General features: G+C 34.0%; 3 protein-coding genes and 1 non-coding gene across 4 annotated transcripts; all 4 read right to left on the bottom strand.

Moving 5' to 3' along the window:
• Nucleotides 1-30,270: 30,270 nt before the first annotated feature.
• On the bottom strand, nt 30,271-30,921 carry LOC112040130 (agamous-like MADS-box protein AGL61). Its single transcript, XM_024073031.1, has one exon. It carries the CDS (start codon nt 30,919-30,921, stop codon nt 30,271-30,273), a length of 651 nt encoding a protein of 216 aa, XP_023928799.1.
• A 15,678-nt stretch (nt 30,922-46,599) lies between these two features.
• LOC112040126 (agamous-like MADS-box protein AGL61) lies at nt 46,600-47,259 on the bottom strand. Its single transcript, XM_024073029.1, has one exon. It carries the CDS (start codon nt 47,257-47,259, stop codon nt 46,600-46,602), a length of 660 nt encoding a protein of 219 aa, XP_023928797.1.
• Nucleotides 47,260-64,367: 17,108 nt separating this feature from the next.
• Nucleotides 64,368-65,030, bottom strand: LOC112040131 (agamous-like MADS-box protein AGL62). Its single transcript, XM_024073032.1, has one exon. The coding sequence runs from the start codon at nt 65,028-65,030 to the stop codon at nt 64,368-64,370; it is 663 nt and encodes a 220-aa protein (XP_023928800.1).
• A 3,159-nt stretch (nt 65,031-68,189) lies between these two features.
• On the bottom strand, nt 68,190-71,266 carry LOC112040137 (uncharacterized). The gene is made up of 2 exons (XR_010625070.1): nt 69,975-71,266; nt 68,190-69,878 (listed from the first exon to the last, which is right to left on the bottom strand). It is a non-coding gene; the product is annotated as an uncharacterized LOC112040137 (transcript).
• Nucleotides 71,267-72,089: the final 823 nt, after the last annotated feature.

Genomic DNA, 72,089 nt, shown 5'->3' with positions numbered 1-72,089 from the left:
CACCCTTAGGCTTAGCTAATGCCACCTACAAGCTTCTATGGTTGCAATGGATACTGCAATACATGATTATTTCACTTCCTTCTGCTAGTTTCGTGCATTGTTACGTTATAGTAGGAATGTTGTTCAAATAAAGTGTCCATAAAGATGTGTTTCATGATGAGAAACAACCGTCTTCTTCAAGGCACTCAATAACTCATTCGACCTCCTCTTAGGATCAGCTTGCCGACGTATTCGCCAAGTCTCCTTCACCATGCCACATCCATAATCTAGTCCCCAAACTCAAGTTGGCTTCTTGTAATCCCAGCCATCCACTGACGCTGATCTACCCACACAACCACAACCACCGACTCTGATCTACTCCATTCCTCAATAGGCAATATATCCACTGATGCCGACGAACCTAGCCACCCACCGACGCCGATCTACCCACACAACCACCACCACACCACAGCCCACAGCAGCAAAAAAAAAAAATAATAATAAATAAATAAAAAAAGCAACCAAGTAAGGGTCAAAATGGGTTGGCAACATGAGTTTGTGGCATGGGTCGACATCGTGGGGGTGGGCTGGCAGCGGTGAAGCAAATCAGCGAAGCAGAGAGTAGATGAGGGAGAGAAANAATAATTAATCATGAATTTCAGGGAGGATATGGGGGATGTGACAGTTCATTAGCCAAGTCTGTTTCACTTTCACTTTCACCATGCCACATCCATAATCTAGTAACCAAACTCAAGTTGGCTTCTTGTAATCAATCATAAATTTAAGGGAGGATAGGGGGGATGTGACAGTTTTATTAGCCTAAGTCCAAGCGTGGGCTTAAGAGCATTAGATTATTACCGTTGTATTTATTGTATTATTAGTCTTTTAGACTTAATTGTAACAGTCCTATCCTTATATATATATATATATATATAGTTCAATAACTCACAAAATATGTTTGGTATGTAAATAAAACCCAGACACATTCAATAAATGCTTTATCTGTACAATAACATAGAAAACTCAACTCATTTATTAAAGTCACTTTTACAAAAGTTAAGAACCTTGTACTCCAATACGTATCTGTTGGTATTTTCATTGAAAATATTCAGGGTTAAATTTGTCATCCTCAACTGTCAAATTACCTCTACAAATTTTTTGTAACCTGATCACTTCTTTCATTCTACTTGTTCCATGGAAAAATGTGTGATAAGACCATATTTAATGCAAGTAACCATTGATAAAAACTATTTTCGTTAAAGACTAGTGTAAGCTAAATAGTATTTCATTGCGTTTTCAATAAAAATGTCTAGGTTTTGAATTATTTTTCCCCACTTAAAATGTTTTTAAAAAAAGAAAACCCCTTTCTCTTTTTTCCTTTTTTAAAAACTATTTTTCTGTATTTTTTTTTAAATAAAAATTCTTTTTTACCAGGATTTTCATAAGAACCAACAAAGTCAGCTTGGTAGAGGCTAACCTTCATAACACAACACAACCCTCGACCCACATCACATTGTTGTACAATTTCTGGTTCCCATCAACCTTGTGAACGGTGAACAAGATTTTGCCTCCAAGTCAACGTGTTTTCATGAGGCACAATGAGAGACGCTAATACAAATTCTAGGACAAATAATTAAAATCACACTGGTCACTACTTACTACTACTGGTGAGAGCGAGCAAGTCCTTGACTATTACGATTCTAAGACCCAGATATATGTCATGGTGGAAGAGAGGGCAAGTGTGCAACGCTCTGTAGATGGCCCGAACAAGTGAAGAAGACTCTGTCAACTTAGCTCTATTCCAAAGTATAACAGGGATTGACACTTATTTGGACATACTAGTATGTGTATCACAGTATCCGTATTTTTTTTTTAAGAGTAAATTTCATCCTTCCCCATTTGTTCTTAACGATAACTCTTCATCACAATATCAGTTATTTGAATCTTTTACAAATCTGCACGTTAAACAAGACGGGTTATTGCGGATATTTTCCTTGTTCACTTTTGGGTGGGCCTCTCCGGCATCCCATTTGGGTCAATGATGCATTTTGGTTGGCCTAGTTTTCGCAACATTGCATGCTTTCCATGTTTCCGATTGCAAGTGATTGGACTCAGCCCAAAAATAAAAAATCCAAGTTACTTGGGCTTTTCAAGAAGCTGCTTCTACATATCATGTTTGGGCTGCAAACCTTTTTCTTAAACCAAACCATTTCCTGTGTGATTTCTTTTCTTTTTTAATTGGAAAAGGGGATTCTTTCTTGGACTTTAGACATCTGGGAATATACCAATATACCATTAGACCTCAAGATGATTTCGTGATTGCATAAATCTAACATGAATAGAAGTTGCACCAAACACTTATAACATATCAACACCAGCACTTCATATATATCATGTGACTTTATTCTCGTTTCATTTATTAGCAGCCTAGCTACTTTAACCTGTAATCTATGCAATTATGCATTAAATACGACATAACATGGGTGTAGAAATCTGAAGTGATTAGTGATTAGATCAAGTGATTAGTGATTAGATCCTATAGTATTCATAGTCGCCAATCGCTTTTTACTCCCTTTTTGTTTCAATTTTTCATTTCCCCTTCTTGTCAATGATGGAGCCTATTGCCTTCTTTGTCTGGCCTTATTATCAAAAAAGTCTTGCATGATTGCAGTATTATTGTTGTCTTTGCACTGTTGATAATGACAGGAATTCTTCATGTTTACGTGATTAGAGACTGATTAGCTAGCTAGATATTCCTTTCTGACTACTATTAAGTTGTTAACTCTCTGGTATGGTAGCTTTTCCCCTTTTTTATTTTCCAAATGATAAGATTTATAATTTATTTCTAAATTTATTACAATTAGGACAAAGTTTTTTTTACAAAATTAGTTGTAACCTTAGACTACAACCTTACTTAATATCTTTTTATTGGAGGTGAATTTTGATAAATCCACCATTGAATTATATCTTCTTCTTATATCCAATATGCTTGCAAAATTTCTAAAAAATTAAAGATCAATAGCTATGTCATTAATAATTTTTTAAAATTGCAAGTTTTTGTAGTTTAAAATTATGCATAAAATATAAACTTATAGATCATATAGTAAATAATATCTAATTGACACAAAATTTGACATGTGTATTAAGAGCGTAAAGAACATGCGATTCAACGATTAGATTTTCAAAATTTCTAAAAAATTAAAAATCAATAGCTATGTCATCAATAAATTTTTTAAATTGCAAGTTTTTGTAGTTTAAAATTATGCATAAAATATAAGCTTATAGATCATATAGTAAATAATATCTGATTAATACAAAATTTGACATGTGTATTAAGATCATAAAGAATATGCATTTCAACGATTAGATTTTTAAAATATGTAGTAATTTTTATTTTATTGAGTAAGGTAAACTTTATAGCTAAACTTTGTACTAATAGTTATAGTTTATATTATCAAACCAAAATTACCATGTACATTTTTTTTTTTTTTGGATAGAACCATGTACATTTTTATCCAAAAAAAGAAACCATGTACACTAAGTCAACGCACTATTTAAGTCTTTTTATTTAATATATCATTTGCAATTTATGTTCCCATAGTTAGAAATTGTGCTTGCAGAGGAATTAACGATTAAGAGCTTGTCATTCTCTTATCTGTATATGACTGCCAACCAACTGTTTACAGGTTGTAAAAAAAATAATATTTTATTAGGTAAAGAGAGAAAGAAAAAGAAAAGGAGAATACAAGAAAAGAGAAAAATGAGTATTTTTTATTATTTTATTAAATTGTACGTACAAATAAAAACTTAAATATATAGTAACTTGTAAAATAAGTTAATAAAATAGATAAAGTAGTATTCGAAAATACGAAATAATTTTTTGTTTTTTACGCATCCCAATGCTAATGTTTTAATTTAGTTAAGTTAATTTGATTTATCAATAAAAAAGCCCCTTTCTGATTGATTTAACAGTTGCACTACCATATGGGGAAGCTAATCTTTTGCTTATAGGCGGCAAATTACATTAAAAGACGAGGACAACTCTATTTCTATGATTAATATCAATTCAAATTACAAAAGCTGAATCAATTGCACAGTCGTCAGATCACTGTAACCATTTTTCACTTTTTGAAGTTTCACGTTTGGTATTGCGAACACGTGAGAGAAAAAAAGCTTCATGACTTCATTCATTTAGCGGGAGCAGCTGCGTGACTCGTGAGCCCACCATTTTTCTTTTTTATATATATACAAAAAATGAAAATAGCAGTAAATTTATTGAGTAGGTAATTCTTAGTTTCCAATGATATCTCCTGACATGCCAAATGAGTTTTTTTTTTTTTTTTTTTAATAATAATATTAATAAACCCTTGCAACCGCACTAGTCATAAAATTTTCTTCTTCTTTTTTTTTTTAATTTGGATTTTCATTAAAGGAAAAAAAAACAAAAAAAACAACAACAACAGATGAACAATCAGCCCTACAAATATTAGCAATAACAGGAGAGAGGTTGAACTTATTACAAGAAAAATTTACGCAGAGAGTAGATGAGGGAGAGAAAAAAAAAAAAAAAAAAAAAAGCCGGAGAGAGAAAAGAAAGAAAGAGAAAATATTTTTTAAATGAAAGAGGAGAGAGAAATTTAATAAAAAATATATTTTTTGTTTAGCTTTCATGAATAGTGCACATATATCTAGAGATGTGCACTGTACCAATTGAGCTAAAAAAAAAAAAAAAATTTAGCTCCACTGCTGGAGCATGATTTTGGTGTTTGAGGAGCTAAAATATAGTAATATAGAACAATTGTTGTGAGTGCTCTTAGGTTGCATTCTGGGCTCATATAAATATAATTTAAATCAAACCACATGTTTAGTTAATCCAATAAAATAACATGACATTATTTCATTGGATGAACTAAATACGCGTGATAAGTTTATATAACATTTAGCAAAAATATGTATTGAATGACTGCTGATATAAACAAAATATAACTTATGAGAGTAAAATTATAATTCTAAAATTTCATTGTATAAACTCCAAAGAATTCTAAACTTTACAAACCAATTCTCTTGCTTTGTAAGTTTTTTTTTTTTTTTTAATAGGAATATTGAATTTCATTTAGAATGAAAAGCATAAATTATATTATGAAAAATAATATGTTCTAAAAAATAAAAACTCTCTTCAATCCAAATTGATAAATCATAGATACTTAAAGCATATTTTTGCTAACAAGTGAGTACATACCATATTCATGAATAGTAGATATCATGCCATAGATAACTGGAGCCACTGTAAGTTTTCGATTTTGAACTTGCTGTTCTTAATTAATTCATTCAACTCAACACCGATATTGTTCTAGGGAAAGGAAAAAAAAATCAGTGTCATGCTCAATGACAGAGCTACCCCGCCGAGATTTCCTCATATGGGCTCCTTACATTACTGCATGACCCCCACTTTTCCTCTAATTGACTCCATTTTACTTCCCTTTAGCGAACCACACCCACCGGCCACCAGAATCCAGATCCACCACTTTTCCCAATATTCTTTCTAATTCTGTAAGTCCACGTTTAAAACTCCAAAAATAATGGAAAGTATTCTTAAATCAAGCCACTTTTAACTAGGTTTGTTCATGCCTTTTAAGGTGTTTGTTTATAAACTCAAATTTTGAATAATTGAAAGAGAAAGAAATATTAGATGTTAATAATATTTTTTATAAAAAAACAATTAAAAAAAAAACCAATCAATGCACATATAACATTGATTATTTTCTTAATTTACTTTTGAGTAATCAAATTAGATTGTTAAAACTTTTATATATAAATTATGATTATATTTGTGGTGTATTTGGCTTATTTTTAAAGTAAAGATTTAATACTCTCTATCAGTCTAGCTAGAGAAAAATTTTATTTGTAAGAAAAAATAAGAAAAAAAGAATGGATAATTGTCTCACATTACTTAAGAGAGTATATGGTGGGCCTTTGTATTAGAACCTCTTTTTCTCTTCCTTGTATGTGTATATGTGTGTTTCTCAAAAAAAAAAAAAAAAATATATAGTAAGTTAGGGAAAATTTAACTTCACTTTGTTTAAGCTTATTTTCCTTAACTTACTAGCGATCAAACCCCAAACACTAAGCCACTACGAGGTTGAAGATGTCATTGGCTTTTAATTTGTTTTTTTTTTTTTTTAATTATACCGGTAACTAAGCCACTACCGGCATGTTTATACTTCAAAAAATAATTTATCATATATATTTATATTATATTTTGCATGATATTAATTACTTATTTACTTTATTATTAATATTGGAGTAATATATGATACAGTCACAAACTATTTTACAATATTTTTACAAAATTTTGATATGACCAATTTCTTATTGATTTTTATTTAGGCCCACCATTAATATCACTTTTTCATTTATAAATAATCACTCATCACATCAACAGTTCGTAAAATAATTTGTATATCTAGCATTATTCTTAATATTGATTAATTTAAGAATTAATTTTGCTCTATCTTTTATTTTAGAGGAAATTACATTTTACAACTCTAAACTATACTCTCAACTACACTTTATACCATTAACTTACCTTTTTCATTTAAGATGACAAAAAAATTTACAGCAAGGTGCAAAGTGTAACACATGTTATAGTTTATGATGCTAACTATGTAGTCTGAAAATTAAAGGTATAAAGTGTAATTTGAGGTACAATTTATAGTGATAAAGTGTAATTACCCCTTTCTTTTAACTATGTTCTTGCCTAAGCTAATATTAGGTTTGGCTTATCTCTAGTATTTTTTTAACTGGAAGCGTTCATTTGTTTTGAATACACAATAGCAAGTGATAGTGAGTTTTAATCTCCGCCTTTTATTTAGTTAGTGGATGATATGACAGTTTCTTATTAAAACAAAAGGAGATTCCAATTAAAAAATACTGGAAGTAAGCCAAACCCGCTAATATTATAGCGCTACAAGAACATTTTTGGAGATGCTGCTTGACTTACATATATGAATTTTTTAATCATCTCATAACGGGAGTGGAGCTAGCTACTAAGGGGGAGAGGAGGCCATGGCACCTACAAAGCCCATGAATACTTTGAAAATAATATAGATATATTTGAACAAAAAAAATTTCAACATATAGATATGGTGACTCCTTCAAAACTGATTTATATGTGTGTAAAGATAATTTTTTGTGTTTGAAATTCATGTTCTCCTAAATTTTATCGTTAAACTTTCTTTTACAATGGTCTATAACTCACAATTTTGTTCCAACTTTTAACTTTTCAATCAATTAAAATGTTAAAATAAAATAAAATGAGACTAAAATGACCTAGTTATTTCTTAATAGCCAAAAATTCAAATAAATATCCACATTTATCTTTTACGCTATGATTTGACAAATATCTATTAGGCTTGATTGACACTTTTTGTAATACGTCTATTAGTTCATAAAATACTATATATTCATATTGAAAATGTTTATAATTTTTTTACATTAGTATTTTTATTTTATTTTGTTGACATGAAGCTTTCTGAGAATATTACTATTCCTCAAAGTATGTGTAATCTCCCCGTTCCACACTCATCAAATAATTACAGAGAAAAATCTTTCAAACCTCATGATGTGGGTTAAAATTTTGAATTTAGTACCTCATAGATTTTATGAGGTCTTAAGAATCGCTAGACCAACCCTTTATGATTTTTTACATTGCTATATATGAAATTACATATAGCACATAAATGAGTTAATCATCACATTCAAATTTCGCCCTCCTAAAGATAAATTTTTTATTCTGCCACTGCCTCATAATGTAATGTTATTTCAAAAAACTGTAGTTAAAAAATATTTTTAGAATATAAAATGATTTTACTAATTTATTAACTTTTTAATGAGTCATGTGACTTATTTAAATAATGCACTATGTGATAATTAATAAAAAAAAAATTTATGTGTATTATTTAAACAAGTTACATGACTCATTAAAATAGTCATATAACTAAAAGTACACATGAATTGTTCTTTTTTTAATTGCCACATAGTAAATTGGAGCAATTTTTTTTTCTTGTATTAAAGTTTTGAATATAGGTCAAAGTTAGAAATTTGGGATACTAGAGTGAGGTCCTTGTTAATTTTGACAAACAAAACAACCTACTCAAAATAATTTGCACCCCCCTCAGCTGCAGTTTAGAAAAATGACACACTATTCCAAATTTGAAAATTAAAAATACTCCACTCTTTTGAGATATGAATATACTAAATTTGTAAGAGATTCTCTTTACCAAAGTTTAACAATGGTTAGTAAAAAATAACTAATAAATTAAAATAAAAAGGAAAAGCTCATCAAGGTCCAAAAGACTTGTAATGGCAAATCTCTCCACAACCTGTTTATAATAATAATTGATGACGCACGATAATCAGTAGACTGAATGCTATGGGCTACAACGATGATTGAATGACCTGATGAGGAAGAAAGAGATTGTCAAGGGTGACTGAGGTGAACCAACCAAGGATCCTCCAACGGTTATGTCAGTTTTCTCTCTAAAACACCAATGTATTGAGTGGATGAATGGTTAAAATGTACATTTGTTGAATGAGGCTTGGTTCCTTTTATAGAAAGTTTGGAGTAGGTCTACTTGTTAGGTGTCATTAGCATCGTGGGAGATGTGGGTACTTAGAGGGAAGAGTGGAGTGAATTTTGGGAAATTCACCCCACGTTCCAAGGTGAGGGTTAGTGGTCTAACCATTTGAGACTGTAGAAAATACTCAAAAAATTTCTAAGTGTTTATTGGTCGTCCATACTCTAACACGGTATGGACGACCACGTTCTGTATAGACGACCAGATCCTAGTTGGACGATTGGTGGCCCACTTGTAAGTCTTTATTGTATGTTTGTGATGCATACTTCTTCTTTTACCTTTCTGAAGGCTATTCTAGACGATTTTGATATTGGACGACCACTATGGACAAAGAACACTTGTTGTTGATCATCACAATAATAATAATAATAATAATAAGGTTTTCACAGTCGGTTTAGCCAAAACTATCATTGCATTGCATCTCAAATTTGTGGTCACATGTGTGATGCTATGTGGTTCAATGCGATGTATCAGGGTATGGTTTGATCGGTTTTAGATTGGGACATTTTTCAAATTTTTAAGTTGGATTGACCCATCCAAATCTATTTTTTCCTTTGTTTTTGGCCAATTTTTAAAATGTTGGGCTAGTTTTCCTTTAGTTTGGGCTGATTAAGAGTAGCCCAACAAGTAGGGGTGGCAAAATCCATATGAATTAGATTAAAACTAAAAATTGTATTTTTTTCGCTTTGATAAAATCTGATAAACGGGTCTACACGATTGAATTGTTTAATAAACAGGTTGTGTTAGGGTTTAAGAATCTTAGCCCATTTATTAAATGGGTTAGGTTAGTGTCAACCAACATAATGGAATACTTATGAGTCAACGTGACACAAACCTGACACGCAAACACAAATAGCCACCCCTACCAACAAGTTTTTTAGTTGTGAAATGGCTCATCTTTTATAATAATATTACTTCATATAATATTAATATTCATATTAATATATGTGTGTGCGAGCACGCATGCACGGTGTGGTGTGATTTTTTCACTTCCACTTGCAATGCGGTGTAGCTAGTAGCTACTCCATTTTACGGGCAATTTTAGTCGATTTTCATAAGAAGAACAAGAAGAAGCAAAAGTTGTATTGAATAGTTTACAATACTCTTTCATTAAAACAATTAATTTTAGAATTAGGGAAAAAGAAGCAAAGAAAAGTTAATTAATGGTACCTTTTTATGGGTAGATGACTTTTTATTTTTTACAATCCATATTTGCCACCTTTTACATTTAAAAAGTGTTATATCTACAATATTTTCAAAACACTTTCATAACAAATCATAAGTAGTCAGTTGTTATTGATTCTAATTTGAATTCACCACTAAAATTATTTTTTTGTCCACCAATAACAATCAATAACAATCTGTCACTTAAAATTTGATATAAAAGAGTTGTGAAAATTTTGTGAACACAACATTTTTCTCTATGTTTTTTAATTTACCACTTGTCTACTCATAGAATTAAATAAGATTGGATTTTGTTCAATCTTTAGTCACATTCATGAGTCATGACAAGCAGATACACAAAACCAAAACATGCATTATAAATTGCAAAAATACGGGTTGTTTGGTAAGAAAGTTTAAATATTGGTTTTTAAAAACGATGTAAACATTATAATTAAAAGTATGTTGTAAAAATATGTATTTAAAGCATTCATAATGTCAAAAAAATATATTTAATACCATATTTCTAATAACATATTTTTAAATGTGAAAAAATAAATTATACGTTTGGTACGAGTGCATGTTTTTTAAATAAAGCGGTAGTTATTTAGCGGGTCCATGCTTTTTAAAGTTGTATAAGTATGTTTGGTTTGTATATTGTCAAATCATGTGGGTCTCATATTTTTCAAAATATTTACAACAACGTTGTTGAGCATTATTACTCAAAAACTAAACACCACTCTATACGTGTTCTCATAATACAGTGCTTGATCACTCTAAATTTAGAATTGCAATTCAAACACTCTACGAAATACTGAAAACTGTTTTTTGAACTTTGATAACAATCAAGCCATGACCTCCTCTACTCAACAAAATACATATTAATTGGATAAGTTAGTAAATAATATTTTGAGTAATGCTATCGCTACAAACTATTTTACAACATTTTTATAAAATGTTAATGTGGTCAACTTTTTATTGGTTTTCATATAAGACCACTATGAATATCACTTTTTCATTTATAAATAATCACTCACCACATAAGCAGTTTGCAAAAAATTTTGTAAAATAGTTTGTCTCTAACATTATTTTAATATTTTTAACATCAATTTAATAAAATTTTGTCAAATAGATGTCTAGAGAGAAAATATTTTTTCCTTTTAGGTCTGAGATGATTTCACCCAAAAAAGAGTGTAATTTCACCCAAAAAAACAAAAAACAAAATAAATAGTAGAAAAGTGCTTGGAAAAAAAAAAAAAAAAAGTAGAAAAGTGGAAATGGTGAAATAAAGAGGAATTTATTGATGATCCGGCATTTATCGTTACACTGTACTCCATAGCAAATGCGAACGTCATTGTCCTATAGTGGCCTACCATCTGGCAACAATTGACATAGGTGGTGAGGTCCTGTGGTACTGCTGAGGGGCCGCCAACATTGATAGTAACAGGAAATCAGGCTATAATATCATCTTCGACGATTATCAAACGGTAAAGATTTCCTAGCAGAAGAGGAAGAGAAAAGCAGGAGCTTAATAAATTGAGTAGGTCTATCCTTTTTCAGTCAAAATTAAAGAGTAAATGTACTTTTTTAAAAAAATATTATTATTATAGAGAAATCCATTCAAGCAACAATTATAATTTTCTTTTTCTTTTCTTTATTCATTATAGTTCTTTTTTTTTTTCTTTTTTTTTTTTTCCCTGAACCTGAATGTGAAAATTGATTTAGTCATTTAACAACACCATCGTTTAAGTTAAATTTTGTTCTTATCACAGAATATTTTTATTTCTATCAAAGATCATATTTCTAAATTAAAAATGTATGATTTTTTTAAATCATTTTTAATTTCAAATCAAATAAATTAATAAATATATAATTCTGAAATAAAATATTTATTTTTTAAGTAAATAATATAAATAAATAAGATAGGAAACAACACGAAGTATTTTCCTGTTTTCAAAATAAAGGCAGTCATATTTCATAATTTCATTTACGGAGACTTATGATTTCATTTATATGGAAAGATTTATTGATCACAGGAGATTATTTCATTAAGAAAATGTCATAATAATGTTAATCAAATTGTAAAATCATAAGAAAAAATTTAGCTAGATTCTGATCTTTTTACTATTATTTTTTATATATATAGGAACTAGAGTCTGATCTATTGCAATTGTTTGTGTGTTTCAATTTTTTTCCCTAAGAAAAAAAAAATCTAATTAAGTAAAAACAATTCTTAAAACCAAAAAGTCACAAATAAATTTATAAAGCTCTCTTTTTCTATCTCTTTTCACTTTTTTTAGTCTCAAACAAAGGTTACTTGTATGAATCACATGTTTGATTTTTTTTTTTTTTTTCACATGCCTATTTTAAATAAAAAAATTTCAATCCCTACCAAAACTAATAATATGTGCAGTGTATGGAAAAGCTTGGCAACAAAATTATTTATATATGACACATTTAAATATAATGATATTAATAAATACTTTTATTATAAAATGGTATAAAATAATATATCTATTTTAATTAGTGAAAATAAAATAAAATATAATTTATTTAGTGTTAGGTTACTTTAACAACGAAGACAATTAGTTCGGATTAGTTTAAACTAAAATAATTTAAAAGCATTTGTAAATCCAAAAACCAAATTATAAATTATAAAACTTAGGTGCAATCCTTTAAGTGTAGTACTTTAGATTTCCTAATTAAATATAATTAATGCATTGACTAATGAATTACACTATTTATAATACATTAGTCAAATTTAACCATGTGATTGGAATTTAATTGAAGAACCTAATGTGAAATTAAAACATTATTTTTGTATTAAAAAAACATATAAATATTAAATAGAAAGATGAGGTGTAAAAACATAGACTTTAAAAAAATGGACAATATTAGAATAAATTAACAATGATTTAAAAGTTTATTGTTATTATTATTGTAGGGACTCAATTTGAATTGAGTGTTGGGTTTTCAGCCCAACAAGCCCGAACAATACATTTATAGAGAGTGGGCTGACAGGTTTAGGTGCTGGCCGTTGATCACCATGCCCAAACTTATTTTTAAAAATGGCTAAGTGTTTTCTTACAAATGAGGGAATGCTCCTCGGCCTGTGGCCGAGGAGCCCTTTTTTCCCCCCCTTTCTGGCTTTACTAGCTCTTCTTTTATAGTTTTAATCTTCCTATCTTTTGCTTCCATCTGTTGATTGTCTATTCGCCTTTTTCTCTGGTCGTCCATCCCATCAGAAGCTTTATCGATACTCAAGTGGCTCACTCTGACCAACGTTATCCTGCCAAGGGGTTACCTCTCCATTAATGCGGCCAGGGGGGTTAGTTGAGTGCATTAAATGCGAGAGTGACAGCTTACCTTGGGGTTAGCCACTCCCCGAAATCACTCTTGTCAGGCCGAGGACAAGGTGTCCTCGGCGTGGATTCAAGAGAATAGGCTTCCCCCTTTCTCCTCAGAAATAGCTTGCGCTCCTCGGCATGGGCCTTGGGCCTGCTATATGAAGGACTGAGGCTATCAGGCCCACGGACCCCACAATAGCCCCTCAAAACTCTGCTGCACGTTCCCTCGAACGGGGAGGAGGGTTTTGATACATGCGGATCCACTGGACGAATGGCCTCACTTTAGTTTATACTGATGCTGGCGGCTTCTTGACTGCCCGATGCGCGTTTTTAGCGTTTCGAGAATTAATGGGTGCCCACATTAAATTTTTGACGGCACCACGTTCCCCACTTTAAACGGCATGATCTCCTGCCTTTATGAGAAAGCGGTTTCATTTGGAAAATTAAGGGAGAGTATAAATACTTGTTTGACTTGCCTGGTTTCATCATTTTCGCGATTATCATTATTGACGCACATAGTTTGAACTTGGTTCGACTGGCACATTAGCTGAAGAGTATCGTCATACCTCTGTAAGTTTTCTTTTTCTAGTGACCCCAAATTTCCTTGATTTCACTCTTCTTTTTCTTTTTTAGAGCTTTTAGTTATCTTTGGGGAATGGGTAAGTTTAAGGAGTTGGTTGAGTCCGAGGAAATGATGAACAAATTCATTGTTGACTATGGAATACCCGGTAATGTGAACTTGAAATACTGCGAAGAAGGAGAGTGGTACCTTAAGAGGAGAGAGGGTGAGGTCGTAATTCCAATAGTTGCTTTTGTAGAAGGAGGGATGAGAATCCCTATGAGGCCGGTGACCCTCAATTACCTCAGGCATTTCCGCCTGTCCCCCACTCAGTGTGCTGTGAATGTGTTTAGGATACTAGGGTGTGTAGATACCCTGAATGAGAAAATGGGGCTGAGACTGACTCACCATGATGTGAATTGGTGTTATAATCTTCATCACCTGAGGGGTAAGACGTATTACATGAAGACAAGGGACGATAGGGTTCGTCTTATCCAGTGTCTTCCTGACTCCAATAAGGGGTTGAACCAAGATTTCCTCATAGTGTCGGGAGAATGGCACGACGGCTTTCATTGCCCAACCGTAGAGGGGAAGCCAGGTAGGGCGTCCGAAGTACAAGATAATTTAGGTTTCAGTGCCTTTGCGTTTATACCTATATACTCAACTTGGTTGACTAATCATAATAATTTCACTTTTCTTTTCACAGATCCACACGCCTTTGCACGTCACTTCCACCTGGTCAACAAAGCGGATTTGGAGACCGTTCTCAGGTCGGAACTTTTCTTGAACGAATCTGACAACCAAGTCAGAGCTGCTCATAAAATCCTCGGGTGTGACCCAGCTCAAACGTCATTTCCTGTTCCGCAGCACGTAATTAGAGCTCGTGATCCTCGGCTTACACAGATTACCGTGGTGGAGAGCGGTTTCTCTTTTACTGGGGGGTCTTACATACCTGAAGGTATTCCGCTATCAGGTCCCTCTTCATCCCAGCAAGTAACGGTGGCCGAGAAAGGACCGCCTAAGAAAGCAAGGGAGGTGGTTGAATTGAGCTCCGAGGACGAGTATAGTGTATTCGACTTAGCTGATCAGCCCGAGGATCCTCCCGGTGACCTAGGGGATCCTCACTTATCCGAAGCCGATCTTCAGTCTTTAAGTGTTGGTACCCAAGCCGAGATGGGTTTAAAGAGGCAGCCCCGGACCAATCTTCTTGACCTACTCGAAGGTGGTTCCAAGAAAGATGTGCCAGGGAGTTACAATCCCAGCCCCAGCACCTCAGTCCCAGGTTCCAATCGTGCAAACCAGGTCATCATCCACCCCTATAATAGCTGCCCCTTCTACTGAGTCTCCTGATCCGAAAAGGAAAAGACTTTCTAAGGGTAAGGATCCAATGGATGGAGCAAATCTCATTCTTCGCCCGAGGAGGGTAAGACTCGTAGACCCCCAAGCAGTTGAAGCTTGGTGATCAAAGAAAGGCAAGAAGGTCATCCAGCAGCCCAGGCCCAAGCATGGCTGCCTGCTGCTATGCTCCATGACCAGCCCCTAATGGATAACGCGTCAATACGAGAGTCTCAAGGAGACGAGGGGGCTCTCGTAGCCGAGGCCCTAGAGAAATCTCTTCTTCTTCCCATTGACATGGCTGAGTTGGAGAAAATGAGTGGGGTAGAGGTTGTCTTCGACCTTAGAAATATCTAGGCATGGTAGGTCCTTTGGCAACCATTCTTTTTACTAGAAATTTTTGTTGCTTAGTACTTTTGTTCTCTTTATAAAGCTGCTTGTTTTTGCTGGCAGGCTATCCAGGCCCTTTTTAGGTTGGGCGAAGAGGTTGGCGACCATAGTCACGCCTTGGCGCAAGAGCGCGATAAGTTCCTAGAAGCGGCTAAAACTCTTAAGAGATCTGAGGCCGACCTGAAAAGGCGACCGAGGATCTGGCAGAAATGGCGAAGGCTAGGGATACTGCTGTTTCTGACCTAGCCGTGGTCAGGAAGCAAGCTGAGGATCAAACTGTCCACTTGCAAGAGGTTGAAAGTCAATTACAGAAGCCAAAGAGGACATTTCCTACATGAAGGGAAGTTTGACCAAAGCAATCCACGACAAAGGTGTTGCCGAGTATGCCAGGGACGAGGCTGTGAGAGCCAGAGACGAGGCAATTTTTGCAAAAACAGACGCTGAGCGCTCTGTGGACGAGGCAAAGAAGAGGCTTTCACCGAAGGGTGGCTAAGACTGAAGCCACCCTTCGGGCTCAAGTTCCTGCTGTGTGCAGGCATTATTGCTCTCAAACTTGGCATGAAGCCCTCACCAAGCAGGGATTGATGCCTCGTCTGATCTTAGAAGGGAAGATAGGGTATATTACCCTACTGCCATTCGCGAGGTTACGCCTGCTGCTCCTGAGGGGAGTCTTCCTTACCATCGGTTGAAAGTCAAGACAAGACCGCCGAGGATGCTCCGTTAATTGGTCAACCATCCGAGGAAGTCGAACCCCGGATAGCGTTGGGGAAGTCGTAACCGAGGGTCAGGAAAGACCTCAAGACGTGGCCAGTCCTCCGACGGACTTTTAGAGATCTAGCTGTTGAGCTTTGGCCCTAGCTTTTTGATTTACCTACTGAGTTGAAGGAACTAGTATACGGCCTAGGATAGCTTTGTTTATTTTTCCTTTGATACTATCTCGTTTCCTGCTCAGTGGCATTGTAAGGGAGTCGTGTACTTTCTTTTTGAATCGAATACTTGAGATTTTGCTTCATTTAATGATACTTTTTTGCTCGTTTTGCTATTGTATTCTACTCAATATTTGTATTCCATTCTGGAGTTGGCATCATGGGACCATCTGTATCATCCAAATATAAACGAAAGTTGTATTATCGCCTGACATTGAGTAACGCTTTGCTTTTCTCAGAGCAGTTATTTTCTTTGTGGGTTCGAGTCCGAAGACCATATACTACCCTGGTAATGCATACTACTTATTTAGTTTTCTATAGGTTGGGTCCGAGACCATGCAACACTTTGCTATGCCCAGTAATTTTGTTTTCCTGTAAGTATCTAGTTTTCCATAGGTTCGGGTCCGAGGACCATGCAATACCTTGGGTCTGTCTACCACTTCAATTCTTTTCTATAAATATTGAATATAACGGTGTGTGTAGTTTTACATTGACAGAGCCAAGGTATTGCATGGTCCTCGGACCCAAACCTATGGTAAAACTACACACACCGATTATATTCAATATTTATAGAAAAGAATTGAAGTGGTAGACAGACCCAAGGTATTGCATGGTCCTCGGACCCGAACCTATGGGAAAACTAGATACTTACAGGAAAAACAAAATTACTGGGCATAGCCAAAGTGTTGCATGGTCCTCGGACCCAAACCTATAGAAAACTAAATAAGTAGTATGCATTACCAGGGTAGTATATGGTCTTCGGACTCGAACCCACAAAGAAAATAACTGCTCTGAGAAAAGCCAAAGCGTTACTCAATGTCAGGCGATAATACAACCTTTCGGTTTATATTTGGATGATAACAGATGGTCTCGTGATGCCAACTCCAGAATGGAATACAAATATTGAGTAGAATACAATAGCAAAACGAGCAAAATAAAGTGTCATTAAATGAAAGCAAAATCTCAAGTATTCGATTCAAAAAGAAAGTACACGACTCCCTTACAATGCCACTGAGGCAGGAAACGAGATAGTATCAAAGGAAAAAATAAACAAAGCTATCCTAGGCCGTATACTAGTTCCTTCAACTCAGTAGGAAAATCAAAAAGCTAGGGCCAAAGCTCAACAGCTAGGTCTCTAAAAGTCCGTCGGAGGACTGGCCACGTCTTGAGGTCTTTCCTGACCCTCGGTTACGACTTCCCCAACGCTATCCGGGGTTCGACTTCCTCGGATGGTTGACCAATTAACGGAGCATCCTCGGCGGTCTTGTCTTGACTTTCAACCGATGGTAAGGAAGACTCCCCTCAGGAGCAGCAGGCGTAACCTCGCGAATGGCAGTAGGGTAATATACCCTATCTTCCCTTCTAAGATCAGACGAGGCATCAATCCCTTCTGGTTGAGGGCTTCATGCCAAGTTTGAGAGCAATAATGCCTGCACACAGCAGGAACTTGAGCCCGAAGGGTGGCTTCAGTCTTAGCCACCCCTTCGGTGAAAGCCTCTTCTTTTGCCTCGTCCACAGAGCGCTCAGCGTCTGTTTTTGCAAAAATTGCCTTGTCTCTGGCTCTCACAGCCTCGTCCCTGGCGTACTCGGCAACACCTTTGTCGTGGATTGCTTTGGTCAAACTTCCCTTCATGTAGGAAATGTCCTCTTTGGCTTTCTGTAATTGACTTTCAACCTCTTGCAAGTGGACAGTTTGATCCTCAACTTGCTTCCTGACCACGGCTAGGTCAGAAACAGCAGTATCCCTAGCCTTCGCCATTTCTGCCAGATCCTCGGTCGCCTTTTTCAGGTCGGCCTCAGATCTCTTAAGAGTTTTAGCCGCTTCTAGGAACTTATCGCGCTCTTGCGCCAAGGCGTGACTATGGTCGCCAACCTCTTCGCCCAACCTAAAAAGGGCCTGGATAGCCTGCCAGCAAAAACAAGCAGCTTTATAAAGAGAAACAAAAGTACTAAGCAACAAAAAATTTCTAGTAAAAAGAATGGTTGCCAAAGGACCTACCATGCCTAGATATTTCTTAAGGTCGAAGACAACCTCTACCCCACTCATTTTCTCCAACTCAGCCATGTCAATGGGAAGAAGAAGAGATTTCTCTAGGGCCTCGGCTACGAGAGCCCCCTCGTCTCCTTGAGACTCTCGTATTGACGCGTTATCCATTAGGGCTGGTCATGGAGCATAGCAGCAGGCAGCCATGCTTGGGCCTGGGGCTGCTGGATGACCTTCTTGCCTTTCTTTTGATCACCAAGCTTCAACTGCTTTGGGGGTCTACGAGTCTTACCCTCCTCGGGCGAAGAATGAGATTTGCTCCCATCCATTGGATCCTTACCCTTAGAAAGTCTTTTCCTTTTCGGATCAGGAGACTCAGTAGAAGGGGCAGCTATTATAGGGGTGGATGATGACCTGGTTTGCACGATTGGAACCTGGGACTGAGGTGCTGGGGCTGGGATTGTAACTCCCCTGGCACATCTTTCTTGGAACCACCTTCGAGTAGGTCAAGAAGATTGGTCCGGGGCTGCCTCTTTAAACCCATCTCGGCTTGGGTACCAACACTTAAAGACTGAAGATCGACTTCGGATAAGTGAGGATCCCCTAGGTCACCGGGAGGAGTCTAATCAGCTAAGTCGAATACACTATACTCGTCCTCGGAGGAGCTCAATTCAACCACCTCCCTTGCTTTCTTAGGCGGTCCTTTCTCAGCCACCGTTACTTGCTGGGATGAAGAGGGACCTGATAGCGGAATACCTTCAGGTATGTAAGATCCCCAGTAAAAGAGAAACCGCTCTCCACCACGGTAATCTGTGTAAACCGAGGATCACGAGCTCTAATTACGTGCTGCGGAACAGGAAATGACTTTGAGCTGGGTCACACCCGAGGATTTTATGAGCAGCTCTGACTTGGTTGTCAGATTCGTTCAAGAAAAGTTCCGACCTGAGAACGGTCTCCAAATCCGCTTTGTTGACCAGGTGGAAGTGACGTGCAAAGGCGTGTGGATCTGTGAAAAGAAAAGTGAAATTATTATGATTAGTCAACCAAGTTGAGTATGTAGGTATAAAACGCAAAGGCACTGAAACCTAAATTATCTTGTACTTCGGACGCCCTACCTGGCTTCCCCTCTACGGTTGGGCAATGAAAGCCGTCGTGCCATTCTCCCGACACTATGAGGAAATCTTGGTTCAACCCCTTATTGGAGTCAGGAAGACACTGGATAAGACGAACCCTATCGTCCCTTGTCTTCATGTAATACGTCTTACCCCTCAGGTGATGAAGATTATAACACCAATTCACATCATGGTGAGTCAGTCTCAGCCCCATTTTCTCATTCAGGGTATCTACACACCCTAGTATCCTAAACACATTCACAGCACACTGAGTGGGGGACAGGCGGAAATGCCTGAGGTAATTGAGGGTCACCGGCCTCATAGGGATTCTCATCCCTCCTTCTACAAAAGCAACTATTGGAATTACGACCTCACCCTCTCTCCTCTTAAGGTACCACTCTCCTTCTTCGCAGTATTTCAAGTTCACATTACCGGGTATTCCATAGTCAACAATGAATTTGTTCATCATTTCCTCGGACTCAACCAACTCTTTAAACTTACCCATTCCCCAAAGATAACTAAAAGCTCTAAAAAAGAAAAAGAAGAGTGAAATCAAGGAAATTTGGGGTCACTAGAAAAAGAAAACTTACAGAGGTATGACGATACTCTTCAGCTAATGTGCCAGTCGAACCAAGTTCAAACTATGTGCGTCAATAATGATAATCGCGAAAATGATGAAACCAGGCAAGTCAAACAAGTATTTATACTCTCCCTTAATTTTCCCAAATGAAACCGCTTTCTCATAAAGGCAGGAGATCATGCCGTTTAAAGTGGGGAACGTGGTGCCGTCAAAAATTTAATGTGGGCACCCATTAATTCTCGAAACGCTAAAAACGCGCATCGGGCAGTCAAGAAGCCGCCAGCATCAGTATAAACTAAAGTGAGGCCATTCGTCCAGTGGATCCGCATGTATCAAAACCCTCCTCCCCGTTCGAGGGAACGTGCAGCAGAGTTTTGAGGGGCTATTGTGGGGTCCGTGGGCTGATAGCCTCAGTCCTTCATATAGCAGGCCCAAGGCCCATGCCGAGGAGCGCAAGCTATTTCTGAGGAGAAAGGGGGAAGCCTATTCTCTTGAATCCACGCCGAGGACACCTTGTCCTCGGCCTGACAAGAGTGATTTCGGGGAGTGGCTAACCCCAAGGTAAGCTGTCACTCTCGCATTTAATGCACTCAACTAACCCCCCTGGCCGCATTAATGGAGAGGTAACCCCTTGGCAGGATAACGTTGGTCAGAGTGAGCCACTTGAGTATCGATAAAGCTTCTGATGGGATGGACGACCAGAGAAAAAGGCGAATAGACAATCAACAGATGGAAGCAAAAGATAGGAAGATTAAAACTATAAAAGAAGAGCTAGTAAAGCCAGAAAGGGGGGGAAAAAGAAGGCCTCCTTGGCCACAGGCCGAGGAGCATTCCCTCCTTTGTAAGAAAACACTTAGCCATTTTTAAAATAAGTTTGGGCATGGTGATCAACGGCCAGCACCTAAACCTGTCAGCCCACTCTCTATAAATGTATTGTTCGGGCTTGTTGGGCTGAAAACCCAACACTCAATTCAAATTGAGTCCCTACAATAATAATAACAATAAACTTTTAAATCATTGTTAATTTATTCTAATATTGTCCATTTTTTTAAAGTCTATGTTTTTACACCTCATCTTTCTATTTAATATTTATATGTTTTTTTAATACAAAAATAATGTTTTAATTTCACATTAGGTTCTTCAATTAAATTCCAATCACATGGTTAAATTTGACTAATGTATTATAAATAGTGTAATTCATTAGTCAATGCATTAATTATATTTAATTAGGAAATCTAAAGTACTACACTTAAAGGATTGCACCTAAGTTTTATAATTTATAATTTGGTTTTTGGATTTACAAATGCTTTTAAATTATTTTAGTTTAAACTAATCCGAACTAATTGTCTTCGTTGTTAAAGTAACCTAACACTAAATAAATTATATTTTATTTTATTTTCACTAATTAAAATAGATATATTATTTTATACCATTTTATAATAAAAGTATTTATTAATATCATTATATTTAAATGTGTCATATATAAATAATTTTGTTGCCAAGCTTTTCCATACACTGCACATATTATTAGTTTTGGTAGGGATTGAAATTTTTTATTTAAAATAGGCATGTGAAAAAAAAAAAAAAATCAAACATGTGATTCATACAAGTAACCTTTGTTTGAGACTAAAAAAAGTGAAAAGAGATAGAAAAAGAGAGCTTTATAAATTTATTTGTGACTTTTTGGTTTTAAGAATTGTTTTTACTTAATTAGATTTTTTTTTTCTTAGGGAAAAAAATTGAAACACACAAACAATTGCAATAGATCAGACTCTAGTTCCTATATATATAAAAAATAATAGTAAAAGATCAGAATCTAGCTAAATTTTTTCTTATGATTTTACAATTTGATTAACATTATTATGACATTTTCTTAATGAAATAATCTCCTGTGATCAATAAATCTTTCCATATAAATGAAATCATAAGTCTCCGTAAATGAAATTATGAAATATGACTGCCTTTATTTTGAAAACAGGAAAATACTTCGTGTTGTTTCCTATCTTATTTATTTATATTATTTACTTAAAAAATAAATATTTTATTTCAGAATTATATATTTATTAATTTATTTGATTTGAAATTAAAAATGATTTAAAAAAATCATACATTTTTAATTTAGAAATATGATCTTTGATAGAAATAAAAATATTCTGTGATAAGAACAAAATTTAACTTAAACGATGGTGTTGTTAAATGACTAAATCAATTTTCACATTCAGGTTCAGGGAAAAAAAAAAAAAAAAAAAAAAAGAACTATAATGAATAAAGAAAAGAAAAAGAAAATTATAATTGTTGCTTGAATGGATTTCTCTATAATAATAATATTTTTTTTAAAAAAGTACATTTACTCTTTAATTTTGACTGAAAAAGGATAGACCTACTCAATTTATTAAGCTCCTGCTTTTCTCTTCCTCTTCTGCTAGGAAATCTTTACCGTTTGATAATCGTCGAAGATGATATTATAGCCTGATTTCCTGTTACTATCAATGTTGCGCCCCTCAGCAGTACCACAGGACCTCACCACCTATGTCAATTGTTGCCAGATGGTAGGCCACTATAGGACAATGACGTTCGCATTTGCTATGGAGTACAGTGTAACGATAAATGCCGGATCATCAATAAATTCCTCTTTATTTCACCATTTCCACTTTTCTACTTTTTTTTTTTTTTTTCCAAGCACTTTTCTACTATTTATTTTGTTTTTGTTTTTTTGGGTGAAATTACACTCTTTTTTGGGTGAAATCATCTCAGACCTAAAAGGAAAAAATATTTTCTCTCTAGACATCTATTTGACAAAATTTTATTAAATTGATGTTAAAAATATTAAAATAATGTTAGAGACAAACTATTTTACAAAATTTTTTGCAAACTGCTTATGTGGTGAGTGATTATTTATAAATGAAAAAGTGATATTCATAGTGGTCTTATATGAAAACCAATAAAAAGTTGACCACATTAACATTTTATAAAAATGTTGTAAAATAGTGTTGAGCGATAGCATTACTCAAAATATTATTTACTAACTTATCCAATTAATATGTATTTTGTTGAGTAGAGGAGGTCATGGCTTGATTGTTATCAAAGTTCAAAAAACAGTTTTCAGTATTTCGTAGAGTGTTTGAATTGCAATTCTAAATTTAGAGTGATCAAGCACTGTATTATGAGAACACGTATAGAGTGGTGTTTAGTTTTTGAGTAATAATGCTCAACAACGTTGTTGTAAATATTTTGAAAAATATGAGACCCACATGATTTGACAATATACAAACCAAACATACTTATACAACTTTAAAAAGCATGGACCCGCTAAATAACTACCGCTTTATTTAAAAAACATGCACTCGTACCAAACGTATAATTTATTTTTTCACATTTAAAAATATGTTATTAGAAATATGGTATTAAATATATTTTTTTGACATTATGAATGCTTTAAATACATATTTTTACAACATACTTTTAATTATAATGTTTACATCGTTTTTAAAAACCAATATTTAAACTTTCTTACCAAACAACCCGTATTTTTGCAATTTATAATGCATGTTTTGGTTTTGTGTATCTGCTTGTCATGACTCATGAATGTGACTAAAGATTGAACAAAATCCAATCTTATTTAATTCTATGAGTAGACAAGTGGTAAATTAAAAACATAGAGAAAAATGTTGTGTTCACAAAATTTTCACAACTCTTTATATCAAATTTTAAGTGACAGATTGTTATTGATTGTTATTGGTGGACAAAAAAATAATTTTAGTGGTGAATTCAAATTAGAATCAATAACAACTGACTACTTATGATTTGTTATGAAAGTGTTTTGAAAATATTGTAGATATAACACTTTTTAAATGTAAAAGGTGGCAAATATGGATTGTAAAAAATAAAAAGTCATCTACCCATAAAAAGGTACCATTAATTAACTTTTCTTTGCTTCTTTTTCCCTAATTCTAAAATTAATTGTTTTAATGAAAGAGTATTGTAAACTATTCAATACAACTTTTGCTTCTTCTTGTTCTTCTTATGAAAATCGACTAAAATTGCCCGTAAAATGGAGTAGCTACTAGCTACACCGCATTGCAAGTGGAAGTGAAAAAATCACACCACACCGTGCATGCGTGCTCGCACACACATATATTAATATGAATATTAATATTATATGAAGTAATATTATTATAAAAGATGAGCCATTTCACAACTAAAAAACTTGTTGGTAGGGGTGGCTATTTGTGTTTGCGTGTCAGGTTTGTGTCACGTTGACTCATAAGTATTCCATTATGTTGGTTGACACTAACCTAACCCATTTAATAAATGGGCTAAGATTCTTAAACCCTAACACAACCTGTTTATTAAACAATTCAATCGTGTAGACCCGTTTATCAGATTTTATCAAAGCGAAAAAAATACAATTTTTAGTTTTAATCTAATTCATATGGATTTTGCCACCCCTACTTGTTGGGCTACTCTTAATCAGCCCAAACTAAAGGAAAACTAGCCCAACATTTTAAAAATTGGCCAAAAACAAAGGAAAAAATAGATTTGGATGGGTCAATCCAACTTAAAAATTTGAAAAATGTCCCAATCTAAAACCGATCAAACCATACCCTGATACATCGCATTGAACCACATAGCATCACACATGTGACCACAAATTTGAGATGCAATGCAATGATAGTTTTGGCTAAACCGACTGTGAAAAAATTATTATTATTATTATTATTGTGATGATCAACAACAAGTGTTCTTTGTCCATAGTGGTCGTCCAATATCAAAATCGTCTAGAATAGCCTTCAGAAAGGTAAAAGAAGAAGTATGCATCACAAACATACAATAAAGACTTACAAGTGGGCCACCAATCGTCCAACTAGGATCTGGTCGTCTATACAGAACGTGGTCGTCCATACCGTGTTAGAGTATGGACGACCAATAAACACTTAGAAATTTTTTGAGTATTTTCTACAGTCTCAAATGGTTAGACCACTAACCCTCACCTTGGAACGTGGGGTGAATTTCCCAAAATTCACTCCACTCTTCCCTCTAAGTACCCACATCTCCCACGATGCTAATGACACCTAACAAGTAGACCTACTCCAAACTTTCTATAAAAGGAACCAAGCCTCATTCAACAAATGTACATTTTAACCATTCATCCACTCAATACATTGGTGTTTTAGAGAGAAAACTGACATAACCGTTGGAGGATCCTTGGTTGGTTCACCTCAGTCACCCTTGACAATCTCTTTCTTCCTCATCAGGTCATTCAATCATCGTTGTAGCCCATAGCATTCAGTCTACTGATTATCGTGCGTCATCAATTATTATTATAAACAGGTTGTGGAGAGATTTGCCATTACAAGTCTTTTGGACCTTGATGAGCTTTTCCTTTTTATTTTAATTTATTAGTTATTTTTTACTAACCATTGTTAAACTTTGGTAAAGAGAATCTCTTACAAATTTAGTATATTCATATCTCAAAAGAGTGGAGTATTTTTAATTTTCAAATTTGGAATAGTGTGTCATTTTTCTAAACTGCAGCTGAGGGGGGTGCAAATTATTTTGAGTAGGTTGTTTTGTTTGTCAAAATTAACAAGGACCTCACTCTAGTATCCCAAATTTCTAACTTTGACCTATATTCAAAACTTTAATACAAGAAAAAAAAATTGCTCCAATTTACTATGTGGCAATTAAAAAAAGAACAATTCATGTGTACTTTTAGTTATATGACTATTTTAATGAGTCATGTAACTTGTTTAAATAATACACATAAATTTTTTTTTATTAATTATCACATAGTGCATTATTTAAATAAGTCACATGACTCATTAAAAAGTTAATAAATTAGTAAAATCATTTTATATTCTAAAAATATTTTTTAACTACAGTTTTTTGAAATAACATTACATTATGAGGCAGTGGCAGAATAAAAAATTTATCTTTAGGAGGGCGAAATTTGAATGTGATGATTAACTCATTTATGTGCTATATGTAATTTCATATATAGCAATGTAAAAAATCATAAAGGGTTGGTCTAGCGATTCTTAAGACCTCATAAAATCTATGAGGTACTAAATTCAAAATTTTAACCCACATCATGAGGTTTGAAAGATTTTTCTCTGTAATTATTTGATGAGTGTGGAACGGGGAGATTACACATACTTTGAGGAATAGTAATATTCTCAGAAAGCTTCATGTCAACAAAATAAAATAAAAATACTAATGTAAAAAAATTATAAACATTTTCAATATGAATATATAGTATTTTATGAACTAATAGACGTATTACAAAAAGTGTCAATCAAGCCTAATAGATATTTGTCAAATCATAGCGTAAAAGATAAATGTGGATATTTATTTGAATTTTTGGCTATTAAGAAATAACTAGGTCATTTTAGTCTCATTTTATTTTATTTTAACATTTTAATTGATTGAAAAGTTAAAAGTTGGAACAAAATTGTGAGTTATAGACCATTGTAAAAGAAAGTTTAACGATAAAATTTAGGAGAACATGAATTTCAAACACAAAAAATTATCTTTACACACATATAAATCAGTTTTGAAGGAGTCACCATATCTATATGTTGAAATTTTTTTTGTTCAAATATATCTATATTATTTTCAAAGTATTCATGGGCTTTGTAGGTGCCATGGCCTCCTCTCCCCCTTAGTAGCTAGCTCCACTCCCGTTATGAGATGATTAAAAAATTCATATATGTAAGTCAAGCAGCATCTCCAAAAATGTTCTTGTAGCGCTATAATATTAGCGGGTTTGGCTTACTTCCAGTATTTTTTAATTGGAATCTCCTTTTGTTTTAATAAGAAACTGTCATATCATCCACTAACTAAATAAAAGGCGGAGATTAAAACTCACTATCACTTGCTATTGTGTATTCAAAACAAATGAACGCTTCCAGTTAAAAAAATACTAGAGATAAGCCAAACCTAATATTAGCTTAGGCAAGAACATAGTTAAAAGAAAGGGGTAATTACACTTTATCACTATAAATTGTACCTCAAATTACACTTTATACCTTTAATTTTCAGACTACATAGTTAGCATCATAAACTATAACATGTGTTACACTTTGCACCTTGCTGTAAATTTTTTTGTCATCTTAAATGAAAAAGGTAAGTTAATGGTATAAAGTGTAGTTGAGAGTATAGTTTAGAGTTGTAAAATGTAATTTCCTCTAAAATAAAAGATAGAGCAAAATTAATTCTTAAATTAATCAATATTAAGAATAATGCTAGATATACAAATTATTTTACGAACTGTTGATGTGATGAGTGATTATTTATAAATGAAAAGTGATATTAATGGTGGGCCTAAAATAAAATCAATAAGAAATTGGTCATATCAAAATTTTGTAAAAATATTGTAAAATAGTTTGTGACTGTATCATATTACTCCAATATTAATAATAAAGTAAATAAGTAATTAATATCATGCAAAATATAATATAAATATATATGATAAATTATTTTTTGAAGTATAAACATGCCGGTAGTGGCTTAGTTACCGGTATAATTAAAAAAAAAAAAAACAAATTAAAAGCCAATGACATCTTCAACCTCGTAGTGGCTTAGTGTTTGGGGTTTGATCGCTAGTAAGTTAAGGAAAATAAGCTTAAACAAAGTGAAGTTAAATTTTCCCTAACTTACTATATATTTTTTTTTTTTTTTTGAGAAACACACATATACACATACAAGGAAGAGAAAAAGAGGTTCTAATACAAAGGCCCACCATATACTCTCTTAAGTAATGTGAGACAATTATCCATTCTTTTTTTCTTATTTTTTCTTACAAATAAAATTTTTCTCTAGCTAGACTGATAGAGAGTATTAAATCTTTACTTTAAAAATAAGCCAAATACACCACAAATATAATCATAATTTATATATAAAAGTTTTAACAATCTAATTTGATTACTCAAAAGTAAATTAAGAAAATAATCAATGTTATATGTGCATTGATTGGTTTTTTTTTAATTGTTTTTTTATAAAAAATATTATTAACATCTAATATTTCTTTCTCTTTCAATTATTCAAAATTTGAGTTTATAAACAAACACCTTAAAAGGCATGAACAAACCTAGTTAAAAGTGGCTTGATTTAAGAATACTTTCCATTATTTTTGGAGTTTTAAACGTGGACTTACAGAATTAGAAAGAATATTGGGAAAAGTGGTGGATCTGGATTCTGGTGGCCGGTGGGTGTGGTTCGCTAAAGGGAAGTAAAATGGAGTCAATTAGAGGAAAAGTGGGGGTCATGCAGTAATGTAAGGAGCCCATATGAGGAAATCTCGGCGGGGTAGCTCTGTCATTGAGCATGACACTGATTTTTTTTTCCTTTCCCTAGAACAATATCGGTGTTGAGTTGAATGAATTAATTAAGAACAGCAAGTTCAAAATCGAAAACTTACAGTGGCTCCAGTTATCTATGGCATGATATCTACTATTCATGAATATGGTATGTACTCACTTGTTAGCAAAAATATGCTTTAAGTATCTATGATTTATCAATTTGGATTGAATTATATCGAGTTGAGAGGAAGGGAGATCGGAGGAAGGGGAATCGGAGGAAGGGGATCGAGTTCAGAGGAAGGGGAATCGGAGGAAGGGGGATCGAGTTGAAGGAAGGGGAAGTCCGAGAGGTTTTTTGAGATCGATTGAGAGGTTAGGGTATTTTTCTTTTGTGGAGTTTGGTTTTTTTTTTTTTTTTTACTTCATGTTGAAGCCGCGTTTAGTGGTTAAATGCAGGTCTAACCATAACCTGAGTTGCACCTGAGCTGCGTTTACCAAACACAGCTCCGGACATATTTGAAAAGAAAAAAAAATAAAAACCAAAAACGCAGCCTCACCCTGGAAAAAGGCGGCTCCAGGGAGGGCTATAGCCGGGTTTAGTAAACGCGGCTCAAAGGCTGACCTAGAGCCGCGTTTTTTAAAAACGCAGCTCGAAGTCTAGCCTGTAGCCGCGTTTTACAAAAACGCGGCTAAAACCCGCGTTTTTTGTAGTGCCACCACTAATATTACTTTTTTTATTACCAATAATCACTTACCACATTAGCAATTTGTAAAAAAATTTGTAAAAAAGTTTGTATTCCTTGCATTATTCAATTGAGATAAATGCTTCTAAGTTTACTCTAGCAAAACTCAGCAATGCCCAATATAATTGACGATGAAAAATAGCAAATATCAGTAAATTCCTAATAGTCTTGTAGGCTTGTTTATCTATATTCTTCTTAGACTCCTTCCACATAATCCTTAATTCGTTTCCTTTCAAAATAATAATAATAATAATAATGATAATAATAATAATAATCGGTAATCGTTGGAGCTCCATTCTGACCGCATCCATACGGAATTCCCCCCCCCCCCCCCCCCCCAAAAAAAATTTCCTTCCTATATGAATATGTTAGAGGATAAACTTATTCTGTGTTTTTGCAGACATATTGTCATTGTTTATTAACGAAAGCAGCTTCTTGATTATCAAGAAATAGAAAGAATAGAGCAACTTCTTCAGGAGCTGATTAACCTAATCAATGTCGTAAAAGAAAGCTCCTCATTGGTTTTTTATGTGGTGATTTGATTGGTGAAGCACTGTAGAAGTAGTATTAGGTTCTTATGCATTGCACCAAAAATTGAGAAATTCTATTTTACAGTTAAGATTTATATATAATATATATTGAACAATATATTAAATATGATGTCATGTATTTTCGATTAAAATTTTAAATAAAGTGTGACTAAATTCACTTTAAATTTACAATATTTAACATGAAACATGAATTGGATTCATTTTAAATGAAGATGATGCTTATTCAACTTGCAAGATAGATAGGTCATGGTATTTTTATTGTTTCGATGTCAAAATTAGATCATATAGAGAATACTAATGAAAATAATCTCATACAAACACAGAAAATTATGACTTTAATTAACTGTAATTAATTCTTATCATAGGTTACTTTTCTAGTGCAAGGGTTTTCTCAGTTTTTTGCAAGGTTCCACTCGGTTAACGATCACGTCAACAAATGATTATGACCACTCCAATAACAACTGTAACAATAAACATTATTTTAAAACTCATCATAATTATTTATTTACAAGTTACAACCATAACTGAAAGAAGAACCAAAGAGTAGACCATAACTAGTAGCTAGGAAGGCACTAGTTTTTCCCTGCCTTCAGAAGATTGAAAGAAAAAAGGGTGAAAAAAAACTGGTAGATGAAAAGAAATGCATAGAAATTCAGTTCAATAAAAATTAAAGCAGATCCCCATAAGCAACATCGTAGGCATTAGGGATAGTAGAAGCAGCATCAACTTTAAGCTTGCTCTCAAGAAATTCAACATATTCTATGCCATTCATCTCCAAGTGTGGTAAAGAATTAGGAGTAGACTCAAACAAAATCTTGTTGGCTTGTTTTGCTACATTCTTCTTTAGCTCCTCAATCGAAACCCTTAATTGCTCTAACTCATGCAGCCCAAGCTCATTGATTGGAGCTTCCCACCAGCATTGTCTTTGGTTAGCCCTCCTAATGTGGCCAAGTGCTTCTCCGTACTTTTTCTCAGCTTCGACTTGATTGATAATTTGAGTGAGATAACTGTTGAGCTCACGAACATTAGCATTTTGATGAGCTTCAATGAGCTGTTTTTTCTTGGACCCTAAGTTAGGGTTTCCAGTAAGAAAACGATCGAGTATAGGCTCAACGTTGGGGTGACCAAATGAGAAAACCTTGCCCGCTGGTGAGAAAACAACAATGGCAATCTCAGCCCCACAAAGTGTACAAAGCTCACTAGCTTTCTTAAAAAGCCCTGACCGACGTTTGGAGAATGTAACATGTCGATGACTTTTGCTCAGAATTTTTGTACATCCTGTCTTTTTGCGACCCATGCTAAGATTTTGCTTTGCCATAGCTAAACCTATCAGAGATTCAACTCGACTAGACTGAAAAGAAAAATACTTGTTTTTTTTTTTTTGGATTTTTTGTGCTTCTGCCGGGAAAACTGAAAAGTGGGTACTTATATAGGGCCTTTTGCGTTAACTATGTAATTAATTACTACTAAAACTATCATTTGTGTGTCTTAATTGTCAATTACTCTGTATTATTAATCAAAGATTTTGACGTTACAAAATCTTCTTTACTGTGTGGATGACAACTATGACATAATTATCTATTTATAGGTTTATAATCAATGATCATTTGACCTTTAGAGGTCATAATATAGCATATTTGGGGCCGGTTAATATCTTAATAAATTGGAATTAGAATTGAGTTTGACTTTCCTTCACAATAGATTAAGGAAAAATACTTTACATTTTTTGATCGAAAAAAGGAACTTTAGATTTACTTCTAAATCGCTTACACACATACAGCTATTATCTTTTCCCTTTTCCTCCAAAAAAGAAAAGTTAATATCTTTTCCTAAATTAAAAAATAATAATAATAATAATAATAATAATCTCTTACATACATGATGATACAACTTAATTTTCTTTGTTTTACATATACTACTGTAGACATTGATCTTAGATATGATCATATGAACCAAGCTAATCCAATCTGAAGTAGGCCATAGAATAAAAGGCATTGCCCTTTGTCTTGGTATTATTTTTTTAATAGAGTTTCTACCTATGATGTTTGCTTTTAATAATTGCGCACTTTATTATCAAATCAAAACACAAATCGGTATTACAATGAATTTTTTTTTTTTTTTTTTTTTGAGAATCTACATTGAAAAAGGTTAGAAATGTTTTAAAAAATAATTTTATTTGGAATAGATAAAATTTTATGCAAACCATAAACTAATACGAGATGATTTTGTGTGTGATATAGTAATAAGAACCTCAAAACCATCTTTAATAGTATTAAATTATTAATTACAATGAAACTAATGCGAGGGAGATGCCATCTTGATGACTGTCTTTAAGCGTTGCAACTAAGCACCAAATACAGAGTTCCTGGTTCGTTTAAGTGGCTACAGTCTGGACTAGCTAGTAAAGTTGGGTTGGTCTCACTCTCAAGCTGAAATATGAAAATGATACAGAAAGAAAAGATAGTTTCCACAATCCTGGATTTGTTTTAAAATTGTACTAGGCTGAATTGCCCATCTTCACGAACGATCATTAAGATATTGTGTGACGCAGAAATATGATCCACGATCCCAGAATGCAATCACTAGAATAGCTCATGACGTACAGTAATACACTGTCTAAATCCTAAAATTACAAACAAGGCATATCAGGAAAAACGTTGAAAAAAGATTTACACATTCAATGGAAGAACATGGTATATTGGAAGTATGCATGGCAGAGCTAAGATTTGACTTAAAGTGCGGAAGAATTTATTATGAAAAAAAAACATATATACTTGTCTTCATAGTCCATACAATTGTGGACATGTAGATACGCATATTATGCAAATGCGTGCACTCAATACATATAATACTTAACCAATTTAAATAATAATAAAAAATGATACTCATATGAATACTAAGTGGTATTTTCATGTTATAAAACCCATAAAAATATAACAATCCGTTATATTGTGTTAATTTTTTAGGGTTTTTATATATGAATAAACCTTGATGTAAATTTTTTTTTTATCAAATTTTTACTTATAATTCTCATGTAATGATTTTTAGTAAGTAAATAAATCCCAAGAACAACTTATGTTAATTGTATTTAACTTTTTTTTTTTTGAAAGTGTATTTAACTTTATAAAATGATTAAATCATAAAAATTATAAGCCATATTATAAGTAACATTTGTGCATCAAATACTTTTGAGTTCAACTTAAAAATAATATTAAATTATAAAGTTTATTACATAATTGTTTTTAAATTTATTACATGCATAAACATTTATTTTTGTGAAAAATAATAAATATCATATAAAGAATTTGAACTCTTAACCCTTTTAAAGGTAACATTTTTTAATTTTATTTCTTTGTATTTTTTATCTTCAATTACAAATTTCTTTCTTTATTATTATTATTATTTTGAATCCTTGCTTTTATTTTACCTCTTAACTTTAAGATAAAATAGGAAACGTCAAGGGCTTTTTACCTTAGTCAACACCTCCTCATGCACAAAGTTCTTGGGGGGTTTAAAGGGGGAGGAGAATTTAAGCTACGAGATTAATAGTATATTGTAATTATCTCAAAAAATATATATAGACATGTATATATATATATATATATATAAATGAAACATTTTTTCTTTTTGTAATGTTTTTTTAATAGGTTTGACATATAAAAGAAAATTAAATAAAAAAATTCAAAAATGGAGAAGAAATAAGGGAAGAAGAAGAAAAGGGGCAAGGGGGTTGGGCCCTCTTGACCCCCTACTCTGCTCTTGTTAGTATGTTTTTATAATTTATTTGAATGTTGGTAGAGAGAGAAGAGTAGAGGGTAAGGGAGAGGAACTTCGCCTCTACTTTAATTACAAAGTTGTAGTTTTCGTCATGTGAAGAGAGAGGGCACTCAACCTGCTCATTTCCTTACCAGAAGAGTAGTTTTATCTACATATTTTGATGTATAGGTAGAAGAACAACAACTAGATTCGGATGATGTATTCCAAAATAATTTCATTCATCAATAAAACTGAACCTTACTTTTTCTTATATAAAAAAGAAAAAAAAAAAGAAAAAAAAAAAAAAGAAGACATCCAAACAAGATTCATTAAGCTTCCTCAATTATCTCATTCTACTTTCCTCTCCTCCCCCTATCCAAACACAATCTTATGGATAAAATTAAGGCATGAGGTTAACTTTATGATGTCCCACTTGATAATTCCATTTCATATTTGAGAAGGAAAAAAAAACTCAAAACCTCATTCCCATCAATCTTCTTAGATATTTGGACCCTAAATATAGAATATTCTATATTTAGGGTCCAAATATCTAAGAAGATTAATGTGCTAACCAGTTGAGTCACTATTTAAGTTTGTATACTAAAAAAAGTCATCTTGTTTGTATAGGGGCTTAAGCAAAATGAAAGTTATATATAAATGTGGAATACTCAGAGTTTGACAGAAGATTTTTATTCTAAGGCAATTTTAATGGAGGAATCACTTTGAAGTGTTCCCAAGATGAAGGGTAGAAGTTTCACACCCAAGAACTTTGGATCTCATAAGGCTTTTTTATTTTTTTTTTTTTTATTTTTATGAGGGATCTCATGAGGCTTTGAAAACCACTAGGCCAATCCCTTGGGAGTTAATATATGTGTATTTACGTGTATATATATAAGTCATTATTATCCTATTCTAAAAAGAAGAGAAAAAAAGTCATTATTATCCTAGTCATTATATATTCTCTAATTGTAATTGAAAATTAATTATTTTTTTAATTTAGCTTAAGTGATATTAAGAATACAACAAATTTTAGCTTTTTTCTAATTGATTTGTCATTAATTTTAAAAAATAATAAAAATTAGACATTCATTTAAAATTTACTAGTTATATTCATTACTGTGTCATTTTGCAAAGGTTATGTATAATCCTAGAATTTTCCAACTAATTTTTGTAGACTTAATTGTCTATCCGAACGATAGGTTTTTATTTTTTTAGAGAAGACAGAACGATACTTAAATATATATATATATATATATATCCTTTTCGGTGTGTAGTTCTGTATTTTTCCGACCAAAAAAAAAAAAAAAGATTCTGTGTAACTTTTCTATTTTATGTATTGTTACAGATTTTCCTCAAAAAAATAAAGTATTGTTACAGATAAACATCTACCCATCTAGGCGTGTTTTGCACGAGGGGAAACAAAATCAAGTTCTTAAGAAACGATTTATTTTTGGGGTACGAACTTTCTCAATGAAGGTGGTAAAATTAAGAATCCTTACTTGGGACTTTCTAAAAATATTTGAATAATTTATATTGTTGTAGGCATATGTGATATACCAATTAGAGATTCTATCCATCTACACTATTTCGATGATTTGTCATTGTATACTCCTAGAAAGAGTAAAAAAAAAAAAATCAATCGTTTTTGTAATTATGCTCATTAAACTCTATATAATGGCTGAGTCCAAGTGATAGTATAAATCGTAAGAACATCTTTTGTGGTGTCACATAGGGTGTACACGGTTCAGTGCGATTGGTTTTGGAGAAGTTTTTTGCACTGCGCCTATAGGGTGTGGTTTCACCCTATGCTTGACCGCACCTCACTTTTGGAGGGTAAGAATCGATCAACACATGGTGTGGTTAATCTTAGCAGCTTAGTGCGGCTCGTTCAGTTATGTGGGCTAGGCTTTTAAAAATTATTATTCTAAAATTTGGGCTTTTTGGCCTCTAAAAAATAGCATTTTGAGCCCATATAATAACAACAAGATAATCAACTAAAACCATAATAATATAATAAACTAAAATCAAAACAGTATAATCAATCAATAGGATGACCAACAAATAAATTTACAATATTTGAGCCCTAGAAACAAAATCAAATAGCAAACAACATGAGTGAACCTTAAAAAAAAAAAAAAAAAAAAAAAAAAAAAGGACTATTTTCTCATACTATTTTTATTTGTTTTGAGTTCACTAACGTTTGATTTTTTTTTTTTCCTTTGCTGTTTTATTTTGTTTTTAGGGTTATTTTATATTTTGTTTTTAGTTCACTTTGTTGTGTCGAACTTTCATGTTTGTGCTTGATTTTTGCTTCTAGANACATGGTAAGTGAAAATGGAAAATACGTGTGGAGTAATGGAGATTGTGAGGAAACTTCTAGGAAATTTCCTAGTTCAAAAACTAATCCTAGATTCTTATTCATTTACAATAATGCCACAAGTAAAAAGTTAAAAAATATTCACATAAATTTTTTATCAACTTTACTTCATTTGCTTTTAAGGTGAAAGAGTATACACTATACATTTATTAATTTGTTTACAATTATTCAAAATGTGAATTTTATTTGTAGAAAGTTAAAAATATTTAAATATTTTTTAATCCCACTTTATTTAAGATTTTAAAAAAGTTAAATTCATTATTTTATATAATAGTAATAATATATATATATATTATATTTTTAAGGAATCCGAAACACCTTGAAATGGTACGCCGAAATAGGCCGGTACCGAAATATTCCGTTCCACTGGACAAAATGAAACAAGTCCCGAAACGAAATTAATAATATTGAGGGAGATTGAAAAAATAAATGGACCGTGATCCTTGAAACTAGATGTAAGGCCCATCTTAAGGAAGGGATTGAACATTGCAAATAGGCTTTGGCTAGAAGAGATGGTCTTAGGAATGGAAAATATAAAATATTCTAACGGGATGGGATGAGTAAAAATTAAAAAAATAAATAAAAAGGAAAAAAATAAAACGAAACAAAACAAAACATAAAGAAAAAGAAGAAGTGTTGGTGTGGGCTTTGAAGTGTCATGGCTCACTTTAAATATAGGTCCAAATAAGTTTTATAAAAGAGAAAAAAAATGGGGAAAATTTCTAAAACATGATGGGCCTCTATTATGAATGAGGCATTGATCTTAATGTTTAAACTTCTTGAATAATCTATGCTTATGCCCAAATGAGGATGAATGAGTGAGATGAGTAACTTGTAATTGGATCCAAGCCCAAAGAGAAAAAAAAAAAAAAAAAAGAAAAAAAAAAAAAAAGGATGGGGCAGTGGCTATCTTCCTTGAGAAAATGATGCTCAAAATGGTAAAATAGTAATTTGAGGATTTCATTTATTTTTATTCAATAATAAGAAGATAGAATAGTGGGGATGAAAGAGGGGGAAGTCGAGTATATGTGTTTGTTCATGGATCTACCGCCCACCGACAAAATTGGTCTAACCACACCAATCCACCCCTCTTAGAGCTCCGCTGAAGGTTTCTGGCATGGTGGTCAGCAGGACTACTCCAGTACCGACGTCAAACCGATGTGGTGAGCGATGTTGAGATGTGCACATCGCTAGAAACCGCACCAACCCGAGTACATGTGTGTGTCTATATATATATATATATATATATATATAAATTTTTTTTAAATCTAATATAATACCAAACGTGTCTTGTACTCTTGTCTAGTTGTCTTGCGTTTTCTCAACCAAAAAAAAAAAAAACCCAAACGGTGCCATATTTGGTCAGTTTAACTGTGTAAGATATTTTCTCTTTCACTTTTGGTCTCAGCCACACACATTGGAGTCTCTGCACCACATAATTTTTCCATACCCTAATCTTGCCAAACAAATAGTAGGTTTTCCCTCTCAATCTTAGGCTCTCACTGAACCCTCCACTTATTAAGAACAAAAGCTCTCTTTCTCACTCTCTCAAGTCTCATCTCAAATTCTCAATCTCACTCTATCATAGAGAAATACTTTCCTTTCATAGAGTCTGTTAGGATTAGAGCCCTTAAATCTTATTGTATGATATTATGTATGAAATTATGTATGACTTAATGTTGTGATTAATAAAGTGCTTTATTATTATTTAAAATGATAGTAACATGAATATTTGGACATTATAATATAGTCTATAAGATGCATAGTATGTGATTTATGTGAAAAGTCACAAAAGATATAAATCACAAGTTCTTTATAAACTCTTAATTTTAGTTCGTAATCGGTAATGAAATTGGGCACTTCATCTGCGAAGACTATAACATATCAATTAAGATGATTTGTCTTGATCATGGAAGTAAAGACTTCTAGTTGATATGTTAATATGTTTTAAGAGTTAAGTATATATATATATATATATATATATATAGACACACACATGTACTCGGGTTGGTGCGGTTTCTAGCGATGTGCACATCTCAACATCGCTCACCACATCGGTTTGACGTCGGTACTGGAGTAGTCCTGCTGACCACCATGCCAGAAACCTTCAGCGGAGCTCTAAGAGGGGTGGATTGGTGTGGTTAGACCAATTTTGTCGGTGGGCGGTAGATCCATGAACAAACACATATACTCGACTTCCCCCTCTTTCATCCCCACTATTCTATCTTCTTATTATTGAATAAAAATAAATGAAATCCTCAAATTACTATTTTACCATTTTGAGCATCATTTTCTCAAGGAAGATAGCCACTGCCCCATCCTTTTTTTTTTTTTTTCTTTTTTTTTTTTTTTTCTCTCTTTGGGCTTGGATCCAATTACAAGTTACTCATCTCACTCATTCATCCTCATTTGGGCATAAGCATAGATTATTCAAGAAGTTTAAACATTAAGATCAATGCCTCATTCATAATAGAGGCCCATCATGTTTTAGAAATTTTCCCCATTTTTTTTCTCTTTTATAAAACTTATTTGGACCTATATTTAAAGTGAGCCATGACACTTCAAAGCCCACACCAACACTTCTTCTTTTTCTTTATGTTTTGTTTTGTTTCGTTTTATTTTTTTCCTTTTTATTTATTTTTTTAATTTTTACTCATCCCATCCCGTTAGAATATTTTATATTTTCCATTCCTAAGACCATCTCTTCTAGCCAAAGCCTATTTGCAATGTTCAATCCCTTCCTTAAGATGGGCCTTACATCTAGTTTCAAGGATCACGGTCCATTTATTTTTTCAATCTCCCTCAATATTATTAATTTCGTTTCGGGACTTGTTTCATTTTGTCCAGTGGAACGGAATATTTCGGTACCGGCCTATTTCGGCGTACCATTTCAAGGTGTTTCGGATTCCTTAAAAATATAATATATATATATATTATTACTATTATATAAAATAATGAATTTAACTTTTTTAAAATCTTAAATAAAGTGGGATTAAAAAATATTTAAATATTTTTAACTTTCTACAAATAAAATTCACATTTTGAATAATTGTAAACAAATTAATAAATGTATAGTGTATACTCTTTCACCTTAAAAGCAAATGAAGTAAAGTTGATAAAAAATTTATGTGAATATTTTTTAACTTTTTACTTGTGGCATTATTGTAAATGAATAAGAATCTAGGATTAGTTTTTGAACTAGGAAATTTCCTAGAAGTTTCCTCACAATCTCCATTACTCCACACGTATTTTCCATTTTCACTTACCATGTCCTTTCCATCTAATCTCCTCCATTCTTCTTCTCCAGTCTCCACAAACTTCTCTGCCTTTTTTTTTTTTTTTTTTTTTTTGAATGCTTTCTTTGGTTTTAACTTTTAATTGTTTCAGTTTTTTTTTTTTTTTTTTTTTTTTCCTCTCTTTAAATAGGCAAAATCTAGTACTGGCCGAAATCCTTATCTCGGCTGAAATTGGCTGGAATGGCCGGAATGACTCGAAATAGGCCGAAATCTAATCCGAGGTGGAACGATTCTCGTACCGGTTTGCATACCGGTACAAAATATTCTGGCCGTTTCAGCCGGATCGGAACGGAGTCAATAACAATGATCTCCCTATTCTCATATGGGCCATACATCTAATTTCAATGATTTGGTCCAATGGTTGTGTTCGTCTCATTTTTTTAATCCTCATTGAGCTTTTTTAGTGGGCCTAACCAACTCTTTGGGGTTTTAAGGTGTCAAAACATTATGGATGAGTCCAACATCATTTCAATAAAGCTCATAACATACTCATGATCATGGGCCTTTTGTTTGAGAAATTTTATTGGATTTGAGGCCAAAATTTTGGGTATCTTATGAGTTTATAGTCCATTATCATTTTCCAAAGTCTATGTATACTCATGCTTTTAGACCCCTTAATTGAAAAAAAAAAAAAAAGGTTTTGAATTAGGCTCAAAAGTTAGGGTTTACCTTGGCTAATTGGATCATATTCTTATTTCTTTTTGGTTTCTTCTTTAAGACATGTGACTTTGGGCTTTTCCCTAGGGATCGAGTTTTATGGCTATTCTATGTATGGGTATAGATTAATAGGGTTTCCTTCTCCTTTTCCTTCAAAATACCACTCACAACTAGGTGCCTTGTTCTCCAGCCCAGGTGAAGTGGCCTTTAGTGGAGGAAAAGATTTATCTCCAAACTAATTTGGAGAAAAACCCTTCAAACTTCTCCTATATCTTTTTATTGTTTGAGAATTTTGAAAATCTAACGGTTGGATTGCATTTTTTTTTTTATATGTCCTTAACATGCATATCAAATTTTGTTCAAATAACAATTAATAAACTTATTTTTTATGCATATTTTTATATCAAAAAAACTTAAAATTTAATCATTTTATTGATGACATAGCTATTGATCTTTAATCTTCTTAAAATTTTTCAAGCATGGAGGATATAATAAGAACATATAATCTGACTATTAGATTTTCAAAATTCACATTCAATAAAACGATATATGAGGAGTTTGAAGAGTTTCTCCATAAACTAGTTTGGAGAGAAACATTTTCCCTTAATGGATAGGTAGGTTAACTTGTAATTGTAGTTATATGTCATCACAAGCAATGGCACATGCTGTGAGTTTATGAGGTGAGGTACAAAGACCTTAAGCCCCAATGGGACTTAAGATCCCCCACTTACCTCCATTGAGGGTTCATAGGGTAAAAAGATGTGCAAGGCATCATTAGGAGGGTCCTTGTCAGATAAGCTACAAAATAAACTAGAGTCTTAACTCTCTATCCCTAGGAAGTCTCTACTTTAGGCTCACCATCCTAGACAGGGGATTGTTGCCCAAGGAGTATGCCTCAGCCAAGTGGATTGGAGGTAGGGGGTTGGGAGTCGTCACCTAGTTCAAGTCCAAAAACCAATTTTGATCCCTTGTAAAGGTCTACACTGGATACTAGATTCAAAGTTAGGATACACCTTAGGACAGTATTAGAAACCTAAGTCCCTTGGCATGTGGGCCTATGTTCCATAGCCTAGTTCTATCAAGGAAGCCCATAATGGGCGATCCTAAATCATGCAAGAAAGTAGTGTGCACACACACACACACACTCATGTGAACCCTAAACTAGTTGTTCATATATTCATCATGCATTCAACATTCATCAACACATTCATATTCATCATTCATGTCATAGTAAAGAAGGAAACATATTTGCAATTTGAAAACAAATCAAGCCTAATTAATCAAGTCAAGCTAAATTTGACAACAAATTGAATCTCTCTAATCAATAATCAAAGCAAACCAAATCACACCAAAGATGCATTAATAAGGGAAAACTTCATTCTAGACTTATCCAAATAAAATTTGATTATGGTAATGTCAACTAAAAATTATGGAAAATAACGAATAATTATTAATTTCCCAAATATGAGTAAAGTCAAATCTGATGGCATACGAAAAGTAACAAAGCAATCAAATCAGAGAATCAAAAAACAAAGTTTTCCTAATTTTAGTCAAGCTACATATGCAAGCCTGAAGCATGCATACGCAAATGTTAAATTTGTGACCATACAATCAATCATGAGTGCGCATCCTGACATGAAACCTAATTCCAAAATTATTTTCCATATTCAATTGGATTCACATGAGTTTTATTTTATTGACTTGACTCTTTCATTGAGAACAAACTATAACATAACAAATTAAATCTAAACTAATCAAAACCTAGTTCTATACAAAAACAATATCCAAGAACACATTCATAAAAATAAACATCACCTTCATTCATATTTAAGCAATAAAAAGTCATGGGGGAAGGACTTACCTTGTTTGAAAATCACATATCTGAAACTTATAACTAGCCCCTTAGTGTCTATTTAACAAGATTGGATGAGATTGAAGGGGGAATTGAAGATCTAAATTGAATACGATAATCACAACTAAAAATAAAATAAAATTTTGAAACGGTTTTGAAAGAAGGATTAAAAACCACATTATGCATAAAGTGACTCTTAAGATAGAAGTTTTGAAAATTAAAAAAAAAAAAAAAAAAAAATCATGAATAAGACTAGTGTGAAAAGATTGAGTGAAAAAAGAGAGTTTTTGGAAGAATAGTAGCAAAAAAACTCTTTAAAATATATTTTGAATGGAGGCATAAGGTGTGTATTTATAGAAGAATAGAGTTTCTGCAGCAATTTACATAGGCTTGAACTAAGGGTGCGCAACCTTAAAAAGATGCATACTTGGCTGACAAATCTACTATCCAAGCTTCAAATGGACATATCTTACTCATTTTAAATTTAAATTAGGCCAAGTATGTGATTCTTAAAAAAAAAAAAAGAATTAGGCCAAGTATGTGTCAATTTTGAAGACTTGTATGTCTAATTTCCAGTGATAAAAAAAAAAAAAAAAAAAAAAAAAAAAAAAAAAAAAAAAAAAAAAAAAAAAAAAAGGAAACTCATTCAATAATTAGTTGTTCAAAAGAGAGAGCAAATATCATTTTTTGACATCACTTTTAAAGTAGTTTAGAGCATTTCTTAGTTATGATCACTTCTGAACATTCAAAAATACTTTAATTGCCTTTAGTTAACATTTTTCAAGATCCTCTTTGGGAATAGGGACCACAGGTTATTAACTAATACAAAATATCTACACTGTTGAAGTCTTAGCCCATTGGTCTAAAGACTCTAAACTAGGTATCAGGGGAAAATAATTGGCTCATAGGATTAGTGTATGCTGTAGTGGTTTAGCAAGGGTCAACATAATTTTCAAATGTACTAATCATAGATAATACATAAATGACATTCTATTATAGAATGCCAGATATGTCTTAGCCCTAAGCTTTTTACCATTTTTTTTTTTTTTGGTGGCTATGCAACCAACCTCAAAAAGCCCATTTCTAGCATAATCAAATTGACTCACTTTGATTTCAATCTTACATTGTTTAACTTTCCTTCAATTTTGAAATATTATTTTCCAGCCAAGTTTGCCCAGCCTTCCCTCTTCACTTGAAGCCTCCTCAACAAATTCCTTTTAATAAGCTCAATCATGGTTACCATAGCTGTAGGCATATCCTTAGCATTGCTGATAGAGGACTTGAAATACTCTGACTAATTGTTCACAAGCATATTAATCTAAACGCAAGCTCAAATAAAAATATAAAATAAACCTAATGCGCACTGTAGTAACATTAACAAATAAAATAAAATAAATCATAATTTTCTTTCAAAAAAAAAACTCGCATAAATTTCTTTAACAATAGTTGAAATGACATATTTTAATCGAGTTAACAACAAAAATGATAGACTATGTTGTAATATATACCTTTAAATTTTGGAGTGATTTTGATTTATGCTCTAGAGTTTAAACCAAGGAAGTCAATACCGTACCGGAGACTGTACCGGTTTGGTCAGCGGTACGATATATTTCGGATACCGGTCAATACCGGTGTACCGTTTCGGATTTACCGCTATTTTTTAATATTTTGTATAATATACAAAGTTATATTTCTAATAACTCAATATATCACATTTGCAACTTTTTATATATTTTTTTATGGAGTTATTAACTTTTACCACAACTCCTTATATGATAAGTTGTGAGGGGTGAAAAAAATTGTGAGTACATGTGGGTTTATATTTTCATCACTTATAACTCTTCACATTATAAATTATGACAAAAATTATTTAAAATATTGTAATATTAGCATTGTTTAAAATATAAATTTGTTACAATACCGTGGCAATATAACAATACATATACATTATGTCACATCATTTGGGTTCAAAGGCCAAAGCTGAAAGTAGTGATGGAGAGAGCTTTCACGTTGGAGCTCATCTTTTTTTGAAAAATTAAATGCTTTCAATATTTTCAATGCTTGGCAGCTGGTGTCAGTGTCCTGCAGTCACATGGAGAGCTTAGGAAATTTCAAAAACAAATACAAAACAAAGAAAGGGAGAGTCAGAAACCACACCACATACATAACAAAGTTAAGCAAAACAAAAGAGAGAGGAGACGGACAGACCAACAGAGAAGAAGAAAAAAAGTTTCAGCAAAAAAAAAAGAAAAAAAAAAGAGAGGGAGACGGACAAATCTGACAAAGAAGAAGAAGAAGAAGAAAAAAAGGTTCAGCAAAAAAAAAAAAAAGAGGGAGACGGACAGACCTGACAAAGAGGAAGAAGGAAAAAAGGAAAGAAGAAGAAGAAGCAGAAGAAGAAGAAGAAGAAGAAGAAGAAGAAGAAGAAGCAGTTGCTTCACGGCGCCACCCCTGCTTCATCGCCGTCTTCTTCCTTTTCTCCTTCTTCTCTGTTTTCTTTCCCTACAAATGAGACTTTTCATGTTTCGGCCCGGTATTCATTTACCGGCCGAAATAGCCGGATTTCGCCGGTACGGCCGGTATTTTTTCCTGTACAAAACGAGAGGGTTATCTGTACCGGTGCACTGACCGGTCCGGTATATACCGGCCGTACCGGCCGGTACGGTACGGAATTGACCACCTTAGTTTAAACTAATTTTATAAGCCTTTCAGGATGTTATTTTTTTTTTTTTTTTCTGACTAAAAACAAAATTGTAAGTTTTCTATTTTATGCAATTGTACAAATAAAATTCTAGATATGTTTTGCATGAGGGGAAAAAAAAAATCAAGTTTTTAATAAAAAAATTTATTTTTTGGTATACAAATTTTCTTAATTAACATGGTAAAATATTGTGCCTTCTAGTTAGCTTAACTATAATAGTTTTCTATCGTCAAATAAGATATCTTGGATTCAATTCTCATGTACTCCAAAAACCAACCAACCGGTATATTGGAATGATAATAAAAAACAATCTTAATGAAGTAGATGCTATAGGATTAAAATACTATCTTATCAATAATTAAAAAAAATGGTAAAATTAACATTTCTTACTTTGTAATGGTGGTTACCAGATTGACAAACGTTGGAACTACATCCGGAATATAGGCATATTTAATTCAACATGAGACTCTCTCAATCTACACAATTTAGATGAATTGTCGTATTATTGTAGCCTCCAAAAAAGAACCCGAAAAGAAAAAAAGAAAAAAAAAAAAGAAGAAATCGATGATTTCTGCAAATGATTGAATTTTACTCATTAAACTCCATTTGTCCCCTAAGGCACCTACATAACAGTTACTGATGGCTCTAGAGCGAAAAGGCAGTTAATATTGCAGGCAGGCCTTGAATTTTTTCATTAATGCAAATTCATCACAAATGAATTCATCAATAATGAGTTCTAATATATTGAGCTAAATGCATGATCTCTCCTAATGGATTCACTAATTTCGGAAATTGGAGAAGAAACCATACCAAAAAATCTATGTAAAATCCCTAAGTGTAGCAAGAAAATTTATTTCCAAGATTATCATTCAACTACAAACCATAATTGAAAATGAAAACTACACGTAGATTGGTCATGACTAGTGAGTTACTAGCATATAACTACCTCCAAAAGGAAACCAACAAGGAAAAAAAAAAAAAAAAAATAAAAAAAAAAAAAAGAGGGAGACGGACAGACCTGACAAAGAGGAAGAAGGAAAAAAGGAAAGAAGAAGAAGAAGCAGAAGAAGAAGAAGAAGAAGAAGAAGAAGAAGAAGAAGCAGTTGCTTCACGGCGCCACCCCTGCTTCATCGCCGTCTTCTTCCTTTTCTCCTTCTTCTCTGTTTTCTTTCCCTACAAATGAGACTTTTCATGTTTCGGCCCGGTATTCATTTACCGGCCGAAATAGCCGGATTTCGCCGGTACGGCCGGTATTTTTTCCTGTACAAAACGAGAGGGTTATCTGTACCGGTGCACTGACCGGTCCGGTATATACCGGCCGTACCGGCCGGTACGGTACGGAATTGACCACCTTAGTTTAAACTAATTTTATAAGCCTTTCAGGATGTTATTTTTTTTTTTTTTTTCTGACTAAAAACAAAATTGTAAGTTTTCTATTTTATGCAATTGTACAAATAAAATTCTAGATATGTTTTGCATGAGGGGAAAAAAAAAATCAAGTTTTTAATAAAAAAATTTATTTTTTGGTATACAAATTTTCTTAATTAACATGGTAAAATATTGTGCCTTCTAGTTAGCTTAACTATAATAGTTTTCTATCGTCAAATAAGATATCTTGGATTCAATTCTCATGTACTCCAAAAACCAACCAACCGGTATATTGGAATGATAATAAAAAACAATCTTAATGAAGTAGATGCTATAGGATTAAAATACTATCTTATCAATAATTAAAAAAAATGGTAAAATTAACATTTCTTACTTTGTAATGGTGGTTACCAGATTGACAAACGTTGGAACTACATCCGGAATATAGGCATATTTAATTCAACATGAGACTCTCTCAATCTACACAATTTAGATGAATTGTCGTATTATTGTAGCCTCCAAAAAAGAACCCGAAAAGAAAAAAAGAAAAAAAAAAAAGAAGAAATCGATGATTTCTGCAAATGATTGAATTTTACTCATTAAACTCCATTTGTCCCCTAAGGCACCTACATAACAGTTACTGATGGCTCTAGAGCGAAAAGGCAGTTAATATTGCAGGCAGGCCTTGAATTTTTTCATTAATGCAAATTCATCACAAATGAATTCATCAATAATGAGTTCTAATATATTGAGCTAAATGCATGATCTCTCCTAATGGATTCACTAATTTCGGAAATTGGAGAAGAAACCATACCAAAAAATCTATGTAAAATCCCTAAGTGTAGCAAGAAAATTTATTTCCAAGATTATCATTCAACTACAAACCATAATTGAAAATGAAAACTACACGTAGATTGGTCATGACTAGTGAGTTACTAGCATATAACTACCTCCAAAAGGAAACCAACAAGGAAAAAAAAAAAAAAAAATCAGAAAAGCCCATTTCCATAGCCAAAATTATAGACATTGGACATAGTGGAAGAAGCATTAAACTCTGTATGTTTGTTCTCAAACAAATCAGCACTACTTCCAATACCGTTCACTGCCAAAAATTGGGAAGAGTTGGTAGTAGAGCCAATCAAGATCTTGTTGGCTTGTTTTACTACATTTTTCTTTAGCTCCTCCATTGATGCCCTCAATTGCTCGAGCTCATGCAATCCAAGCTGATTGAAAGGGGCTTCCCACCAGAACTGCCTCTGGTTAGACTTCCTTATTTGGTCAAGAGCTTCTCCCCGCTTTTTCTCGGCTTCAAATTGATTAAGAATTTGAGTCAGGTGTATGTTGAGCTCACGAACATTAGCATTTCGATGAGCTTCAATAAGTTGGTGAGCACTAGACTCCAGTGGAGGGTTTCGAGTAAGATATCGATCAAGAATGGACTCAACTTCCGGGTGGCCAAAAGAGAAGACCTTCTCTGCTGGGGAGAAAACTATTATTGCAATCTCAACCCCACAAAGGGTGCAAAGCTCACTAGCCTTTTTAAAAAGTCCTGAACGGCGTTTAGAGAATGTAACTTGTAGATGATTTTTCTTAGGTATTTTTGCAATTGGAATCTTTTGGCGTCCTATGCTAGCCCTCTTTTTCACCATAGCTATGTCAGAGAAGACTCAAAAGAGATAGCAATATCAATAGCAAAACTTTGTTTTTCTTAGTTTAGACTCGTGATGGCTTCAGGAGAACCATATATGGGGTATTTATATGGCTTTTTTAATCTATTTTGGCAAGTCTATTGTCCTTTGGCAGCTTAATTCTGAATTAGTTAATATGATTAATTCAAGATTTGAAGGTTATAAAATCTTATTCACTTAATGGATGATTACAAATTTACAATGAAACTAATTATCAATTGGTTGGCATAATAAAAGAAATTATTTGATGACTTTGGAAGTGGATGACAACCTCTTTCATAGGTGTCTGAATCTGATAGATATATTACTAATCATAATTGACTGTTTATTGTTATTATTTAGTAAGAATTTATTAAACTCTTCTCTGGATTTCAACGTTATCTATATAGCAAGATTTTATTTTATTTTTTATCTGAAGGAAGATATAACATGATTATTGTGAGTGAAGAATTGTGTTTTATGTGTTGTAGGTAGCACCAAAAACTATTAGAGAGATAAGTTGTAATTGTCCCTGCGTATTGAATCAATTTTCGTTGATGTAATTTTTTTTTTTATAAGGTAGATGTGAGATTTAGATCATTAATTGTAAATGGCGATGTAGTAAGAAGAAGTTGACGTAGTGAGAATTTGCTTAATGAGAATCAAATATTGAACTTAACTTCCTTTTAGATTAGGGAGCAGCACATTAACTAGAGTCTTTTTTTTTTTTTTTAGACAGTACATTAACTAGAGTCTTTAAACATATTCCTCATATAACACAATGATATTATATTTTACCAAAACAGTGAGAAAGAAAATAAACCCAATTGTTTCTTTGGCTTGAAGAACAAATAATGTTAATAATGTAAAATTATTCAGTGCATCTAACGTATTATACATTTCTCTCGTCTAACCGCATATATAAAACTCAAATTTATGTGAGAAAGAGAGGTGCCGGATATACAGAATAATTTCTGGTCGACAACGGCCAGTTCTATTTGAGTTACAATAAAGCAAAATGTCCATTGGATTATAAAATAAAACTACTGACAAGGACAAAGGAGACATGAACTGTCAAATACTATACAGGTTATATGGATACACCAACGAGCTTTATCCATATCATACCTGCCTCATTAATGGCGAAAATTGTGCATTTCAGGAAATATATTTGGATAAATTGTAGAGGATATAGTTGCTTCATGTCAAAATTTACCTCAAAACTGTCCACAATGCTAATTTTTCTAGTATTGATTCTTTATTCCTTTTTGTATGTAATTTCCCATGTTTTCTATTTTCAGGTTGGCAACTAGTTAGTGGATATTAAAAAGTAGATATGCAAGTGCATATTCTTTAGGGCTATAATTGAACCAAGTTGATCATAAACAATTTGGGAATAGTTAAAAAGAAAAAAACTTGTTTATTTAACAAAAGAGTCAAGCCCACACTAATTTTAGACTTGACATTTAAATGAGTCAAGTTTAAACATAATAATGTGTTCGTTAACAAACTCATAAGTATAAGATTTGATTTAGGTATATATATAATATATGTATTTATATGTTTACACATATAAAAATATATTAATATGGAATTGATATTGGACTATGTATGTTATCACAGAAGTTCATAAGTTATTAAATTATTTTGTATAACTTATTAATAATATAAATAGTCCATTTAAAATAAATAAAAATTATAAATAAATTTTAACAATACAAAGTGGGTGAATTTAATTTTATATATAATATAAAAAAATTATTCTATCTAATAAATTCAAATAATATAATTATAGTTATAATTTAGTTATTAATTATTAACATAGATTTGTGATGGGGTTAAAAAATTAAGTCAAGTTGCTCATGCATAATCTCAAATTTATTCGATGATAAACTAATCAAGCTTGAAGATGTAATTTTGTTTGTTGATGATTATGAGCTCAACATGTGTTCAAAATAAAACTATATGAATAATCTTAAACTTTTATTACTCAACATGACTTGGTTTGTTCATTGTCCTAGTTTATAATAAAATGATTGTAATTTATTTAAGATGCTAGAACAATACACAACATGGAAGGATAAACAAGCTGTCAATTTGTTGCAACTATCACTAATGATACTGTAGGGGTGATAGGCCTAGGAGCCCATATTTATGTATATATATTTGGCCAAAGGCCCAATCCGAAGATGTTAAACAATCCGAGGAAGGGTAAACACTTTCATAAGAATCTGTGTTAATAAGTGAAGAAGTGAAATCTAGTTATGGTCATCCAGAAGAGTAGTTCAAGGAAGAATCCCTCCTCGGTTGAGCAAAGCTTAGGTCAGAGGATGTGGTTTGCCATCAAGAGTAATGTTCTGGATAATTCCATGAATGAGGATAAGTATCTAGAAAGAACAAGACAAAGGAAAATCATGAAATATCTAAAGGAAAAGCTGCTACCACCACATTAAATACTCTTAGCTAACTCTCTAGCTGCATTGATGAGAAAGTGATACCTGAACAGTAACTTTCAGCCTTACAGCTACTACCTAAAGACTTTAAGAAGGTGCTAATGGGATAAGGATTAATACCTACAATCTGATATGCACGTGAAAGGTGGAGATGAAAGGGGAAGATAGTATAAAATAGAGAGACTTTGAGAGGAAGGGAAGGAGAAACGAAGAGAAAAACACTGTAGCAATCAAGAACTGAATTTGTAATTAAACTTGAGAGAAATATATATGAACTAATCTCCTCAGACTGTGCCGAGGACGATTTCCTTTAGTTTAAATCAGTCTATCTTCCTTTTCTTGTCATCTGAATCTACTTTACTTGTTGTCCAACTCATTAAAGTCCAGTTTTTCAACCCACTCTCCACAAATTCAATGTATTGGACTTTTTGAGCCTAAGTTCATCCATCACTTAGGCTAGGGACCCAAATTGCGACCTTACAGATACAATTTAGAAGTGCTCGTTTGGGAGAATTTATTTTTATTAGTTTATAAGCTAGGCTTAAAAATAAGCTAAGAAAACTTAATTGTATCTAGAAATAGTAAAACTTTAAAATTTTTTACAGAAGCTAAATAAGCTATATAGACTATAAAATGCTCAGCCAATGAACCTTAACTCCAACGACATGTATGCCTTAAGTTTAAAACAATACTACAGACTTTCCCATTTTCACATGAGTGTGAATTGATTTGTCTTTTTATATTTTTAAATGATTAATAAATAATTTAATGGTTTAAATAAATTAATAAAAATTATTTTTTTATGTTTAAAATTTAAAAGATAGTTATTTTAACTTTTAAGAATTATATTTGCGCTTTTAAAAAGGTAATGGATAGAAGGATTAGAATGACAGCGTTATCAAGATTAATGAACTAAAATGTCAAAACTTAAGGGATTAAAGGAAAATTCATCAAGTTTAAAGATGTAAATTGTATTTTCACCAAAAATATTATTTGAAAATAAGAAGTGATTTTTTTCCTTCTTAATTTCTTTTGTTTGATGAATCAAAATGATTACCGACTAATCAGACTTGATTGGTTTTGGACTAAGATTAGAGATAAGCATATAACCCCATTAATTGTTCTAAGATCACAATTTTTGTCACAATTTTGATGCAATTGATTGTGATTCTGTAAGTGGTTTTCTTTTACATTCACATGGAATTACCAATTTTTTTTCCACCACACACAATCAACTAGATCATAATTGGGAAAAAAAAATAAAAATTTGTGTCCACATATTTTCTCTAACCTTATTTCAAGTTTTTAGTCCCATGAGTAGCCTTGTCATCAACCCAACTTGCCACGCCATTGTTGGAGCTCAAAACTACCAATTGAATCCGACAATCAAAAGGTCTTGATTCCAACCAAAAAGGAATGGATTTTAGAACTGTATTTAACCGACCGTAAGAGAATATACAGCCCCATTTCAGATTAGTCTTGCAAAAGATCCATTCCAAGGCTAGGCCTACGGCCCCTATTAAAAAACCCTTCATCCCTTTTATAAAAAGGTCTCACTCCCTATTTCATATAAAGGCCCAAGTTTTATGATAGTCTTTTTAATAATAATAAATAAATAAATAATGGTTATACACTATATTTCCTACCTCTAATTAGGCCTTCAAAATATTGTGGGTTTCAATTAACTCAAATAATAAAGTTTCTTATCATTGAATAAAAAATTTAGGACTTGATCCTCTTTTACACAAAAAAAATCAATTAACGTCTGCATCTGATAAGAAAGAGCATTAATTAAGAGAAGATGTTATAGGTTGAAACTTTATCTAAAATAATTTCTTCTAAAAGAAGGTCTCCAAAATGTTAAACTAATAGAAACTCAACCCAATTTAAACCCCTAATCATTGGAAAAACAGATATATACATGTGTAAAAGCATCAAGGATGATTAATTTTTCCTAACAACTTGAAACTTTAATTTTTATAAACGAATATTTTACACGTTAGATTGTCAACATTAACCACAAAATCTCTTACATAGCCCTACAGTACACCAAACAATTTTTATTTATCTTATAACACCAAAACCAAAACCAAAATTGAAAATTAGATTAAAATATTATTTTACCATGCATTACATTATACTCATCATAAAGTAAACCTCCTTTTAAAAAAAAATTAATGATTTATTTTGTTAAATTTTATGCATATTTGACTCTCCATATGAAATTAACATTGGTTCAGTTAGATATTTTATCATGTTATATATTCAATTTGTCAAATTAAATTTGGGATGCCGCCTTTGGTGGCATGCTACCTTCCTTTCTATGGTCTCGGATGTCCGAGAACAAGATCATCCTCAGCGATATCCCTTGGCCACTTGGGCTTTCTACGCTCATTCCCAGGGGATTCTTCGTCCTTGGCGTGGGCCTTGGGCTTAATATGAAGTGGGCTGGGATCGTTGGATTCTTGGACCCCACAATAGCCCCTCAAAATCCTGCTGTCAAGATCCTAAGACGGGGAGGAGGATTTTGATGTCCTCAGGCCTATGCCGTGGCTTGTCTAGTCTGGTCCTACGTCAGCACTTAGAGTCTTTTCACCTGTCTAATGCACATTTCTAGCGCTTCGATATGTGGCATGCACCTATATTAAATTTTGGCGGCTCTATACTCCCTAGTTTGGCGGTGTGATGGTAATCTAATGATGGGGATTTCTTTTTGCCTTTATGGGCGGGAAACCGCACACAATTATTTTTGATTGAGGGTGTAAATACCCATTTGAACCGATTTGCCTGTTCACTTTTGCATTCAAGAGTTCTTATGCACATACCCCGAATCCGGTCAAGTCTCCAACCCAACTCACGTCTCTTCGCAGCCTAAAAAACCTGTCCTAAGTGCCTTTCCTCATTTCTGTAAGTTTTCTTCTTACTCTATCTCGTGCTTTTCCCTTTTTGATTTTCTTCTCTCTTTATTCCTCTCTTTCTTTCACTCTTCCCTTAGTCTTTTAGCCGTTCTTTAGGATGGGTAGGTTTAAGAAGTTGGTTGAGTCTGAGGAGGCAATGGAGGAATTCATCGCCAACCATAGGATACCCAGTAATGTGGATCTAAGGTATTGTGAAAAGGGGGATTGGTATATCAGGAAGGAGGTTGGTGAGGTAGTGATTTCCATAATCACCTTCCTTGAAAGCGATATGAGGATCCCTATGGGGCTAGTAATGAGGGGCTACCTTAGGCACTTCCGATTAGCCCCTACCCAGTGCGCCACTAACATGTTTAGGATCTTGGGTTGCGTGGATACCTTGAACGAGAAGATGAGGTTGAGGTTAACCCATCACGACTTGAATTGGTGCTACAACCTCCAGCACCTAACGGGTAAGTCCTGCTACATGAAGACGAAGGATGATAGAGTTAGACTCATCCAGTGTCTCCTTGAGTCTAGCAAGGGGTTGAATAAGGATTTTCTCATTGTGTTCGGGGAATGGCACGATGGCCTTCATTGCTTAACAGAAGAGGGGGAGCCAAGTGGGGTATTCAGAGTATGGGATGGCTAATTTGCTATGTTTTCACAGTTTGTGTTGTTTGGTTGCTAATAAGAACAAGCTTTTTCTTTTGCAAATCCACATGCCTTTGAACGGCACTTTCGTTTGGTCAACAAGGAAGACTTAGGAACTGTACTTAGGGCAGAGGTCTTTGTGAATAAGGCTGACGACCAAGTTATTGCTGCTCACAAGATCCTCGGATATAAACCAATCGGCTCCCAAATACGTGATCAAAGCTAAGGATCCTAGGCTTCGTAGGATCACCGTGGTGAAGCATGGATTCTTGCTCTCCGAAGGATCTTCCGTCCCGGAGGGCGTCCTGTTGGCAGGCTCTTCCTTATCCCACCAAGTTGTGGGGGCTGAGGGAGGAAGTTTGGAAAAAGAAGAAGAAGTTACTAATTTTGGTCCATCCGAGGACGAATTTGGTGCATTTGACCAAGTCCATCTATCTGAGGATCCTTCTGGTGACTTAGGTGATCCCCATTTATCTGAAGCAGACCTTCTATCATCAGGGATTGGTACTCAAGCTAAAATGGGTTTCAAGAGACAACCTCAAACTAGCTTGTTCGACTTGATCGAGGGCCATCCGGGGGAGGATGCGCTAGAGAAGCAACAATCCAAGCTTCCTCCTCCTCCACCCAAGCTTCCTCCTCCCCCACCTAAATCTTTGCCTGCCCAGACTAGGTCGTCCTCTACTCAGCTGACCTCGGATCCTCGGCTCGAGTCTACCGATTTGAAGAGGAAGAGGCCCTCCAAGGGCAAAAACCCAGTGGATAGGGGGAGATCTCGTTCCTCCCAAGAGGAAGATGAAGCTCGCTGACCTTCCAAGTAATTGAGGATCAGGTATCAAGGCAAGGGAAAGGAGGTCACCCAGTAGTCCGAGCCCCAGGCTTGGTTGCCTGCCACCATGCTTCATAGGAAGCCTTTGATGGATGACACCTCTCTCAGGGACTTCCGAAGGGGCGAGGGCGCTTACGTGGCTGATGCTCTAGAAAGGTCCCTGCTTCTCCCCTCTGACATGGCCGAGCTAGAGGGCTTGAGGAGACAGGAAGTTGTGCTTAACCTCAAGAGGCACCTAGGTATGGTAAGACCTCTGATACTTGTGCCTTTGTTGAGTTTTATTCCTTAGTTCCCAACTTACTGTGTGCTTGATTTGATTAGTAGACTGTCCAGGCCACTTTTAAGTTGGAAGAGGAGGCCAATAACTAAAGTAGGGCCTTGGATCAGGAGTGCGACAAGTACTTGGATGCTGCAAATACTCTTAAGAAATTTGAGGCTAACCTCAAGAAGGTAAGGGAGGACCTGAAGGAGATGACGAGGGCCAGAGATAGCGCGGTATTCGTCCTAGCTGGTGCTAAAAAACAGGCAGAGGACCAGACAGGGCGTCTGCTGGAAGTTAAGGGTCAGCTGTAGATTTCCAATGAGCATATCGCCGACCTGAAGAAGAAACTGGCTGAGGCAGAGGGAGTTAGAGGTGTCGCCGAGTATGCCAGGGACGAGGCTTTGAGGGCTAAAGTAGAGGCTAAGTTTGCGAAGACAAAGGCTGAAAGCTCTAAGGAGCAAGCGGAGGAAGAAGCCTTTGTTGAGGGAGTGGCTAAGATTGAGACTAGTCTTAAGGCTCAAGTACCCAAGGTATACAGACGCTACTGCTCCCAGACTTGGAATGAGGCCCTCAACCAAGTTGGGGTTGAGGCCTCGTCTGAGTTTAGGAGGGCCAAGGGGGTGTATTATCCCCCCGCCATTCATAAGGCTGCCCCTGCTAACTCCGAAGCTGGCACCGCCTCTAAAGCGACAGACGAAGGCCAGGCCAGTGCAGACAACGATCCAATTTCAACTGATAAGCCTGTTGAGGAGACTGAGCACCAAGGGACGTTGGAGAAAGAAGAAATCAGTAACCCAGAAGCACCCCAGGATGTGGTGAAGCCTCCTGCTAACTCCCAAGCCACACCTGCTGACTCTCAAGCTCCTCCTACCAAGAAAGAGTCCTCTGAAGCTACCCCTCCGAGCCAGGATCCTGAGGCATCAGATGAAACTTCTCGAAAGACTCCCAAGGACAAGCTATCTAACAAGTTGAAGAAATAGGCCATCTCGACAGGCTATCTTATCTTGTCGACTAGGTCTATTATGGTCTCCTTTTCTTTTCATTTCGTGTTTTTTATCTTGGTGATTTTGTAATAAAACTTTTTTTTTTTTTGTGTAATATATCCAATCATTTGTGTTTATTTCTTCGAATGATGCTTCCCTTTATTTATTTTGCTTTAATGCTTTGCTTAGTACTCGGTTGATCCTAGTGGTAAGCCAGTAGTGCTTGGATAATTGAAAACGATGGACCCGCGATGTAAATTTTACCTCAGGTTTTAACCGAAAACTGAACAGTCTCAACAATGCAACCTGTTTCCCCTTTGGATGAGCCACAAAGGACTCTGGCTCACATCGTATGCTTTATACAAACATACGTTTTTCATAAACTTGCCGAGCCTAAGAGAGCGTTTTTGCACTTAAAGTGCATTAAGTGATGCTCATGGGCTTGCTTTCATTTTGCATCTTTATCGAAGTAGGCTGGGGCAAGTAATCCGAGGCACTAGACTCCCCTTTGGCCGTGCTCGCAACTTAGGTGAATGCTGACACTCCGTTTTGTTAGAAGTAGCTAGTTTCCCCATAGGTTTGAGTTCGAAGACCATGCAAGACCTTGGTTCTGTCTAGTACTCAATTTTGTGAAGTAACTAGTTTCCCCATAGGTTTGAGTCTGAAGACCATGCAAGACGTTGGTTTTGTCTAATACTTAATTTTATGAAGTAACTAGTTTCCCCATAGGTTTGATTCTGAGAACCATGCAAGACTTTAGTTCTATCTAGTACTTAATTTTGTGAAGTAACTTGTTTCCCCATAGGTTTGAGTCCGAGGACCATGCAAGACCTTGGTTCTGTCTAGTACTTAATTTTACGAAGTAACTAGTTTCCCTATAGGTTTGAGTCCGAGGACCATGCAAAATCTTGGTTCTGTCTACTACTCAATTTTGCAAAGTAACTAGTTTCCTCATAGGTTTGAATCCGAGGACCATGCAAGAACTTGGTTCTGTCTAGTACTTAATTTTTCGAAGTAACTAATTTCCCTATAGGTTTGAGTCCAAGAACCATGCAAGACTTTGATTCTGTCTAGTACTTAATTTTGCGAAGTAACTAGTTTCCCCATAGGTTTGAGTCTGAGGATCATGTAAGACCTTGGTTCTGTCTAGTACTTAATTTTGCGAAGTAACTAGTTTCCCCATAGGTTTGAGTCTGAGGACCATGCATGACCTTAGTTCTGTCTAGTACTTAATTGTTACTGCTTAGCGCAAAGGGACTTGTCCTCAACGTTGGAAAGTTGGCTCTTGAAGGGATAACGGCCTTGGCCTTGCCTTGCTGAGGAGGGGTTCTTTTGCAGACTGGGTCCTTAGCTTAACATTGACCTGGACAAGGGCAGCTTGGCCTTCCACCCTCACGTGCGACAGTAGCCCCATTGCGCCAATTTTTTGCCACTTTAGATTACGAGGCGTCTCTTGGCTATTCGAGTTGCGTACCTGACGTTTTGGTACGCGAGGCACGCCCTCATTAATATCTTTGGGGATTAACGCAAGTCCAGCAATTGATGGCCCCTTTGGAAATTGGCCAGGGTTAATATCGCTTATAACTCTCCCTTTGAATTCCGTGCGGATTAATTTCCACCAGCCTTCACCTTCTATATAAGGCGCTTTAGGGGGATCGTTCTCTCACATTTTGTAAATCCTTGAGTTCAACAGGAACTTTAAGTTCTCAGCCCTCTAGATATTCCTAAGGACTTCACCAAGATTGTGATCAAGGCCTAGGGAAATGTGGTGGCCCTGGATGAGGGCAAGGGTAAGGAAGCTAAGCCCCTTTCAAGACCCAAGAACGCTGCCCAAATCCTGGACAACACCGTTGGGGCAAAGGAAGCAGAAGCCAAAGATGTTCCTACCTTTCAACCGAGCAAGGAAGAAAACCCTCTTTCTTCAACCGAGAGCCGAAGCGAGTGTGAATCGCATCAAACTTTCAGTGCGACAAAGTGCGGATCTAACCTTGATGGTAGGACATTCGATGGAGGTTTGTAAGATTGCGGAACAGTTAATGCCTAGGTGTTGCCGCCTCCAATGCTTAATTATCATGAAACTGGAAGAGAATCAAGGGGCCATCAGGCGCTTCCGCTTCTTCTCCTTTCTCATTGCGGGTACCATCCATACTGGCTCAATTGCTGTTGATAGCCTTAAAATTAGCCTGCCTCAGCCTCTGTTTTTACGGTTAGCTCTAGAACAAGCCTGCCTAAGCCATTTGGTGTATGATGTACTTTTCCTTTATTTAATGAAAAGGCTGCACTTTTTACTTGCTTTACTTTCTGAATCTTTCATTTCTTTGCAATAATTTTTTCACGAATGAGCGTGTTGTTGTTTTTCCCTCCAATGGGGCTTGGAATTAGTGTTGTTGACGGTAACAAAAAATTGTCTTCTCTGCTTTAACGAAATCGACGGTAGCACTCATCTGCTAACTTTAAATAGGCTAACAACGTAGGAATAACTAGGATCATAACCATGTGTTCCGTACCGCTGGTTGCGCAATCATTAAAGAATGTCGCAAGCACGTTAATCCTACCATCATTGGAGTGCTCCTTCTACTAGACGAGTGGACTCAGATCCAACTAGCCCAATATAATGAATTTGTAGAGAATGGGTTTAAGAACTAGGCCTTAGTGCGTGGACAACACCCAATATGATATTCACCACCATCGAACGTAGACGAACTGAGATTATCTTAGTTAGTCTGTCCTTGGCTCAATCCGAGGAGCTTGGTAGTAGTTATCGAATGAGCATAGTTACATGAGTCCCCTTTTTTGATCAGTTTTTTTCCCATTGTATAGTCTTCCTCCAACGATCTCTTTCTTCCACTTGTTGATCATCCATGCCTCTCTCTGACTACCCGTCCCATCAGCCATCTTACCAACCCTCCTATGAGTTGCAGCAACCAAGACAGCATTGTTCAGGGGTTATTTCTCTATTAATGCTGCCAGAACATTAGTTGTGTGCATTTAATGTGGAGGTGACAATTCCTCCTTAAATTGCTCCTCCACCATGCTTCCACGGATGGCCCCTCATATTTGTCTTTTTCCTGGAGTGCTTAAGGAGGCCGCCTTTGGTGGCGTGCTGCCCTTCCTTTCTGTGGTCTCAGATGTCCGAGAACAAGATCATCCTCGCCGATATCCCTTGGCCACTTGAGCTTTCTACATTCATTCTCGGGCGATTCTTCGTCCTCGGCGTGGGCCTTGGGCTTAATATGAAGTGGGTTGGGATTGTTGGATTCTCGAACCCCACAATATACATATGAATTATATTATAAATCTTATTATATATCTTTAAGTGTATCTATACATATGTATGGTGTTACAAGCTAGTATATATAACAGGATTATCCTCTTTCAACATGACTTTTATGTGATTCAAAAATACCCTCATTAATGAAAGATAGCTTCATTTAGAAATAGAGTCATAAATGTCAAATAACAAATTTTATTTTGAATTCAAAAAGAGAATTCCTAAAATTTAGGATTTTTTTTCTTTCACGTTCAAAAGAGAAATTACAATTATTGCTTATCTCTAAAATTTATCATTTTTTTTGTTTGAAAAAAAAAATATATTTCTAAATTATTGTAAACACAAAATTTTCACTAAGTTTGAAAATCAAACAAATTGAAAAAGATGTCATAAATATATTTTTGTATTAATCAAGTAGTGAGTACAAACTCTGTTTCAATTCTTTTACAAAAAGTGCTCCTCTTGTTCTATCTTCTTTGTGGTCTTGACTTGAACAAAAAAATTTCTCGACTTTGGTTGGAAGATGGATCTACCGGTCTTCACAACAAATCTCTAGTTTTGAGCTTACTAGAGGTTTGTTGTTCTTCAAGTTCTTCAAGTCTTTTGAATGTTCTTTAAGTTCTTCATTCTTGAGACAGAATTTCTCCAAAACTTGAGCTTCTTGAAAACTTGGTGTTGAAAATGAGAGGAGACGTTTTTCTATTTATAGTGGTTTCAGAGGATAAACTCCACTTTGAATTGATATGCTTGAAGAGATGCAGTAGACTTTGATTGGCTCAAATTTTGTTTAGAGATAATTATCTTTATTTATTTATTTTGATAAAGATCATATTTTGATAAAGATAATAATCAACAAAGATAAATGATTATCTCTATTTTATCTATATATTTTAATAAAGATAATTATCCATCAATATTAAATAGGAAATTTATTTATCTTGTGGGACCAATGACGCATGTCAAATTTCAATATGCCAATGTAACACCAATTTGAATGACACGTGTCATTATTTGATTTAGTTAATTTAATGACGTATTAATCTAGAATTTGTCACTAAATTTTGATGTGGCATTTTATAATTGGCTTTAAATTTTGTTTACTACAATTATAATAGATGCAAATTATTAACAAAGTCCAAAAAAATAGAAAGAGGCTAGTATAATATATATATATATATATATTCAATTAAGTATGTAATAGTATTTGTAGAAACAAGGGCCCAAAATTGTATATTGGGCCTTGGGTTTTGTCCGAGGAGGTTAACTGGTCCGAAGACTAATAAATAGTAGTGAGAATATCAAGTTCAGAGTCCCATGAGTGAGATGCAAACAGAGAGAATGGGAAAGGTAGTCCGAGGAGGCTCACCTCCTCGGATGAGCAAAGTACATATCAAATACATGCCCTATCATTCAAGGTGACATTCCTGGGAGTTATGCTGATAGGGACGCATATTGTGAACGCACAAGATGGATGGAAGCTCAGAAATATCTAAGGAAAAGCTATTGCTACCACATTAAATGTTTTACAGCTAACTTTCTGGCCGCATTTATGTGGAGAAGATCCTTGAACAGTGCTGCCTTGGCTATCCCAACTCACAAAGAGTTAGAGAGGGTGTCCGATGGAACAAGCACTCAAGTAGTGACTTGGATGATTAACAAATGGAGGGCCAAGATCTTGAAGAGGAAGATATATAATGCAAGAGACCCCTTGAGGGAAGGGAATTGGAAAATCAAGAAAGAAACACTGAATTAGACTTGTAGCCATACTTAAGAACATTATATAAGAACCAGTCTCCTCGGACATTGCCGATGACATTTTTCTTCAGTTTTAACTTGTTTATTTTCACTCTTTTGTCATCAAGCCTACCTAACTTGTTGTTTGATTAACTAAAGCCTAATTTTACTAACCTATTCTCTACAAATTCATTGTTTTGAGCTTTTTGGGCCTAAGTCTATTCATACCTTGGGCTAGAAATCCAAATCAAGTCCTTACAGTATTCAACCAAACTAACTAAATAAATCAAATTAATATATTTATAACATCAACAGTAAATTAATTAAATTTAAAAGTGATAATACATTGTCATTTAATCTTTATTTACAGTACATAAAAGAAAATTGCAAACTTAAAAGTGAAGTGTCAAGTGTGATATTCAAATTTTGAAGAGAGAGAGAGAGAGAGAGTAAAAAAATCATGGATATGGCAGTTCTAGAAATTATTTTTAGGGTGGTCACTAAAAAAATTAAATTATACAAAATCTATAAAAGAAACAACTTGAATATATTAACATCACAAAAAAGAAAAAAAAAAAAAAAGCATGCAAGTACATATGAAATATTAAAAATTTTTGTACTAGCAAAGAGGGAAAAAATTACTAATAAAAGATAAAGTGGAAATTGAAAATGCTGATATGAGAACAATAAAGTGATTACGACAAATTCATAACAAATCTTATACAACAAGTTGTTATTGATGGGTAAAACATGTCAATATTGAGCCCAAATTAGAATTAGCAATAGCTTACCACATAAGATATATTGTGAAAATATTATGGATATAGCATTACTCTTATTTTTGTTAAATTCAAATTCTTGTAATTCTTGGGTCATAGTGTTTAACATTTTTATTCGGTGGTCAAAATAAGTTAATTTAGTATATAATATCTTTTTTGTAAGTAAATAAATACATTTTTTAAGTTAGAGTGGTCACAGAACAGATTAGTTTAAACTAATTATTTATATAATTTTTTTTCTAAGAAATAAGAAAATAAAAATTGGCAAACGATGGTGATCTTGTGACCACCCTCACATACAAGTGGAGCTGCCACTACATGGATATGTCATTTTTTTAAGCTCAAGTAAATAACCCAATTATTTTGTATTGAAAAAAGCATAGCAACTTGTTGGATTCAAGTCAAAACATAAATTGTAAAAAAATTTAAAAAAAAAAAAAATTTAAGGAAAAACTCAATTTAAATTTAAACCACATGTTTATGTATTGTCCAGATTCATATGATATGAAAAGATTCATATCAAACTTATCTGTGTATTATATGAATAATGAACATGATCAATAGGGTACCTTTTTGGTTCAATATTCTAAATGAATTCTATTATACGTATGACTTATTGTATGAGACTACAACCCTAAGAACTATGACTGATTAGGCATTTACTTCTTATATAGAGGATGCAGATATGATATTCCAATACTGTGATAAGCATAAGCTATCTTGTAACGCCTAAAGCTATGCTGGATGTTGTTCCTATATTTCTTGAAAACACCACATCAACTCCTAACTCTGTTGATTCCTCTTACTCCTACTGAACCCAAGTTGCCAAGACTTAATCCGTTAATTTTATTATTAAAAAATTCCTCTAGAGATGGATCCCATCTTATAAGAATGAAAATAAAACCCTAATATCATAGAGAAAAAATACAGCAAGTATAAACCTTGAAAACACCTTTACATGCCTCTTGTAGTTCTTCCTACCTCTCCAATTGTCTATTCTTGAGAGGATTTACACTACCAAACACAAGATCACTACATGTGTTGTTGGAATTCTCTTTAAAACCACAAGGATCATTATAAATCTTCAAGAAGCCTTGAAGTAACCAAAGGTTTAGTTTACCAATTGAGTGATTGACTTGTGACATCAAAAAACTGTGAAGACTCAAGGCAGAAGGAGTCTGCAGTTGCAAGCAGATACAATGTCTCATCACTTGTACGGGAAGTCTAGTAAGTGTAGTTTTTTTATTGCAAAATTCTTCATAATGGATTTGATAAGTTAGGTAGTAAACCAGAGTAACCCTCATCGCTATAGGTGTGAGTTGTTCGCTTGTTAATTTTTTTTTAATGCTTGTATATCCATGATTTATATTTATTTTGAAATTGATCAACTAATTACCTGGACTTAATAATTGAATAATTATTAAAATTAATAGTTAGCCGATTTCATTCAAGGTCTAAATAGTGTTTCTCAAATTATTTCCCTAGATCCATTTCTTTGGAAGGGAATCATTAATTCCAACATTATATGGATTTAGCCCTATCAAGGATTAGGGCTGCATTAAAGGGGTTGCCTTCCATGACTAACCTAAATCCTGATGTATGAATAATGTGCGATATGCTTACCGAGTAGAGCTTCAATTACTACTCACATTATGGATTTTTTTCCTAAATGAGAAAAGGTTAAGAGGAGGGATAATCAGTCATTGCTCCCCTATCTAAACGTTACTATAGCATATCCACCAAGCAAATAATGTATAAGAGGCCTGGACAAGGAAGGGAAGTCGCAGGCACTCCCTTCAGTCATAACTTGAGCTTACTCAGTAATTGATCACCATGATCGAACATAAGCTCATGCTATTCTTGTATATAGGATTTCATTAGTTTCATTACAAGCAAGTTCCAAATCCAAATGGTTTCACCATGAAAGTATATGCCCGGATCCAGGGCACCATTGCCATTTTAAGTATCATATGAAAGAGTCAAATATCTAGGACCTATTTAGTACTGTTGTTTAAATAACAGTACACGTATTTCTACAATACTTTTTCACCCATAAGTATGTCAACAATATTTAAACAATATTACTAGAAATTTCTTACCAAACGAGCCCTAATGAGTTTGTCATTAAGGTTATTCTTTTTACTTCAGATTAACCAATCTTCTATATGGTTCCCAGCTTGTTACCCTTCCCAGTAGCCTTTTATCGATCGATTTCAATGGACATAATCAGATCCTTTCTACCATTTTCCCTGCCACTACTCTCATGATCATTGGAAAACTGCCAATTGTGCCCAATCGTAGGTACTTCACCTCAATAGATTATAACAACTTACTTTAGAGCAATAGGTCAAATTATTCGCAAAATATATATATATATATATATATAGATAGATAGATAGATAGATAAAAGAACAAATGTGCTAATTAGAAACCGATCAAGATATTGAAAGGTTAATTTTATTAGAGTTTACAATCTCAACTAACCAAAAAAAAAAAAAAAGGCACTTATAAATTTAAACAGCAAATATTGTTTCACATTTGTTCTTGTAGATTCAATTCGCATGCCCATAATTTTACACAAGATGTATAATTTTTTGTTTTTGTTTTCTCGATATTCACATTTAAAATGTGATATAAATTTTGTGTACGGACGATATAAATCAATGCCCTAATTTATAATATTTATTTAGTTTCTACAATTAATTAAATTTTAAATGATTTTATCTATAAAAAAAAATAATTCTATATTTATGAATGGCCTTTTCACAACACATTTGAAAAGTCTGAGGCTTACTTGTAGGTTCTCCTTGTTTTTAAAATTCAAACTAAACAGAAAGGAAAAATCTAATCGAAGTAGAATTAGCAAAACCATTCATTAGTCGAAATATTATAAACTATAATTAATAATATTTTATTACTGTGTGAATATGTGAACAACTAAACACTCAAAATGAAGAACATAAATATGCTAAAGTAATTTTTTGGTACTCCGAATCACAGAGAATGGTGCTGTCTTCTTTCACATTTATAGTAGAGTCTACTCATTAAATACATGATAGATTCCACTACAAATGTAAGAGGAATGAACACAATTTCTCTATATTTCAAAAGTACCTAAGAGTTTTCCAAAATGAAAAATACTTTTAAATTAAACATACAACACCCTAAACACATTGCCTTGAAACAGACTAAGGCTAAATCAGTTTCCTTCTTTCTTTAATATCTCCAGAAACCTCAGAAAAACCCACGTCCATATCCATGATTATATGCGTGGGGCATCGCATGGCCACTGAACCCAACATTCTTTGTGTCATAAGGGATTGTGGTATCAAAGGGAATAACCCCATGGTTGGAATTTCCAGCTCCAAAAAACTGCGGAGGATTTGAATTCTGGATCAAAAGCCTGTCAGCCTGCTTAGCCACGTTCTTTTTCAGCTCCTCCAAAGACCCCTTCAGCTGCTCAAGCTGTTGCAACCCTAGCCCTTCAATAGGTGCCTCCCACCAGTGCTCAGCCTGGCCGGCTTTGCGCATGCGGTTTAGTGCCTCGCCACGCTTCCTCTCAGCCTCCAGCTGGCTTGTGAGCTGAGTGAGCTGCACATTGTGCTCCCGAACGCTGGCGTTCCGGTGTGCTTCAATAAGCTGGAGCGTGCCAGAGTTTTGGGGAGGGTTTCGGGTGAGAAACCGATCAATGATAGTCTCCACACAGGGGTGGCCAAAAGAGAAGACCTTCTTACCTGGTGAGAAGACAATGATGCCTATCTCAGCACCACATAGGGTGCAAAGCTCGCTGGCCTTCTTAAAGAGTCCAGACCGGCGTTTCGAGAAAGTCACTTGGAGATTGCTGTCATTAGGCATCTTCACCATCTCGATCTTTTGCCGGCCCTTGCTCTTTCTCATCGTGTTTGAAGGAAGGAAATACAAGAACCTTATTAATGAGGAGAGAACAAAGAAGAGAGAGAAAGAGAGAGAGAGAGAGAGAGTAATTTGGTGATGTATAATGTGTAAGACTACACTAGGTCTAGAGAGAGAGGTGTGGATTTATATGGTTCCTAAGTAGAGATTAAACTATTAGAGCTGTCCAAAAATTTTATTTTTTTTAATTTAATTATTATTTTTTAGAGAAAGAGCTGTCCAAAATTAACATTAGTACTGTTTTTGGAGTATTTGAAATCTCTTGACTGAGTATATATGGCAAAAATTGGCTGTATAATCAGCTAAAGATACTACTCTTATCCCACCATACTTACTCTGCACTTGTTATAACCGACAATTCGTACACAAGCAATTCGATATAGAATAATTATTCGGTACTTCAAAAATATAACGACATGTATGATACTTCTTTTTATGATATACTAAAAAATCTTACTAATTAAATTTATAGTATGCTTCGTTGTAAGATGAGAGAGTATCAAGTCGTAGTACTCCAGAAGTATCTAATTATTTTCTTTTGATATATTCTCTTACCTTTAGGGTGTAATAATGCAATTGCGTAAAATTGGCGCTCTCTTACCTTTAGGGTGTAATAACAAAATTGCATGTAATAACAAAATTGCGTAGAATTGGCGCAAATAATTAGTTTTGAGATGAGATTTTAGTAATAGTTGTTATTCAATGCCCACTATTCATACATTTGGGCCATTATAGTTGGCTCAATGGCTAACTTACAGCGTTTATTTTCACTATAGTGAGAAAATGAGTTAAAACATGCATTGACAGGATGATTTACGTGGAAAATCCGGAGGATAAGGGTGAAAAACCACAGTTGGTGCAAAGGAAATGCTCTGCTTCAGGTACTGTGTATTTCAAAAAGAATGAAATACAAAATATTCTCTTCTCTCGTTCTCTTCCTCTCCAGATACTTGAAAGGTAGAAACATACATATTTTGTAAATTTATGACAACCTATCAATTAAAGGAAAAGACTTTAGAGGACAAAAAAACATAGCATCTAGGGCCATGTTTGTGAAAATGCTAGTTAAACTCTATTTATGATCTACTTTTCTTATTCTAACTTTAGATAGAACCGAGAATGTATTACTCAACAAAAAACTTTCATATGCGCCAGGCGCATGAGATACCGTCTCATTAGCCAACATATTTGCATTCCTTCCAAGTTGCATTTTCCAAATACTACTACATCTATACGTAAATCTTGCTTCCACAAAGTTTCCAGGGGAGAAGTTACAGAAAATGAGTTAATTAATAGGAATTTCAGAAATGGAAGGCAGAAAGAAACTCAATAAAGTTCATTACTATAGAATTTAAACAAGAAAAATTATTAAGATAGTTGGCATTGTGAAATAATCATATCTAGTAAGAATCCAACAAGATGGAAGAAGAATTAATGTCCAATTTAAACATTTCAAATTTCAAGTTTATCTGCACGTTTTTAAAAATTTTGTACTGCTTCATTTATATTCCGTCAGTGGCGCTAATTTATAGATATTAGAAATCTTTAATTATCCTCGTTGGAAAAATTAAAAAGATCTTATCTTGAGTTTGTATAATTATATTGCGTGTGTATATATATATATATTCTTCCTATCAGTTTTAAATTATGATATTAAGAATGTTCGAAAATAAACTCTATCCATGGGCTTGGATATTATCCTTGTTGAAAGAACTAAAAACAGCTTACCTTGCTCATTTATCTTCCATAAAAGGGGCTAGGCTTCCAAATAATTGTTTATAATATAATGTAACTTGTTTGGCTTACAAATACCATGGGCTTGATAGTATTCTTGTTGAAAGAACTAAAAAGTAAAAACAGCTTACCTTGCTCATTTATCTTCCATAAAAAAGTCTAGGCTTCCAAGTAATTGTTTGTAATGTAACTTATCTGGCTTGCAAATACCATGGGCTTGATACTATCCTTGTCTTTGTTTTTTTGATACAAAATATAAATTCTACTCCAAAATAATTTAAATATATGAAACTCCCTTCTGTAAACTTGTAATACCTAAATTTGTGTTATGTAATTAAAAAGAGTATTAATAAAATAAATGCATTTATTTTTATGCATTAATTATTTGTGTGGTGCACTAATTATTTTATGTCAACTAAATTTTTAAGTTTAAGGTTCTTTCTCTAAGATTTATTATAATTAATTGAATTGAATTATGGCCTTCTTGCTCAAATTTATTTGTTTTAGCAAGAATTGAACCAAGGTCCAACAAAAGCCAATTTTTTTTTTTTTTTTTTTTTGAAAAACAAGCCAAAATTATTTTAATAACACACAATCAAGACCATAAAAAATGTTAACAATAATAATGGAGCACTTAAGTTAGTGAAAATAATTCAATATTTGTTGATTCACTCATAGAGTAGATTCATATTCTTAATTATATTAGTTTTGACTGTTTGCATTTCCTCACTTTTGTGTCTTCCTCCATAGCTTCAAAGTAAACATGAACATACACCAATGCACAAGTTCGTAATGACAATGGATGATGATGGAGCTCACCTAATTTTAGGGATTTTGATCCCAATTTCCGATTTTCCCCCCTGCACATGAGGTCTTAATTAAACTAGTTTTTATGTTAATTTATTCCACATCAGCAGTACATGTGGCATTTGAGTGGGCATAAAAATTTATTTTTTATTTTAACTATTAGTCACATTACCATTTTCAATACATCAGTTAACAATTTTGACACAATATCAAAATTCAATGACTAAAGTACCCTAATAATAACAAATATAGCTGTTGGCTAGCAAGGGATGTAACAACCCAATGTCAATCAAAGTTTTAGCAAAGTAACAAATAGTAACAACAAAAAATATCACCATGTACCACCCAATTAGTTAAGTTATGCCTCCTTTATCCTTTCCTTTTTCAAATCAAACAATTGAATTTGATCTCATGGTACGAACTTCGTGACCTCATGTTTTTTTTTTTTTTTGGGATAACATGACCTCATGGTTAATACCATCAGATCGTTCAAGCATTGTTTGCGTAGCACACTGAGGCCATATAAGCAAGGAAATGTCGATTTCCGTGTCACAGATTCACACACAAGAACACAGACACCTCTAGATGATGTTCAGTGGCATGTCAAGTGAATGATATCTTCTTGTTGTTGTATTTCCATGGCTATTATACAGAGTCTGCAAGCAAATCGAATGCTCTAGCAAAAAGACAGTACGAAAGCAGAATAATAACCTTTGATGCTTGTTTTAACCCTGCCTAACCACAATATTGATATATTCTGTCCTTAAATATATGGTAACCGTTCCCTCACATACTAAACTGGGTGCCAAAAGAACTAGCAAAAGATCCCAGAGCAATACATATGAGGGAATATCAATGAGCAAATTCAAATAAATAATTAGTGTAGATGAACAATTGAACAACAAGACACTACTGAGTTTGAAATGATAGATCTTTCAACTGCTGAGTATCGACCTCTGATGGTGCACGAGTGAGGGCACACTGTGCAGTTGTCTTTGGGAAAGCTATAACATCCCTGACGGAATTAGCACCTGCCAACAACATAACCAATCTATCCAACCCGTAAGTGATTCCTCCTGCAAGGCAGTTGTACAGAATGGTTTTTTTTTTGGGATAAATATCAGCAGTAAGGCATTGCGCCAATGGAATTCCCAGTTTCCACTTCTGCTTGTGCATACTCAAATCTCTAATCAACAAGATTACTAAGTCAAATAAATAGTTCAAACAAGATATGAACCAGTGCTACATACGCAAAGACAAACAAACATACAAGCATATATGCATATGTAATATTTCTACATATATCCAATGGAGGAATAGGAAGTAATGTACTGTAACTACACAAAAATTACAAAACCCTGAGACCCATAACCCCTACCTACAATAGTGTACTTCCAACAAAGCCACAGGTTTACGTTAAAGTCCAAAGTGGAGAGGGTATTAGATATAGAATTCTGTTTAATTGGATTAAAGTTCTTATATGTGCTTAATAAACGAATTAGAAACCCAAATGCAATGATAACCTGTTTTATTATTACAACCACAATATGAGGTTTAGATTAAACATAAATTAATCGTGTTACATAGTTTCACCTTATTAATCAAACATATGACTCTCTAATTGCAATATGACCAATTCAATTTTAGCTTATTCTAATATATTTTAATGGCTAGGCTATTTTAGAAACATTTAATTTAATCTTTAACCAGTACCAAGAACAATAGTGGCCCATACAAATCAAACTCTGTATGCAAAGACAACTATGTAAGCAACATCATTTCATCTTTTGCATACAGGAAGTGCACTTTTGTGATGAGCTTAGGGCTTAAACTTATGAGCTTTATCTACTAATCTCATTCTCATAATCACTATGCAGTATAATTACATCATGTAGAGACATACAGACTTTTTTTATTAAGTAACGTAGAGATACAGAGTATTAAAACTACAGGAAACAAAAATCACCCCAAACAATAGCCATAATAAAATGTGCGCAGAGCCAATTACACTGCACAAAAGATTATGGATCTACTCACCTGCATTCCATTCACATTATTAGCAAAATTACAATCCCACAAGGACCACAACCATTCCATCACATAAACACATACAAAATATGTAAACTAATAACACCCAAACACTCACACACAGATATGTTCATCAATAAAACTGTGCATGCATAGGAAGATGGAATGGAGAAATATACCCATACCCTTGAAGGAAGTGACCCACACTAATCTGCACATAACTTTGGTTTCTTCTGCAACATGCGATTAAAGGCACCACCATCCCTGCAATAATGTTAATTTTTTATTAGACAAAAGTGTTACATTTAGACATTTAGAAGGCTCATGAGGATGTTGTAAAGAGGAGCTAAGAAAACTTACAGCAACACAGCACCACTGAAACGTATGTTGTGATCCAGACAATATTTCTGGGTTGAAACGGCTGAAATATGCAGCATCCCGAAATCCTCCTCTGGATCTGATTCTAGAGAAAAATCAAATACAACCGAATGGAGATACCAATCATTCTTCATTTCAAATATCTGCATTCCTTGTTTCCACGGATGACGGATGTAGGATTGAAATAGAAGGCAGAATTTTGTACTGCCTAAGTGGACAGGAGTTGGATTATTCATATAACTTAGATCTTCTTTCATCCCAATGATTTCCCAAGGTTTCATAAAGCCCTCGAACCACTCATTTTTATATAGACAGTAAGCATGGACAACTAAAAGCTTATCATCCTCATTGAGTGAAGCCTAGTAGAGGGTATCATCCGCACCTACTACAGCTCTATTACCACGCATAATTCGAGACCCACAATGTAGATCGATGGTCAGAGGCTCAAGTTCTGTCCAACAACAAGTACGGACATCATTTATGTAAACCACACGACCACTATCATAATCATAACAACGGTAGACCTTGGAGTCGCCCCTAAGGAATGCACTCACAATAATTTGTTTAGTGCGCTCTAAAGCAACAGAAACCATGCCAAAGTAACTAATCCGTAATGGAGGATTGGGCAATGGTCTCCAGGCTCTGCGTTTCGGGTTAAGAACCTCCATCCAAATGTATTCCTCTCTCGCATCCGCATATAAACCACCTAAAACACACAGCTTACCGCCTAGGACAACGGTGTGAGGACAAAATCTACGAACATTCATTTGAGGACCAAGCTTCCAACAACAACCATAAAAAATCCACGTCTCTATAGTAGAGCCGCCAAGACAATATATAGATGATTTTAGAGCTACAAAGGAATGTAGTTTGGGAAGCTCCACTACGGAAAACGGACTCAGCTTTTTTTCTGCCTCTGCCTCTGCCTCTGCCTCTGCATCATCATCCGACGCTGCATAATAAGGGACTGGAATAGAATACCATTTATACTTTTCTCCATCCTCCATCAAAGTCGGTTCTCGTTCTCATCCAAATCCATTATAACCACCAAAAACTATGACGGATTTGTCGATATCAGACCTTGGTCTTCTTCCCAGTTGGGATTTGGGAATCGGAGGGAGAGAGAGATCTTCATTTCGGAAATTAGGGTTAGGGTTAGGCATTTGGGATTTGGGAATCGGAGGGAGTGAGAGAATTATGGTAGGTTTGTTTTGAATTGTGACATGGCTTTACTTTGGATACTTTAGTTTAGAACTCTACCGGTGGAACTTAGAGCATCTCCAGCAGTTGTCGTATCTGAAGAATGAATAATAATATTTAGGTTTTACCTACCCACTTTTTTAAATATATTTTTTAATAGATTCTCTATCTCATTCTCTATCTTATTTAAATATTATTTCTTCATTCATTGTTTATTCTTTTGTTAATCATCATTTTTTTTAACTATATTTTTCAATGAGAAGTGTTATATTTACAACATTTTACGTAATACTTTCACAACAAAATTTAAGTGAAAAGTTGTTACTAGTTCTAATTTGAACTCACTACTAAAATTATTTTTTTACTCACCAATATTATCTAATAATAATCCGTTACTTAAAATTTATTGTGAAAATATTGTGGTAGCATTTCTTAATTGCAATTTCTTATTTTTTATATTATTTTTCCCTCCACACCATCTTGACAAGTTTCTTCTTCTTCACTTTTTTATCTTGTTCTGATTCACTTTGTTGTTAAACAGTCGACATGACCTTCATCTATCTTTTTAAATTTTTTTTTTTTTTATCTTGTTCTGATTCACTTTGTTGTTACAATGGAGCTTAGATAAGCTTTCATGCTCTTGATCTGTTGTTCTTGTTTTTGTTTTAGATTTTTTGTTCTAATTAAATTTGTATTTTTTTTTCCTGTTCTTGATCTGTTATTGTGTTTGTGTTTTGATTGTGTCATCGTTTGAGAGAGACAGATGAACAAGAAAGAGAGGAGGAAAGAGAAAGAATATTTTTTTATTCAATCGGGTATTTTTTTAAGTTAAAATTATGGTTTGGCGTTGCTACAGTATTCTCTAAATCAAGAGAATTACTGTAGCAACTCCAAAAA

Source organism: Quercus suber, unplaced genomic scaffold (assembly GCF_002906115.3).
Source record: "Quercus suber isolate HL8 unplaced genomic scaffold, Cork oak 2.0 scaffold_522, whole genome shotgun sequence".
In the NCBI taxonomy this organism is placed as follows: domain Eukaryota; kingdom Viridiplantae; phylum Streptophyta; class Magnoliopsida; order Fagales; family Fagaceae; genus Quercus; species Quercus suber.
The sequence above is the reverse complement of the archived record's forward strand: the minus strand, read 5'-3'. Positions and strand labels throughout refer to the sequence as shown.

What these genes read in the sequence shown, in the direction of transcription:
- LOC112040126 (XM_024073029.1), bottom strand. Translation starts at nt 47,259, where the DNA reads ATGGTGAAAAAGAGGGCTAGCATAGGACGCCAAAAGATTCCAATTGCA.
- LOC112040130 (XM_024073031.1), bottom strand. Translation starts at nt 30,921, where the DNA reads ATGGCAAAGCAAAATCTTAGCATGGGTCGCAAAAAGACAGGATGTACA.
- LOC112040131 (XM_024073032.1), bottom strand. Translation starts at nt 65,030, where the DNA reads ATGAGAAAGAGCAAGGGCCGGCAAAAGATCGAGATGGTGAAGATGCCT.